Raw genomic sequence first — 69,607 nt, 5'->3', positions numbered from 1 at the left:
TTGCACTAGTTCAATACAGATTCTATTTCCTTGGTGGTATTTATTATCATTTAAAGTGCTTATATTCCACCTCCCAGCACTACGACTCATCGGGTGGCTTCCAATGTCAAAACAATAAAATGAAACAATAGAAAAATATATATATCAACCCCAAACTAAAAATGAGCTTGCTTCAGAGTTCCAAAAATAATACATTTTTTAAAAACGAACATAAGATGAGACACTTGCTGTCCAGCCTTGCAAATCCTCAGGTGAGGCCTGAAGATCTCTCAGAATTATAGCTGGTCTCCAGACTGAAGAGATCAGTCCCCATTGAGAAAATGGCAGCCTTGGAGGGTAGACTCTAGGGCAGGGGTCCTCAAACTATGGCCCACGGGCCAGATGCGGCCCGCTGAGGACGTTTATGCGGCCCGCCGGGTTATGGCAAAATCAGACCGGAAGTGACGTTCGACCTAAACTCGCGTTAGCAACGCACACTTCCGGCACTGGGTGAGGTGAATTCCCAGGCCGGGGTGTGTGGTGTGGGGAAGGGAGAGAGATGCAGAAGACGGAGAACTGACGGCCCGCAGCCTTGTACAGTAATGGCAGTCCGGCCCTCCAACAGTCTGAGGGACAGTGAACTGGCCCCCTATTTAAAAAGTTTGAGGACCCCTGCTCTAGGGCATTATATTCCACTGGGATCTCTCCACTCCCCAAACTCCACTATCCTCAGGGTCCACCCTCAAATCTCCAGGAATTTCCAAATCCAGCAATGGTAACCCCTATTACTGTCTAAAGCTCAGCCATGGACAAATTTCTGTGGAGGGAGTTCTGCAGGTGGTAATCCCTTGCAGAAAAAAACCCCTAGTTCTGGTAGTCTTGATGTTGTTAGCTGGTGGATAGACTCATATGGGAGGGGCAATCCTTTAAATACTTTAGTCTCGATTAACTTAGGGCTTTATAGATAACTAGCAGCACCTTTAATATGCCTAGCCTAAGAGTGAACTTGTAGTTAGGTTAGATCTTTCAAATGTGTTCCCTGATAAATCAGACCAGCAAACAAGATACAAATACAAACAAGCAGGGCTTTTTTTGTAGCAGGAACTCCTTTTCATATTAGGCCACACACCCCATATGTAGCCAATTCTCATGGAGTTTACAGTAGCCCTGGTACGAAGAGCCCTGTAAGCTCTTGGAGGATTGGCTACATCGGGGGTGTGTGGCCTAATATGCAAAGGCATTCCTGCTACAAAAAAGCCCTGCAAACAAGTGTGCTGCTGAATAACCCATGACAGACCCTTTTTCATCAACAGTTAGAATATTCATGGAAATTCCATGATGACATTGCAGTAGCCAATCATTTTGAAGAAGACGAATGGGAAGGATCATGTCATAAGAAAAAGAAATTTAGGGCATACAAATATGAGTTTTCATATATCCAGATATCACTTTCCCCTGAAATGTATGTTCTTCTACCTCTTTTTGATCCAAAACAAAAGTGTTACTTCTGATTAAGTGGTATGTGAACTACACATTTTGAAGTTACCTGTACTACATATTTAAATAAATGTTCACTGCTGGAACTTCCTTAGAAGTTGTAGTTGCTGAGGTCTCACTGTGTGTCCCCAAACTACAATCTGGTCCTTTGACAAAACTTTAAACCCAGTGATAACAACTGTTATCTTAGCAGGTTATTATGAAAGGTGACCAGTAGAGCTACTGATTTGCCAGATTACATTTCTTTTCACTGCATCACATTCTGGGAAACAGGTTCAAAGAAATTATAGAGAGTAGCTTCTTGTATAACAAAAATAATATGAACTGCTTGAGTCTTTCCCTTCAGTAGTCTTAAGAGCTTATATGTAAGGGCAGGGTTAGTCACCTCTTTTTCTAATGCTGCTACCCAAGACCCTAAGCAATAGGAAGGACAAATCCTTCCTCAATGGAGATGAGTCCTCTCCTCCTAAATAGATTTGCTCCCACTGTTCCAGTAAGGTTTTGTAGTATATGATGTGTTGTGATCTTGGAAAATAACTTTCCCAAGAAGTCACCTCTTGATGACTGCAAATTAAAAACAATCAGCACAAACATTTCCTGCAGGGGAATCAAAATACAGTTGCATGTCCAGTCAAATTATTAGATCTTTTCCAGTTGAAGACTCTGTGGCAGAGCCCTTTTTGTCATGCTGGGCATCTTCACTGAAATTGGGAGTGATGAGGAAACATATTTGTTGTCTTATAAAAATAACAGAAGTGATAACATTGCCGCTAATGAACCAGAAGAACAGACAAGGAAGTAATTATGCTGTTATTAATAATTGCTTGTGTGTAATTAGAAAGTATCCCAAATCAACAATTTTCTCAGAAATGTTCTCTTTTTTAAAGTAATATTTCAACAGAATGCTACTTTATAGGTCTGTAACTCTAGGATTAATGGAGACAAATGCATTCCATTTGACACAGCTTGGAGAGGTGCCCACATGTAATGAGCCACACAATTCCTATTATTGGGCTGCATTGATTTACTTTTTTAAAGAAAGAAACTGCAGACTCTGAACTTTATTGCTCCTCTTTCTTACTTTAAAACACCTCAGAGGTAGACTATCTCATTAGTCCTATAAACCCAAAATTCAATCAGATGAAGTTTAATCAATAGGGCAAAGCAAGGTGTATATCTGGCTGCAAGACAACACATGCCCTCGAGCAAAACTGAGGCTCAATATAAAATCAGATGCTTTTGTTAGTCAGCAATAGATTCTTCCTCCCAAGAACCTGTATATTTACACATCTGAATTACAACTAAAGGGAAATATCCTTTTACAAAGTAACACAGAATCACTTTCTGAAAATGCTCAAATATGCTATGAAAATGGCATGATTTTATGGCATGATTCTGGTTAACTATCCATAAAAATGCACAACTATGTTGGAATCATTCAATTCTAGGTTACATTTATTAATTAAAATATCCACACCCCATCTTTGCCTTGTGGCCCAAAGTAGCTTATGATCCCAAAATGAATATATTTTTAAAAAAATCCAATTAACTTTCTCCCAAATAAAATACCTACAGCTTACATTCCATGAAAACCCTATGCAAATAAAATGACTTCACAGTGCCTCCTGAAGATGGTGCCCACTCATTGTTCCAGATCTGAAGAAATCCCAAGGAAACAATATGCATGATTGAGGTTTGCTTACAAGCAGATTTTCAATGAAGCATCAAACTTACAGAAAATGCAGGCTAAACTTCCATCACCTTGGCCTTGAGCACATATACACACAGCAAAACTTGTCAGAATACGACAACACATGCACACCTAAAACTAGGCATCTTGTACTCTAAATGCTGGCTACCAGTGAAGAAATCATTAATTAAGCTATCCTAAACACTAGAATGAGCCCAACCATCTTGCAGCTGGTGTCCAGTGGTGGGAAGAAACAACCTAGGTTTTAAAGATAAGGGCTGCTAACAAGCATGAGAGAGAGGAAAGTTCTCTTAGGAGTGGCCAAACGCCATTCTCTCACAAGACTCAGGGCAACTAAGATGTAACAAAGATTGAGTTACACAAAGGTCATACATTCATCTGCTCAGAATTATTACTCAGTAATAATTCACTGTGCTGGATTCCTCGTCTGATGAAGTGTGCTTAAGAGCACACGAATGCTTACGTTCTAAATAAAAATTGGTTGGTCTTAAAGGTGCAACTTGACTCCTGCTTTATTCATCTGCTCAGGAAGCCTTTCCCACAAGGTGGAGCCACTATAGAGAAGGAATGAGCTAGCAAATGCCAAGAGAGCCAAATTAAGCAGCAGAACAACTTGAGGGTGAATGAAAAACAGAAGACACAATTGGTGCCCAGAATAAATCTGTTTTGTAGAACATTCAAATAGGTCACACACTGACTGGATGATCTAACATTCAGCCCCAAAAGGGGAGCTGTAGATGGATAGACCAATCCTATCACAGGGCATGATACAGCTTGAGTACCTAAAATTGAACTTTAGGATCCTGATCCAAGGAATTTAGTTTTGCATCAATATATATAATTTTCAACATAGCACAATCTGTGGATACTTAAATCCAGATACTAAGCCACAAACAGACAAGACAGATCTTCCTATAAACCTTAGAAAGGCCCCAGGTTTGCAGAAAATTCTGAAATCTAAAAAAAAAAAAAAAGACACTGGGTAGGATTCACCCCCAATCACAAAAGTTTTAAGAAATAGTTGCCCTCAGTGGTAGTTGCTATGCAACCACAACAGTATTGCCAGCTTTCAAGTCTTGGCTTCTGTCAGAAAAAGGTAGGGGAAGGGGGTCAGGGCATTTTCCAGGGCTGTTTTGGCTTTTAAGAGAGGACTCTTTGGGGTTAGGCATGACTTGCATGGGTCACTCAGGCCTGACTGTTTGCTATTATTCAACAGTAATCTCCCCACCAAAGCAAGTGTGGTATTAAGAGCTAGTGATTCAGACTAGGAACTGGGAGACCCAGGTTCGAATCCCCACTCTGCTGAGTGATTCATGGGGCTCAAGCCAGACACATATCCTCATCCTAACCTACCTGACAGGGTTATTATGAGGATAAATTAGAAGAAAGGAGAATGATGTAAGCTACTTTAGTCCCTCATTGTGGGGAGAAATTGTCAGCATAGTGTGCTGGAAGAAGACAGACAAAAAAGAAAAGAAAAGAAAAACAGGGAGGAAAAGACAGAGATGAGTTGAAGCTGGAGAAGGGAAGAGCAAAAAAGGGAAAACTCAAAACCTGAGGATCGGGGAAGAGACAGAATAAGAGACAGGCTGACTGTGTCAGAGAGATGAACAGAAAAAGGGGGTGAGTGGGAGAAGAAGCAGAAAGGGTTGACACAGGGAGACTGAAAGCACTAGATGGGAGGAGTTGGGAAAAGAGATAAGTTCTCATAGGTCTTGTATTATATATAATACTAAACACGTAAGTAATTATATGAATTTGTGTGAAGTTATTTGAGTTCAAAATTCTATACACTTATCAGACATCAAACCCATCATTTTTGTATACATTGTAGTTGTCTATTACTGCAATTCATGATACATGCTAAAGAAACCATAGATCACAATTAGATTTACTTCCTAGTTAGGGGCCCATACCTTAATCATATATTATTTCACATGAATATTCTCAGTTAATATTGTTATATCTTCTTCTGATTTAATTCTGCCCCTGAAGTGTAGGTTTGCAAGACAGAACTGCAATACTTTTCAAACAAAAGGCAATTGTTAATTGCAACAACATAATTAAAGGCAATTAGACTTTGGCACCTCCTGCATGCAAACCTAAATGGTTCTTTTTGTGAAATATTATACTATGGGGACTCAAGATACAAAAGGGAAATTATATCTCATGTATCAACACTTTATATAAAATTTGGCAACAATGACTGACACAAAACTTGCTAGCCAGTATGAACTCTCTCTACTAAACCTTTTCACATACTCTGCAATTTTCCTGAAACCATCTGTACTAAAATATGAAGTGTGTGCATAAATATCGAGATACTTGGAATGGACACTGGCTGGAATAAAACTAAAACAATTAACAAAATTAACTGTTTCATATCAAGATGATTCAAAACAAAAAGTTGTTTAATACATTTTATTCCAGCCAATCAAAGTATCACAAAACGGTGTGTAAGCTGCCAGACTCAACAACTCCTCGTCAAAGAATAATAATAAATAAAGTTTTTATTTATAATAATAATAAATTTTATTTATACCCCGCCCTCCCCGCCGAGGCAGGCTCAGGGCGGCTCAGAACATCAAAAACAGGCTCAGGGAGGCTCAGAACATCAAAAACAAGGAGAGAAAAAAGATCTTTGAGGCCATGATATTAATGTTCCAGTTCTGTATCTCCTCTAGGATCTGCTGCTTGGGTGCTGTTGGATGGAACTGGTTTCTAAGCTTTCTGAGAAGAAGGAAACAAGGCAGGTGCCATTTGAGAATATAAAAGCCAGTCATTAATAAGATATCTCTTAGGAGAGCCAGTTTGGTGTAGTGGTTAAGTGTGCGGACTCTTATCTGGGAGAACCGGGTTTGATTCCCTACTCCTCCACTTGCACCTGCTAGCATGGCCTTGGGTCAGCCATAGCTCTGGTAGAGGTTGCCCTTGAAAGGGAAGCTGCTGTGAGAACCCTCTCCAGCCCCACCCACCTCACAGGGTGCCTGTTGTGGGGGAGGAAGGTAAAGGAGATTGTGAGCCGCTCTGAGACTCTTCGGAGTGGAGGGCGGGATATAAATCCAATATCTTCTTCATCTTCTTGAACACCAAATTGAAAAATGGCTATCTGAAAGTACAAAGGTAAGCTGGACTACTTAGCATGCTAATAAAGCCTAGTTAGTGGGGCTTATTCCCAGGAAAATGTTCTTAGGATCCCACATTCTCAGAGAAATGTGGTCCTAGAAGGAATTATTTTAGAGAAGTTGTGATATTGGGTCAGGTGTTCTGTAGAAACTTCAGGTGAACTTCAGTTTACTTCAAGCTAATGGAGAGTACAAGAGTTCATGGCCAACCACTGTTTCTAAATTTTCCCTTGGCATCAGCCCATAAAACTAGACAAGGACTTACTTAGGTTTCTGGGGGAGGCCTGATGCTACCTACTTCTTTTGGAGTGGTGGATTTGTCCACTATCTGTTATTTGTAGTTAAGATTAGCCACACTACAGATTGATTCGGATATCAAGTCACAGATCGCACTAACCATGTTTTGAACTGAAAAGCAAGGTTTGTGTTCTAGCAAATAATAGTTTTATACTTTGCGCCTCTTTGCTCACCTCCAGTCAGAATCCTCTCCCCCACTATCCCAGAGTATTTAGCCTTGCTTAACTGTTGGTGAATGTAAAGTACTGGGGTCAGCGCAGTAAGAGACCAGAGTTGGAGACTGATTTCAGCAAGCTTTACTTCAGGAACACATACACACAGACTGAGCTCTGTTCAAACTTCCTGCTCCTTTATACAATTCTTGCCCCCTTCTGATTGGTCCTTAACTATCTACACGGATTGGCTATTTACAGGGCCCTAAGGGCCTATCAGGGTACAGTATGAGCCTGGATGTTGATTGGCTACTTATGTTTCAATCCTTTCCCTGATTGGGCACGCTTAGGCCTTCTCTGGAACCCTAGTGTGGAGTTCAAGCTCTGGCTTGTTCGGCTTCCCTCCAAAAGTAAGTTCCCTCCAAAAGTAACAGTTCTCCCATTTGAGCCTAGGACACAACAGTGAAGCATTAATATATGTGCAGGCCTTTTGATTGAGTGTGACAGTGTAGCAGGGAAGCCAAGGCTTGTCTCTTCAGAGATCAATGAGCTGCTCTCAGCAGAGATGAGTGCCAGACTTATTTTTTAAAACCTGCAATTATGCTTTGTGATATTTTTCCCCATTTCACATTAATTGTCTGTGGTTTCTACATAATTACAGCCATAATACATTAGGGGATCATTTTTTGACATTCTGGACAAAATATATGTGCAGATCACGGACCAGATATCCAGATGATAATTTTCTGTAACTTATTAGGTGGAGGTAGAGAAGATGTATCCAGGCTGAAGATGGGAGTGCTTTAGGGAATTACCAGTGAAAGCAAGCAATGTGGCCATCATTTTCTGCTTGCTTTAAGTTGTCTTCTGTGTTATTAAGTGATCTTTATGGACAGAGCAACATCACAAACCATAGAGAGTCAAAGAAATAGAAAGCTAGGACTCTGATCATCCTTCCCTTTCTACTGCTCTGATGCTATCCCTCTGATATGTAGATTGCTACTCTCAGGGAATCTTCCTTCTGGTCTTGACACCTTCTCTCCATACTATGCTAGCCTTGTCCATCTTGGCACCATGAGGGCAGGACATGCTTCCTGCATCTCTATCCATCCTAGCTAGTTAGTCTAGAATAGAATCCTATCTCTATCCTATCTAGAATGGAGTTCCTTATGATAAAGGACTCATATTACTTGTGCAATGATAAAGAGACTCTGTGTGTAACTTTGCTTCTTGTCAGCACACACAAATAGGGTTGCCAAGTTCAATTCAAGAAATATCTGGGGACTTTGGGGGTGGAGCCAGGAGACTTTGGGGCGGAGCCAGGAGCAAGGGTATGACAAGCATAATTGAACTCCAAGGCCATCACATTTAAAGGGACAGCACACCTTTTTAAACGCCTTCCTTCCATAGAAAATAATGAAGGATAGGGGCACCTTCTTTTGGGGCTCATAGAATTGGACCCCCTGGTCCAATCATTTTGAAACTTGGGGAGTATTTTGGGGGAGATGCACTAGATGCTATACTGAAAATTTGGTGCCTCTACCTCAAAATAACAGCCCCCCCAGAGCCCCCGATACCTGCGGATCAATTCCCCATCATTTCCTATGGGAATCATTCTCCATAGGGAATAATTGCCCAGTAGACATTTCCCTCCCTCCCCCTGCCGCTTTCTGATGACCCTTAAGCGGGGGGGGGGGAGAGGGCCTCCAAAACTGGGGATTGGCAACCCTCTCTCTCTCTCTCTCACACACACACTTACTGGGTTTGGTTCCTTCACAACAACATCTGAAAAGAACAGGGGCTACGCTGCTAGCTCTCTCTCTCTCTCACTCACACACACTCTTAGTTGCTCTGAAACGAAAGCAAAACAAACCGAGAGACTGTGTTGCTGACCGTTCCCATGAAGTACTTTCTGCTCAATTTTAAAGGCTCACAGACACACACACATTTTGAAACGGACCTGTTTGCAGGTTTCTAAACCTGCCCAAGATCTAGAGCTACATGGTGGCTGTGGGGCGGGGCTTCCCCCACCGGCCAGCTGGCTGGGGACGGGGGGAAGCCTGTAAAACCGGGGATCCCCCTCTGGGACCTGGGGATTGGGAAGCCTACACACAAACCAGAAAGGCTCTCCTACGTTGTGTACCTTGAGCACTCTGCTGACCCAAAATAATAATTCACTTGGAAGGTACACTTGAACTCTGTTGTAAGCAGGGCTTTTTTTTGAGCAGAAACGCACAGGAACACAGTTCCGGCTGACTCAGTGTCAAGGTGTGTGGCATAATATGCAAATGAGTTTATGCCAGGCTTTTTCTACAGAAAGCCCTGGTTGTAAGAGTTGCTATGAGTATTGGGAAGGCCATCTCAAGATTTTATTACTCCTCTGTTGGCCCATATGTTCCTGCAGCAGTTAAAGTATTTAATGCTAGAGTCACCAGGCAGATGCTATATGCTGCTGGGGTTTGGAACAGAGCAGTGACAGAGAATATCAATAGACCACTATTAAGATCCTGTGTGATATTTTGGGAATCCCTCCATGTGTGTCTGGAATAGCTCTGAGAGCTGAAGTTGGGGAGACGTCCTTTGAAGCAAAGGCCTGGGATAGAGCATTCAATCAGAAATTAGGATCCTAAAATCAAACCCAGAATCAAGCCTCTTTGGACTAGTCAAGTTCAACCATCACACAAGTTTTTGGGACAGATTACTGGATTGTGGAGAAACACCATTTTAGGTTTGTGCTTGTCTGGAAATTGGCTAAAGGAGTCGATCAAACTAGGCAAGGCTTTGGCCTAGTCTCTTCCTCCTCCCTCTTCCCCTTCTATCTGGAAGCAGCAATTCTGAGGAGGCTTCTTTGAGAGACAGGAAGCCTTTCAGGCTGGTTTCCCAAAAGGCTGCAGCAGGGTAAACCAGTTCCTGGGTGGGAACTGGGTTTTATATTGGAGATTTTGGGCAGGAAGCCTTTCAGTTTGAGTTTGAGTTCAGTCTTGGATATTAGTTAGTTCAGAAGGTATGGTCAGGCTTGCAACAGTCCAAGTAAGGTGCCTGCCCTGCAGGTCATCTAGTGAGGGCAAGTAGTATAACAGGGAGAGAAGGTGTGCTTTTTCTTCCTACTATGATTTGTTGCTTCTGTTCACTTTTTAAAAGAATGCCTGTAAATAGTGTATGTTGTAAATAAATTATGTTTGTTTAAAGTGGAGTCCCTCTGTACCACATAGTTTCCCCAACTGCCTTTTACTGTAAGAGGGGAATCCAGGGAACGGGAAAGGCATGCAGTTGGCAAGGGTGCAAATTCTCCAGGGGTCTTCCAAAGAAGGACTTTGGTCTCTGTGATAACCAGGTGCTGGGTTGGCAGGGGACCTTGAAGCCAGACCTCAGAACTGGCAAGGAGGACTGGGAGTCCTGTTCCTTTGTCAGGAACCCCTAAATTGAGCAGGTGGTGGCAGCATGCCCAGGTGGCAGGAAGAAGATTAGCTCCCTCCAGGAGTTGGCTACCCAAAAGGGAGTTGACAGGACTGGGTCTGAAGGTTAAATTGGGTCGATTCCATCACATAGATCATAAATTATTGCATTTGGGCATTACCCATGAAATAATAGAAACAATGAGTAGACAAGAATTGGCCCAGCTCATTAGAAGCTGTCTGAGGGAATTTGATTATGAGAGTACATTGATTAGAGCCTGCAGAGTGTGTTTATCCATCTCAGTAGGCATTCTCCCTCCAACAAAAATGCCAAACTATCAAGCTGAGCTAACTCTTTTGAATTATAGAAGGGTGTTCATGCCTGCGTGCTTGAATGCCCTAATTTCAGTGGTGATGTTAGGAAGATTCAATGGAATTCCATATTCAGATAGACCCTGCAGTTGTGTCAACAACAAAATCAGTTCTGTGGATCATATTTTTTTACTGTCCCAACTTTTCAGCTCTAGGAGTTGAATTGATCTCTGCATTCTTTAATCAGGACTTTGTTGCTTCAAAAATGAAATCATCCTGGCAACTCAGAGATAAAGTTAAATTAACTGCTTTCTGTGTGGTGAAATTTCTGGCCGCTGTTGTTAAATTATGTGATAAACCTTTGCAATAACTTTTAGGCTTTCCTTATGTGCGATAATGGCCCCATGGCACAGAGTGGTAAAGTAGCAGTACTGCAGTACTGTGATCTGAACTCTCTGCTCACGACCCGAGTTCAATTTCAGCAGAAGCTGGATTCAGGTAGCCGGCCCAAGGTTGACTCAGCCTGCCATTCTTCCGAGGTCGGCAAAATGAGTACCCAGCTTGCTGGGGGGAAAGTGTAAAAGACTGAGGAAGGCAATGGCAAACCACCCCATTAAAAAGTCTGCAACATCACCCCAGAGTTGGAAACGAGTGGTACTTGCACAGGGGACCTTTCCTTTTTCCTATGTGCAATGAGGGTTTTCTATTTATGATGCTGGTTGGGAAAACAGTAATTAAGAAGGAAGAAAGGAAATAAAAAATGTGGTTACTTGTTCCTTGACCTAATAATCTTATCCCATTTTTCTTTCTTCCTTTCTCTGTCTTCACACACACTGGGGAGGCAAATGCCTGGGAGAGCAGCTGCCATTTGCACTATTCTTTCATTGGGTTTTCTTTTAAGAGTCAAATAATATATTGATATGACATAGCACAGCTTTCGAAGGATTTTAACATTTTAGAACGCTGGGTTAGCAACTGCATGTCGGATAGGGTGGCCAGACCGTCCCGGTCTCCTGGGACTTTCCCGGTTCTGGCCACCAATTCCTGCCTCCCGGGCTGCCTATACCGGGACCATTAAAGGTCCCGGTTTAGCCAGCCCCGGAGGCGGTGGGCCGCGGGCGCCGGGGGGAAGGCGGCGAGAGAGGGAGGGAGCGTCCCTGCGCGTGCGCAGGGCCCCTGCGCATGCGCAGGGACGCTCCCTCCCTCCCTCGCCGCCTTCCCTGCCCGCGCGCGGGGCCCGGCGGCGGTGGCGGAGGCCTCTCCGCGGCCTCCGCTGGTCGCTGGAGGCCCTCCAGAGACTCTGGAGGGCCTCCAGCGACCAGCGCCGAACAGCGGAGGCCTCTCCGCGGCCTCCGCTGGTCCCTGGAGGCCCTCCAGGGACTCTGGAAGGCCTCCAGCGACCAGCGCCGAACAGGGGAGGCCTCTCTGCGGCCTCCGCTCGTCCCTGGAGGCTCTCCAGAGACTCTGGAGGGCCTCCTGCGACCAGCGGAGGCCGCGGAGCGACCAGCGCCGAACAGCTGAGGCCTCTCGGCGGCCTCCGCTCGTCCCTGGAGGCCCTCCAGAGACTCTGGAGGGCCTCCTGCGACCAGCGGAGGCCGCGGAGCAACCAGCGCCGAACAGCTGAGGCCTCTCGGCGGCCTCCGCTGGTCCCTGGAGGCCCTCCAGAGACCAGCGCAGGCCCTTCCCGGCCTCCGCAGCCGCCGCCAGCCTTGCCAGCAGCACCAGCCACCGGGAGGAGAGGCCGCCCCCCGCCCCGCTGGAAGAGGGTAAGCTGGGAGGGTGGGGGCCGAAAGCGGGGGGGGCTGGCGGGAGGGGGCGGCCTTCCTTCCTTCCTTCCTTCCTTCCTTCCTTCCTTCCTTCCTTCCTTCCTTCCTTCCTTCCTTCCTTCCTTCCTTCCCTCCCTTCCCTCCCTCCTCCCTTCCCTCCTTTCTTTCTTCCTTCCCTCCCTCCTCCCTTCCTTCCTTTCTTCCTTCCTTCCTTTCTTCCTTCCCTCCCTTCCTTCCCTCCCAACCTCCTCCCTCCCTCCCTCCCTCCCTCCCTCCCTCCCTCCCTCCCTCCCTTCCTTCCTTCCTTCCTTCCTTCCTTCCTTCCTTCCTTCCTTCCTTCCTTCCTTCCTTCCTTCCTTCCTTCCTTCCTTCCTTCCTTCCTTCCCTCCCTCCCTCCCTCCCTCCCTCCCTCCCTCCCTTCCTTCCTTCCTTCCTTCCTTCCTTCCTTCCTTCCTTCCTTCCTTCCTTCCTTCCTTCCTTCCTTCCCTTCCCTTCCCTTCCCTTCCCTTCCCTTCCCTTCCCTTCCCTTCCCTTCCCCCCTTCCCTCCTTATGTTCTTATGAATGTACCTCCATGTTGAAACCTTCTTGCAGGGGGAAGCTACCATGTCAGGGAGAAGAATTATAGCTCAGCCTTCTCTCTGATTCCTCTTTCCCAGTGAATTTTTAAAACTAACTCCCTTTGCACTGGGGCTTCCTCTCTTTCCCTCTCTCTGGTTGGCTCTGCCTCCAACGTGGCAATTTTGTGGCTCTTCCCACCACCCTGTGTCAGAATTCAAAAGGTTCCCATAGGTTCAAAAAGACTAGGGACCCCTGGTCTATCCAGCTCCTACTCAGAAATTATTCCAATACACAGTAATTACCTTGCCTGTTCCATGTCTTTTAAATTACTGTTACCTGTGATTGAGATTATTCACATTTTGGGGTGATAGTAAGATTACAGTCATTAATTTTCATATGCCAAGCTATCCAGAACACTAAATTTACATCAAAGAGGGTTCTCAATGGATGTCTGTTTGTATTAGAAACCTTGTGATGGAAAACGTGCTTCAGTCAAGGTGAATGTAGACACTAAAATAATTTTAGTACCTCTAAATCTCTACCTCATAAACCGCATTCTGCAGCACTAACATGGCACTCTGTTTTAAATAGAAAATGCAGCAATTCTCTTCAACAGGCATTTCCCCACTATTCTACTCTTGCTCTCAGAAATATCATTTGAGCCAGATTTTTAAAAACCCTTGCAGGAGGTTTTGAGGAACTGGTCAGGGTCAGCTTGGGAGGATGACCACTATGAATTTCCCCCCAGTCACCTTCCCTTAGTCCCTCAGGCACACACACAGAAATCCTGTCAGAACTAAAGTACACTAGGCACCAGATGGTTTTAAATTCAAAATCACACAAAGAATATGTATTGATTCACAAAAGGTAAGAGAAAGGTAAAAAAATAATATTAATTAGTTGTAGTAAAAACAAATCAGTTGGCAGGCAGTTGGTTGTTAAAATAATCTCTAAACTCCAGAGGTGTGTCAGGCTGAACAAATATAACCAGGCAGGAGATTCTTAAATTACCAAACAGGCAGGCTTTAGAATTATTCAAAACTCTGGACAGGCAGGCAGTGCCTACTGGGCACTAGGAAGGCTTATGCAGTCATGATGGTATAGTCCTATGCTCAGGCTTCTCAAATCATAAAAATAATAAACTGACATTGACTCTTTTCCAATCACACTGAGGACTTCTGACTTATGCTAGATCAATTCTCCTTCAAAGACATTCACACTAGCATACAGGATCCACACCTTCTGAGTGCTATTTCCAGCCCCTCACTCCTGTGTGTCCCACCCAGCTAGATTCCTAGTCTGAATCTTGGGGGGATTCCCTTCTAGCTACCAGAATCCAGTCCTCCTTTCTGAGTGTTTGAGTGTTCTCAGTTTACTAGGAGTCTGCCCTGTTGTGCTGACAGATCCTCTGAAAGAGTTGCTCCTCACAGAAGGTGTCTGGTTTTTACCCCCTTCTGACTACAGATTCTCTTACAGACAAGCTTATTTCAGTTCTGTCTCCTCAAGGAACTCAGCCCACTGGCTGTTCTCAGCTTCTTCCAGATGCGTCACAACAACTGATCAGCTTTAGTACACACTTCACTCCTAACTGTTTAGTACTCAAGCTCCAACTGAACTGAATCTAAAACCCTGAGGCATTTTACTTCCCTCCAAGCGTCTCTCAATTTGCTACATTTCTGTTACCATAGCTGCGGCCTGGCCAATCATTGCAAAGCTGTTCCCAGCTTCTAGGCTAACTTGCCTGAGTCCGTCACAGAGGTCTTCTGCTGCACAATTTTTTTGGTGGTGGGGGGGGAGGATGAACCCTCTGTGCCCTTTGAAAAGCCTTGGCAGTGTAAGGCCCTTCTTGAGCAACACCTTATGAGGTAGCTGGACAAGCGGAGGGGTGCTACATCACTCTAAGTATATATAGCTGTTGTTTCCTTGAATGGGATGCCGCTCTTTGCCTTAAACCTGGGGGGCTGACCTCTGAGCCTCATCTCTTAAACATAAGAACTTAAGAGAAGCCATGTTGGATCAGGCCAATCTGGCCCATCCAGTCTGACACCTGTCACACAGTGGCTAAAAAACCCCCAGGTGCCATCAGGAGGTCCACTAGTGGGACCAGGACATTAAAAACCCTCTCAGTGTTGCTCTCCCACTGTCCCCCCCTCAAGCACCAAGAATACAGAGAATCACCACCCCAGATAGAGAGTTTCATCTGTGGCTAATAGCCACTGATGGACCTCTGTTCCAGATGTTTATCCAATCCCCTCTTGAAGCCTCTTTCTCCCTTTGCCCTCTCACCTCACATGGCTTTCCATGGAGAATGTTTCTACAGGTCTCTCCTGAAGATACATAGCCCTTATGCTCCCACACATATGATGCTGTACAAGCTGACCATTTGTGGTAAGGAAAGTACTTGTTAGATTAGGCTTCACTTTTTTAACTGCAACCTGAATGTGAACTGGATCTACTTGAATAAATGTAAGTTTACCTTTTTTGCAATATAGCTCTTGGGAGATTTATTTACTGCACTCAGTACCACACAAATTCTTCTATATTAACCAAATATCCCAATGAAGGGAGTTGTCAGTGCCGGATTAAACCCTGTGGAGGCCCTTAGGCAGTTGAAATCTTGGAGGCCCCGTCGCAAATTGTCTCGGAACATCCACTCTGCTGCCGACAGCCCCCTGCTGCAGCCTGCAGGTACCTTCTTGAAAGTTTCTTTGACAAAGCTATGGGGGAGAGGCAGAGAGAGCCAAACTTGGTGACAACACCAGCAGCAGCCACACCAGGCAAGTCAGGCAAAGAGCAACTCAATTGCTGGCTGCATGTGCAGGCCAGGAGGGCTGCAAGCAGGGGGGGAAACGGGGGGGGGGGATGCCGGCCTGGGGCCCCTAAAGGGATGGGGGCCCATAGGCCAGTGCCTACTTGGCCTAACTGTTAATCCAACCCTGGTCCAAGGGGCTGCCACCAGAAGGAAGCAGGGCCCCTTGCCTATGTTTCCCACTTGTATACAGAGGGGTCTGTGTATGCATTCTGGCATTTATGTCAATAATGATAGCTGTATTATTTCTTCATTTACTGAGAATGGACAATATATACAATCAGAGCTTTTTTGCAGAAAAAGCCCAGCAGGAACTCATTTGCATACTAGGCCACACCCCCTGACATCACCATTGTTCCACACAGGGCTCTTTTTGTAGAAAAAGCCCAGCAGGAACTCATTTGCATATTAGGCCACACCCCTTGGTGCCAAATCAGTCAGAACTGCGTTCCTGTGCATTCCTGCTCAAAAAAAGCCCTGTATACAATATTACATTAATTCTTAATTCTGTACATTAAATAACATAAAGCACATACAAATAGAATATTTAAATTTTAACATAGCCTCAGCTCAGTTTGCTGGACATGTGCATTGCAATGTTTATGTTCACTTGCCACTAATAAAACCTAGTTACATTTAAAAGTTATATGTGATACAGAAGTAAAGAAAACAGAACTGCTATGCATGAATTTTTTTCTAGCCACTTCATCAGACCAAATGCACTTAAAATTTAAAGCTTAAAAGCCATTCGGCTGACTTTTCTACTGCATGGTCTTACCTTGGCTGCAGCACAGTACAACCAATCAGGTGCCTGGGCCAGCTGGGTGGGCAGAGCTTCCAGGTGAAAGATGGAGTTTTCACTCTGGTCCACCTGATTCATCTATAGCTGGCTCTGCTGTCAGGGCCTCAGTCAGTCAGCTCCACCTTCCCCACCCACTATCCCTTCCTTGAGTTTTTTGCACTTTTTGATACTGTATTAATTTCATCTTTTGTTCTTGTCCTAGCTATGGTAGGCGGGTTGAGCATTAGGCCAGATCCATTTGTGGGGGGAACGGAGCATGTGTGCTTACCTCCTCAATCTGGGGAGTCCCATAAGAGAACTGGAGACCATCCATGATATGCCCAGCTCAGGGTCTGTTGGGCAAGTCTCACCTTCAAGGGGCTAGGAAATCACAAAGTGTCTTATGCCATGTAAGATTCCAGGACTTGACATCTCATATTGCTTCCGTGACCGGGGTGGGTGGGAGCTAGGTAATCAGTTGGTGCCATTAGCCAAAGGAGGTCTCTGGATCCATGCCCCATGATGTGCCAATGTTGTATTAGGTACAAACTGTGCCTTGTTTTTTCTCCAGTCATGTTTATTTGTTCCCCTTGGGGCTTTGCTCACCACCCTGTTCCTAGGACTGCAAGTGTCCACAAAAACACTCAGCCACCTTCAATTATCTATAAAGCAAAAATTGTTTGCCTCTCATTTCAGAGGTAAGTTTTTTCATTTTCAACAGTCCTTACTCTCAAGTATGTATGCAAAGGACTGCAACCCTAGAGACTGCTATAAAGGTGTAGAATGACATTTTAGAGCTGTCCTGCTTAAAATGTTGTTTCCTGCACAGAAATAACTACACTGTAGGAAAAATGGGTACACTCACCTATGAAGCACAAAGACGCAAATATACGTTGCAACCATGCAGCAAAAACTAAATATTTGCACTGCATTTCCGAACAGGTGGTTTGCACCAGCTACGTGGAGATTATTTCCATAAAAAAGAAACCCTATCTCAAGACATATGGTCTGTGATCACACATACGAAATAATGCACTTTCAATCCACTTTCAGTGCACTTTCCAACTGGATTTTACTGTATGAACTGGCAAAATCCAGTTGGAAAGTGGATTGAAAGTACATTATTTAGTGTGTGTGATCGCAGCCATGGCGTCACCCTGATCCTCAGTTCCAAACATAGGTATTCCAGTGTGTGCATGGACCTGCTTGCTCACAATATCTTCATGACTCATTTCCATGGAAGGAAATAAGCAGCATTTGTATGCTCAGATTGTTGCACATAATTCAAAAAAGTATAGATAGCTGAGCACACACAAGAGGTCCAGTTTGCAATCCTGCGAACACTGTTCTGGAAGCAAGCCCCAATGAGCAACATTGGACTTACTTTTGAGTAAACCTGCTTAGGATTGGCCCCCTACTTTTGCATCTGTGTGCACTTGGAACTGAGGTGAGAGACAGGCAATTTGATTATTTTTGTAACGAGATTTAACTATTTGAATATGGAAAGTTCGGTTATCTTAAAATTCCATTAGAGAAACATTATTTAATTTTTCTTGCTCTAATTGAAAAGAAAACTTTCATAATATAGTACACACATAGTTATTTTCTTTCTCTTCCATGGCCTTATTTTACATAGCAGATTTACTGCTTTTTGGTTTCTTTGGCTTTAAATAGCTTCCTCCTCCTTTCTGCCAGCATGTTAAAACATTAAAGCAAATTACTTTTACATTTAAGAGAATTAAAGCATTTTCTTCCAAGTACCACTGAGTTAGCAGCTACCTTGACAAATGTCATTCTTGCCTATTATATATGTTTATGTTCATGTGGTGATGTGCTATGCATATAGCGTATGTGCATCCATTAACTGATCAGCAAAATATCTGAGATTCCCTTCTAAATGTTATAATAAATAGCAGCCAGTATGGAGAAAGCACGGGAGTATCAGAAAAACGTCTATTTCTGCTTCATTGACTATGTTAAAGCCTTTGATTGTGTGGATCACAACAAACTGTGGCAAGTACTTAAAGAGATGGGAGTACCAGACCACCTCACATGTCTCCTGAGAAACCTGTATAAGGGTCAAGAAGCAACGGTCAGAACGGGATATAGAACAACTGATTGGTTTAGAATAGGAAAAGGAGTTCGACAAGGATGTATATTGTCATGCTGCTTATTTAATTTATACGCAGAGTACATCATGAGGAATACTGGCCTTGATGAAGCAGAAGCAGGAATTAAGATTGCTGGGGAAAAACATCAACAACCTCAGATATGCAGATGACACTACTCTAATGGCAGAAAGTGAGGAGGACCTAAAGAACCCCTTGTTGAGGGTGAAAGAGGAGAGCACAAAAGTAGGCTTGAAACTCAACATAAAAAAAACGAAGATCATGGCATCCAGCCCCATCACACCATGGCAAATAGAAGGGGAAGACATGGAAGTAGTGACAGACTTCACATTTCTGGGATCCAAGATCAATGCAGATGGTGACTGTAGCCATGAAATTAAAAGACGTTTGCTCCTTGGGAGGACAGCTATGGTGAACCTGGGCAGTATAATAAAAAGTAGAGACATCACCCTGCCAACAAAAGTCCGTATAGTCAAAGTGATGGTGTTCCTAATAGTAATGTATGGCTGTGAGAGCTGGACCATAAGGTAGGCCAAGCGCAGAAGAATAGATGCTTTTGAGCTGTGGTGCTGGAGAAGAATCTTGAGAGTCCCTTGGACTGCAAGAAGATCAAATCAGTCAATCCTAAGGGAAATCAATCCAGACTGTTCCCAGGAAGGTCAGATGCTGAAGTTCAAATACTTTGGCCACCAAGAAGAAGAAGATATTGGATTTATATCCCGCCCTCCACTACGAAGAGTCTCAGAGCGGCTCACAATCTCCGTTACCTTCCTCCCCCACAACAGACACCTTGTGAGGTGGGTGGGGCTGGAGAGGGCTCTTACAGCAGCTGCCCTTTCAAGGACAACCTCTGCCAGAGCTATGGCTGACCCAAGGCCATTCCAGCAGCTGCAAGTGGAGGAGTGGGGAATCAAACCCGGTTCTCCCAGATAAGAGTCCGCACACTTAACCACTCTTAGAGGATTGGCTACATCAGGGGGGTGTAGCCTAATATGCAAATAAGCTTCTGCTACAAAGTGAGCTCTGGTTTTAAAACACAGCAAAGTGGAGGTAGGGAAGCAACAAGAAAAGGATGAGTCTTGGGGGAAAACAGAGTTGCCGGCTGCAGGTCAGGGAACTCTTGGAGATTGGAGGGTGGAGCCTGGGGAGGGCAGGGACCTCATTAGGGTATAATGCCATAGCCTTCAGCCTCCAAAGCAGCCATTTTTTCCAAGGGATCTATGTATTCTGGAGATTAGTAGTAATTTCAGGAGACCTTCAGGACCCACCTGGAGGCTGGCAACCCTAGGGCAAAAAGTGAAGTGATTAGAGATAGAAGGATTTGGGAAAACCGGGAAGTATGAAGAGGATAGGTATTTCCCAAGTGGCTTATATGTCCAGAACTGGCCTTGAAAGCAGTAAGGTTTTGCATTGCACTGAGTTCCTCATCACTGATCATTTGTTAGTGCCTGCCATTTAATCCACATTTCCATTAAAACAAATTGTACATTAGACAGGACACTTCCCCCTCCTTAAAAAAGCTCTGCAATGATCAAAGGCAGGACCAGCTGCACTGCTTTGGCCATCTAAAGAAACCATCACCATGCAACCCGCAGCTAATGGAATATTCTACTGAAATCAATGGGGGTAGCTTTATTCCTTTATCTGATTGTCCTTGATGTTGGTCGAGTTCTAAGAAAAGAATAAATATGCCTAATTATATATCCTACTTTCTAGAAGTTCAGATAAGATCACAATTAGGCAGTCTCCCATCTAGGCTAAGACCTGCTTTGAATTCGCAAGGCAGCACCACTGTACGTCCTCAGACTATTATCTGAGGACATATATCTCAGAGGTTTGCCATAGACTCAGCTGCATGTCTATTTCTGTAATAAGCCACACTAGGCACCCTGCGCCAATCACTAGGTAGTTCACATGGGAAATCAACATAATTGTGGGAAATTGATGACTAAGCCTCAGTGGCACACACAAGAAATATACAATGTTAGGCCAAATGCCCTCAAAACGAGGTTGGGGAATTAGTTAGGTGGGCACCTGGCTCATTAGGAATCTTTTTACCAATTTATACCAGACTCAACCATCCAGAGGGTAAATGCTCAATAAAAAGGACTCTAATTTAATAAAAACCAATTGTAATTTATTTAGAATAATAGTTCTTTCACACAAGATAAAAATACAATACAATCACACATTCACACAGGCCTAAGAAACACAGATAGATTGATAGGGGAACATATAAGGGTAAACAGACAGGGTGATATTTTCCATTGTAGTCTTCGAGGAAGGTTCCAATGGCGACATAAGAGGACAGGGGAAATGGACCCAAAACTGTGGCCAGAATTGGGGATGGATCTAGACAGCGGAACTGGGATACTGTTAGATGCACACATGAGTGGAGTTGGGTCAGAGGTTAAATAGGCTCCCTCAGACCCCTTAAGGGATGGGAGGTGACGGGGAGGAGAGATGGGAGGCTCTGTGATGACCATGAAGGCTGGACATTAGCAGAGCCAATGGTGAGTCCTTTGGTAACATCCAATTGGGTGTTTGCTTTGACCAATGAACTTCACCTTAGTCCTGTGAACCTGGAAATTTCCAAGTTGCAATATGGCCTGAGGCGGCTCCAAGGTGTTAGACTGGGGTAAGAATGGGAATGGCTGGATACTTAAGGTTAAGTGGGCTTATCTGGGAAGGTGACAATAGGGAATCAAATATTGACCTAGGTATCACCCGGGTAAGACAAAAGACTTGGTTGATGGAGAAGTTCTTCCTCTTTTCTCATCGTCTTCTGGGCAAGAGTTATTGTTTAGGGTATTGCTAGGCAATCAGGACTAACAGTTGAGCTATTAATCCATTCATGGAGCAAATGGGTTGCTTGCAGGCTAAGGGTGACTCAGGGTGTGTACGTGAGCTTCTCACTATGAAGGAATGAAGTCCAGCCTGGCAGGAAGATGGCTACAAGTGGTGTTAGCGAGACACAGTGGATTCCATGCTCAGCGCTTCAACACCGGTCGCCTGGAAAGCTCCGTGGCGGCGCAGCTTCTTCCCCACCATGGCGGACCCACGCAGTGACGGGGAAACGTCCGTGCACGTTGGCAAGCACTCTATACCGGTTTAGAATGCCTGCGCACTTAGGCTATTTACACACATGAGTCCCTTTTAGTCCCTGGTTCATGGAAAACAGGCTAGAAACTGCTTGCCTGTACAGTTCATGGTGGTGTGGCTTCTGCCACTGCAGTGGCCAAGACTGGGCACACAAGGAGTAGCTGGCAGCTCATTTGTAGAATGCTGCTGCAAAGCTGAGGCTGATAGTATCCACATAAGCCTTAGAAACTGTAAGCAAAGTCCACTTCTTAGAGCAGATGTGTGAGAGTTAAAACTCCAGGCACCCTGGCAACCATACTGGTGATCACGATGCCCATATGTATGAGAAGTAGGGGGCTTTTTCCTCACAACAAGGTGTTTGGCTTTCTTTTTTCAGGTTCCCAACATTACTGTATTATTAGTTACCATACCTGTAGGTTTTTAAACTGCAAGTGATAACTGAATATGTTAATGGTATCTTTATTATTTTTGATCTTCTCTTCTTTTGGCCTCCCTGTACACTGAACTGCTTAATCTGTATGCATTTGTATTTTCTTCTCAGTTGAACTTCATTTTTGAAATGATTTGGAATTTGTCACTTGTATGTGTGAGCCAAACATGCAGAGAAGGGTTTTCTTTTATCCAGTATTTGGGATAATCTGACTTGTAGTTTTTCTACCACCTTTGTCACTGGATTTGAGATTTGTAGGTTTGTGCAAATGTTGTTGGAAAACTGATGTTTGATGTATCCATGTGTCAATAGAAAATGACAAGGAAGTCAACTTTCTGGATTTGATTTCACTTGTATTCCTCTCTGAACCTGCTCCATTAGCTGACATCTGTTCACCATTCACATATTTCCCATTCAGTGTCCATTTTACATTTGCTTGCCCAATCTGTGTCTGAAGAAAAGTTCTGCTTGTAACTTTTTAAAAAAAATGATGCACTATGTAGTAAATTTTTCAGTTGATCTGCCCTAGGCCTGAATACAGTCAATTTAGTAGCTGTGTTAGTTTTCATTATTTTTGGAGAAAACTGTGGAATGGTCTGGAGCTTTTTCCTTTCCAGGGAAGTCTTCTGTGGTTTGCCTGTCTGTCTGTAACAGCTTTCCTTTGAAAATTGCAGTGATTCTGGTGGAATCTTTTTGTTTAAGAATCTGCAAATAAATCTTTTAACATTGTTAAAAATTCAGTTGAGTAGAATGGTTGTACAGGTTCATCTGAAGTTTTCTGCTATAGGATTTTCTTCCCATCATTCCTGTATTCCCATTTTCTGCTTTAAATGGAGACTAGAGAAAATGTTTTTAGCTGGTTGGCTTGAAGCTCTACCTTGTGGTTAGGTTTGGTAGCACATGTTGAAGAACTGAACATACGGTACCTTTTTTTTGTGAATTTCTAGAATCAAAATTATCTTTTAATTCCTTTTCTCAGTGAAATTGTCTGGTTTAGAGTTTACTTTCTAAAATACAAGAAACCAAGTAGTATAACATGAATTACATATGTAGCTTAAGTATTTTGCATCGTGATTTTTATGCTCATAGTGTTATATTTCGCAATTAATAGTTATTTTCAGAACTTAACCAATATAATGTATAAAATAAAAAATATTTTGCCATATCTGAGTTTGACAGAAAAAATTGTAACCTCCTTGTGGGAGTGTAACCTGGTGCACTGCTAGTTCCAGGACCATACTAACATTTTAAAAATACCTGTCTATAACAGTCCGAACTAAATGATTGCAGGTATTCCTTCTTCTTATAAGTCACAGGATGTGCCAGTTACACCCATATTTATTTTCACAATTTTATGCTAACACAAGAGCTTTTCTTTAACAAAAAGGGATGTTGAAGTGACTTATTACCTATCTTTTTGTGAGCTACCATAATTTGCAACCAGGGGTAGTTTTGTAGAAAAATAGGTGGCAGGGCTCATTAGCATAACTCATTCGCATATGCTACCCGTCCCTAGCCAAAAGCAACCTGATGCAAGAAAGGAGGGCTCTCCTGGGTTGCCCTCCCCAGTCAAAAGGTCAGCAAGCTACGCACCGCCCACAATCACATAAGAAGTGGAGAAAGGGTGGCGTGGGCTTCTCCAGGGGTTAATGAAGGCTGCTGGGAGTGTGGCAAAGCTCCTGGTGGCTGGCTGGCTGCCCACTCTCCTAATCATTCACCCAATGGGCGACAAGACCAGGGCAATAGTACAGTCAGTTAATTACCCGGCTTGATAGGTTACACCCCGACTGGGCCCCAAACCTCCACAGCTCCCCCGAGACCAGGGAGGCCATGAGGGGGTTCTTTCCGGGGGATCTGGTCTATGCCAAGAATTTAGTGAGTGGGGTGGAGTGGATACAAGCTCGGGTGCTGCGGCTCACCGGGTCCCGCTCTTACGAGGTCTCGTCGGAAGGGGGGCAGCTCCTCTGCAGACACATAGACCAACTCTGCCGCCGCACCCTGCCAGAGGAACCAGCAGGGCCAGGGGGAGTGGGAATGGGGAGAGCATGGGGCCGGGCTCACCGGGGTCACTGGTGGAGGAGCCTTATGGGGGGAGAGGGAGATACCCCCACAGGATCAAGACAACGCTCTGCCAACCATGGCCCAAAGCAAGGAACCAGTGGTTACAGAACCCCAGGCAGCAGCCCCAGCTCCCCGGATCAAACCTCGGCGTTCGCTCAGAGAGCAGCGGCCGCCCGCTCATTCAAAAGACTATGTATCTTGAAGGGGGGGAGGAGTGTTGTGTCTGGCATTCATCCCAGAAAGGATGGCACAGTGCACCTGTGGGCGGTGCCTGGAAGGGACGAACGCATCCCGCTTATGACAATTAATGGTGGGAAGTTTAACTGGCCAGGATTGGACCTGGCCAGGAAGAAGGTTGTTCCGGGAAATGTATATAAGAGGGGACCCGGCCCCGCCATGTTGTCTTTGTGATGTACTCGCTAATAAAGCATGTTGCCATCTGAACGTCTCCGACTTCAGTACATTACACTAGGGTTGCTACTTACCTGGTAACAGCAGGGAACCTCCAGTAGTGCTCCCTGTCTCCCACCCTTCCTCAGTGGGGCACTGGGAGGGTGGATGAGGGAGACAGCACTTGGAAATCACCCCATTTCAGAACAGGAAGCTCTGTGGTTTTCACATAGAGACTTCAAAATTCCTAAAGATATGATGTCGCTTCCTATTTCAAAACAGTAAGTGACTCCCAACTAGTCCCTGCCCCCCAGTGGTCCTGGGGATTGCCAGCTGAGGGTTGGTATTCCCTAGCTGCTGCCTTCCTTAGGGCTGTGCCTCTGCATAAGCTCTTCACCTCCAGAGTCAGGCTGTTCAGAGCTGTGATAGGGCGACAGTGGTAAAACTCAAAGTGATTAGCAATTCTCAAGTTCCACCAGTTCTGTGCCCATGAATAGAAATATCTAAAAAAATTATTACATGTACAGATGACAGTGTAAAATCTTGGGTGGCATATAATGTTTTGCTTGTCATCTTAAGAGAAATGCCACATGCATCAGGAAGTACAGTCTTCAGATCAGTAAGAAAAGCACTGAAAGCCCCTTCTAAATCTATTCTAAGAAAATACTGTATTGGCTGACTTCTGATACAACTTAAAGGGTATCTTAGTTGGTGTTAGGGGCTGCAGTTACCTGAGCAACACAGATGTTTATGTTACATTTACAAATGTATATGTTACAGACAATGTAATGTCCCCATTTTGCTGTGGGTTCCCAGGTTAGAGTACTCACTCAGGCATCAGTTCTCAGGTCCATTCAACAGAGACAAGCTGGCTCAAAACATCAGCCGTTTTATTTGCAAGGAGTCAACTCCAACCACCAACATCTTCAACCAATATGCAAAACTGGAAAATGAAACTCTGGTACCATAGAATTTTTCTCCAAATTGCTAGAGTGTCCCTACATGAAACCATAGAATTTTCTATGAGTTCCTAGAGCATCCCCATGCAATGTGCCCAGCACGATACGTTACTTCCAGGTGATGTCATTGTGCCAAGTGCCGATGGAACTTTTGAGGAGCAGGGATCCTCCCTGCCGGCGGGTTGGGACCAGTCGAACTGGGGAATCCCCCACCCCCAGCAGTAACTTTGCAGCCCTCAGCCAGGGATTAGCCATGCTTGGATCCAGAATCACATTAGATGCTTTCTGCACCTGGAGCTGAGATGGCAGAGGGTGGTTTCTGTCACAGAGCTCCCAGATCCTCCACTTCAGCTTCAAAGTAAAAGCAGCTGGATTCCTAAACTTTCCTTTCCCTTCATACCTCTACAAGATGCTTCTAGAATCCTGTGGTTGGTGAATCGTCTACTCCACCACCTGCATGAGACTTTCAAGAGTGGAGAGTTTGTTGGAGATCCTGGCTAGGTGCTTATGCACTTCTCTTGCAGTCACCACCTCTTCCACATGGGCCAGCAGAAGTTTCTCCTCCAGAAATTCATGCATTTTTCTGAATTCAGCCACCATCTTCTGCCTTCCAACTTCTGCCTGCACAAGTAGGTCTTGGTTTTTCAGTGCTACTAAAAACTTTTGCTCACTCCTTTGCTCAGTGGCAAAATTTATCCTGATATTCTTGTTCTGCCTCTTCCATGGGAATGATCTTGTGATCTCGGTGTTCCTTGGAACTGTCACAGACCATTCAGATGAGAGCTTCATCATCCTCGCAGAAGAGCTGTTGGTGGTTCTCACAGGTTTTCCCCTTTCTTTACACCACCTTTGCCTCTACCTCCCTTCCCCCCTGAAGACTGAGTTTCTTGGCAATTCTGACAATGTTTGCCAGCTGCCAATTTGGCTTAAGGTCCCTTGGCTGAGCGGGTTGGTTATGCACAGGCAGGCCTTTTTTTTTTTAGCATGAACTCTTTTGCATATTAGGCCACACCCCTTATGTAGCCAATCCTCCTGGAGCTTACAGTAGGTCCTGTAGTAAGAGCCCTTTAAACTCTTGGAGGATTGGCTACAACAGGGGTGTGTGGCCTAATATATAAAGGAGTCCCTGCTACCAAAAAAAAAAAAAAAAAGCCCTGCACAAAGGGCAGGAAGCCTTTGCTTGCATTCCCCTCCAGCTCTGGGTCAGGAAGGCTCCACAGAAGTTGTGGCTGCACTTGGCAATACTCACTGGGTCCCTAAAATAATCCAGGCTGTTATGTCTTGAAACATAAGCTAAGGTACCGCATGGCGATCTCTACAGAGGCGACCCAGAGAAACCCACGGGTCCCCGGATGTAGCTCGCTAGACGCCCCGCCCATCAAGATCTGTGGCAGGAAGTTTGACTGGCCAGGATTGGACTGGTCATACTGGGGGGCAGTTCCGGGGAATGTATATAAGCGGGACCCGGCCCGCGTGTTCTCTCTCTTGTAATGTACCACCGAATAAAGCATGTTGCCTTCAAACCGCCTCGGGACTCAGTACATTACACAGGCAGATGGGATAAGATAGTTCCTCACAGAGCTCTTGGACAGAACCCCCTGCAGCCATGGCTGCCTCGACCACAGTAAGAGAAAAGTTAAACCTTGGTTTCCAGGAGCCCCCAACAAAGCATATCTTGATCCAGAAGCAAGAGTTGCCTAGGTAAAAAGTATTCAGAGCTATTCACTGACCATCTTGATTTCATACTAAACTCGCAGTTCTAAGAATGCTTATTATGGAATAAGGATAATCTGAAATAATGATCAAAAGTATAAATAAAAAATTAAAATAATGTCATTCCTTGTTACCCCAGGTTGCTGAAAGAACAAAGTATATCAATATGCAAGGCCTAAGGCTGAAATTTTAAGTTCACTTAACATATTGTAAGCAGAACAGTTTGTTCATGATGATCTTGAGCCTGTTTTATTCTCATTTGCACACTCCCTCTCTTTCTCGCACATCAAACTGCAATTAGAGAGCTCCTGGTTTAGGAAGACTTTGATCTAACTCCAGTTTGTTGTGATATCTAAATGCTGGGAACCATAAAAATGTGGCATGTTACTTAATATCTGTAAAAGGTGAGTCATGAGCACAGCCTTTTCAGGTGTTAATTAGTTCTGCTTATCATGTAGCTCCCTTGAATAGATGTTATCGTTTTAATACTCTGCTCATCTTCCAATTAGAATTGGTCCTTAGTGTCACCCACTCTTATGGATTGGTTTCACTTTGATAGGTTGTTGCTTCAAGCTGATTTATTTTTGCAACATCTCCCCATGATCTTGATAGTTTGTTGCATTTTAAACCTGCCCTTCCTCCAAGGATTTCAGGCCAAGCATAATGATTCTCCCCTCCTTTGTTAATGCTCAGTCACAACTACCATGTGAGATATAAAGCTGCGAGATTGCGGGTGCTTTCAAAGGGCAACTATTTGCAAGTGGATTGTGCTATTCTTACACAATAAAAATCTAGTTACAAATAGGGCTGCCAAGTTCCCGGGCTGGGGGAGGCAGTTTCCCCTGCCCAGGAGGTTCCTGCATTGGGCCGGCAGGGGGGATCCTCCCCCAACATCGCCAGCGTGATGATGTCCCTTGAGTGACATCATTGTGCCAGCAATGTCATGCGCTGGCTGCTCTGGGAGCTTCCAGGAAAACTCTTTGGTTTTCCTAGATGCTCTAACAATTTTGAAGGGAAAACTCAAAATAGAGTTTTCCCTCCCAAATTGCTTGAGCATTGGGAAAACCATAGAGTTTTCCCGGAAGCTCGTAGAGTGACTGGCGCACTATGTTGCCAATGTGAGGATGTCACTTGTGAGTGATGTCATCACACCACACATGCAAAGTGTATGCAAAGCCAGTCTCCTGCGAGAGGCTGCAGGGGACTTGGCAACCCTAGTTACAGAAGTGTGTTATTTAGTGTGTGTGAGTGGTTCAGCATCACCCAGTGAGTTTCATGTGAAGTGGGGATTTGAACTTGGATGTTCCTGTTCCTAATCCAGCAATCTTACTATTAAACCACACACTGGCCTTCACTGAAGTTGCTGGGGATTGAGCCTGGCTTCTCCTGCTTCTCTCTGTGCAGCCTTGGATTTGGGCATTGTTGCTGGGAGCCTCAACACCTAACCTGGGAAGGAGGATTCAGGGTGGCCAAGCTGCATCAATGCTGCTGTATCTCTCAAGCGTTATCATTATAGGGTTGCCAGGTCTGTGTTGGAAAATACTTGGAGACTATGGGGGTTGATCTTGCAGAGGGCGGGGTTTGGGGAGGGGAGGGGCCTCAGCATGCTAGAATGCTCCTAGAGCCCATCCTTCAAAGCAGCCATTTTCTCTAGGGGAGCTGATCTCTGCCAGCTGGAGATCAGTTGTAAAAGTGGGAGATCTCCAGGCCCCACCTGTAGGCTGGCTGATGCTAATGATGCTGAAATAGCTGTATTTGCTGTATTACATCTAGGCCATATTTTTGTACAACCTATGGCCAATTGCCTTATCCTCAGTACTCCTTGCTTACATCTCCTTCTGACTTCTACTTCTGCATTGCCTTTCACCCTCCATTCAGTAGTGTGCAATAAAATTGGTGCATGGCACCAGAGCTCATATGTTCCCAGGCTATTACAGCCAGCCATACAACACTCCTGAATGAGTTTCAGTGTTTGACTTCCCCTGAGTAGGACTGTATATTACATCATGTGTTTTCATGACCCATATCAAAGTTTATATCTTGTACAGATTGCAGCAGCTGGGGCTGCAATTTGAAAGGGTGGTCAGTGTGGAAGGTACAGAGCAATTTAATCTTGCCTCCTTTCCCTGCTTTTTCTGCTGAAAATCAGGGGATGGAAGCTGGTTTTGCTCTAACTTGGGAAAATATAAAAAGGTAGTCCCCTGTGCAAGCACCGAATCATCACCGACCCATGGGGTGATGTCACATCATTGTGTTTTCTTGGCAGACTCTTTACGGGTGGTTTGTCATTGCCTTCCCCAGTCATCTACACTTTACCCCCTGCAAGCTGGGCCCTCATTTTACCAACCTTGGACGGATGGAAGGCTGAGTGTCAACCATGAGCTGGCTACCTGAACCCAGCTTCCACTGGGATCAAACTCAGGTTGTGAGCAGAGCTTGGACTGCAGTACTGCAGCTTACGACTCTGCATCACAGGGCTCCTGACAGGAAAAATATGAACATATGAAGCCGCCTTATACTGAATCAGACCTTTGGTCCATCAAAGTCAGTATTGTCTTCTTAGACTGGCAGCGGCTCTCCAGGGTCTCAAGCTGAGGTTTTTCACACCTATTTGCCTGGACCCTTTTTTGGAGATGCCAGGGATTGAACCTGGGACCTTCTGCTTCCCAAGCAGATGCTTGCTAGTATGTTTTTATGCTTCTTATTGGTCTTGTAAATGGCATCTGGGAGCGGTCTGGGACTGACATATCTATGGGACTGCCTCCTCCACTATGTCCCTGGAAGAGCATTACGCTCCACTGGTCGAAATCTACTGGTGATCCCCAGCCCTAAAGAGGGCCAGGACCTTTTCAGTCTTGGCCCCGATCTGGTGGAACTCCCTGCTGGAAGACACCAGGGCCCTGCAGGATCTTTTACAATTCTGCAGAGGTGTTCCACCAGGCTTTTGCCTGAGGACAGCAACAGTTGCTGGGCTAGCACCCCCTCCCCCCCTTTCACGTAGGGGAGGGACAGCTCCCAATGTTTAAAAAGCAGAATTGTAGCATGCTAAGAGCCCCGTGGCGCAGAGTGGTAAAGCTGCAGTACTGCTGTCAGAGCCCTCTGCTCATGACCTGAGTTCAATCCCAGAGGAAGCTGGTTCAGGTAGCTGGCTCCAGGTTGACTCAGCCTTCCAACCTTCCAAGGTCGGTAAAATGAGTACCCAGCTTGCTGGAGGTAAAATATAGATGACTGGGGAAGGCAATGGCAAACCACCCTGTAAAAAAGTCTGCCGTGAAAACTTTGTGAAAGCAACATCACCCCAGAGTCGAAAACGACTGGTGCTTGCACAGGGGACTACCTTTACCTTTTTATAAAGACTGTCCACTGAGTCGTAACTGTTTTTAGATTAACTAATTTTACTGATTTAATGTGTATTTTTGTTGTACATCGCCTAGAGCCCAGCATTGGCTGGGATGAGGCAATTCATAAATTTGATTAACAACAACAATACCACTTGCCCCCTGGATCCCAGTCCATCCTGGCTGGTGAAAGCCTGCCGGAATGGTATCAGGGACTCTCTGGGTGATATTGTCAACTTGTCCCTTTCAACAGAGACCTTCCCAGAGAAATTGAAGGAGGCAGTGGTTCATCCGCTTTTGAAAAAAACATCATTAGACCCTGGGGTCTTGGCCAACTACTTGGCCAGTTTCGAATTTACTGTTTCTGGGTAAAGTAATTAAGAAAGTGGTGGCCGAGCAGTTACAGGTTTTCCTGGATGAGACATCTGCCTTGGACTCATTCCAATACGGCTTTTGCCCAGGCCATGGGATGGAGACTGTCCTAGTCACTTTCACAGATGACCTAAGACGACACCTGGATCAAGGCGGGTCAGTGCTGCTGATACTTCTCGATCTGTCAACAGCATTTGACATGGTCGATTACGACGTTATGACCCACCGCCTCACCAGAGTTCAGGGGGGTGGCCTTGCAATGGTTTTCCTCTTTTCTCCAGGGACGGGGACAAAGGGTGGTGCTTGGTGACCAGACTTCCTTGCGGCATCCACTTATATCTGGAATGCCGCAGGGAGACATTCTCTTGCCAATATTATTTAACATCTATATGCGCCCCCTTGCCCAGATTGTCCAAGGTTTTGAGCTGGGTTGCCACCAGTACACTGATGACACCCAGCTCTATCTGTTGATGAGTGGCTGGCCAGTTGCCACCCCTGACCAGTTGTCCAAGGCATTGGGAGCCATGGCTGGGTGGTTACAACAGAGCCAGCTGAAGCTGAGTCCAGCTAAGACGGAGGTCCTGAACCTGAGTCAGGGTGGGGTGGGTATGGGCATCTAGCTCCCAGCTTTGGACGCTGCCAGATTGGGGCCAGCCCAACAGGGTAAGAGCTTGAGAGTGGCCTTGGATTCCTCCCTTTCCATGGAGACCCAAATCATGATGGTTGCCAGGTCTGCCTTTTGTTATCTTCGGCAGATCAGGCAGCTAGCACCATATCTATCCCTCCAGGACCTAACTACAGTGATCCATGTGATGGTCACTTCCAGATTAGACTACTGTAACTTGCTTTATGCTGGTTTACCCTTGAGACTGATCTGGAAACTGCAGCGGGTGCAGAATGCAGCGGTTCGCCTGCTGACTGCACCACCTTTACGGGTGGGCATTCGGCCGGCACTCCGCAGTCTGCACTGGCTGCCCATTGAGTACCAGATCCACTCAAGGTTTTAGTTTTAACGTTTAAAGCTTTATGTGGCCTGGGACCAACATACCTCCGGGACCATCTCCTTCCATATATGCTGGGAGGTTGTTAGCCATCCCTGGCTCAAGAGACACCTGCCTTGCCTCAAGTGGGGCCAGGGCTTTTTCAGTCCTGGCCCCGACCTGGTGGAATCAGCTCCCTACAGAGATCCAGGCCCTACCTGACTTATTAGCCTTCCATAGGGCCTGTAAAACAGCTGTTCCGCCAGGTTTTTAGTTGAGGCTGTGGGCGTCTATTCTTGATCTGGTTGGCCTCCCCTGCCAGCACTGTCACCTGTGCTATAAAACAGAATAATATCTGCCATCTCTACGGGATATCATGATGTGAGATGGCCAGGCTGGGCAATATGTGATTATGGTAAATTTTCTGAGTGCTGTTGAGTTGTCTGTTTATAAAATGTTTTTATTGTATTTTATTGTTTTATCATATGTTGTACTCTGCCCTGAGCCCTATGGGGAATGGGTGGAATAGAAATATACTAAAATAAATAAATAAATTAATAATGGCTTTTTTGATAGGAATGCACAGGGACGCAGTTCCAGCCGGCTTGGTGTCAGGGGTGCGGCCTAATATGTAAATGAGTTCCTGCTGGGCCTTTTCTTTAAAAAGCCCTGTGTGGGACAATGGCGGCGCAGGGGATGTGGCCTAATACGCAAATGAATTACTGCTGAGCTTTTTCTAAAACGCAGCTGCATGTGTCCTCACTGGGATGCCTGTACATGCACATATACAACCAGAGCTCCACCAACTGTACTGGCTTCCAGGTGAGTACCAGATCAAGTTTATGGTTATCGTATTCACCTTCAAAGCCCTTTGCAGACTGGGACTGAAATATCTGTAGAATCGTCTCTCCCAGTGTGTCCCCCGAAAAACCTTGCGCTCAGCAGACCCACAGTTACTGGTGATCCCTGGCGCAAAAGAGATCTGCTTAGCCTTGACCAGAACCACAGCCTTTTTGGCTCCAGCCTAATGGAACACTTTCCCAAATGAGATCAGGCCCTGCAGGATTTGTTACAATTTTGCAAGGCCTGTAAAACAGAGATGTTCTTCCAGGCCTTGGGCTGAGGTGGCAGATGTCAAATTATATCCCCCTGCTCTACCTTCTTGGCCTACCTTCATGTATTAATCCATGTTAGTATTAGTGTAAACTCTGCTACTTTCGAGAAGTTGGAATATCTGAACAACATGCAATAAAAACTCTGAGAATACTTTAACCACATTGATTCCTTCTTGTAATCTGTGCTATCATTTGTATGGAGCTAAATTTTATTGAGTCATGTTTTAAGTTTTAAACTTTTGTTTTTAATATGTTGTAATCTGCACTGAGCCTGCTCATGGAGGAGGTGGGATAAAAATTGAATAGAGAAATCAATTTGCATCAAGTTTCATACATAATCATCTGAGGAATATTTTCTATAGCTAAAGGATGTTTATTTTCTTGGGGATAAGCAGCCCTTATTCCTGGCTTGGCCTCGAATACCTTGATTAGGCCCTAGAGAGAAAAGGAGTGAGGCTTGTTACAGTGAGGGCTGCTTTTTAATGGGTTTGCTTATTCCCAAGAAAATAAGCATACAATTTAAACCCTGTTGTGCTAGCAAAACTAAAAATGAATCTTAACACATCTCAGAGACCACCTGCTTTTTTGTAGCATTAGCTTTTTAGATGCATAGTGACATATCAGACATGCATGGCTGTGGGGGGGGGGGGGGAGGGGATTGTAAACTTCGGGGTCAAACAGTGCCAGATTAAACCCTGTGGACGTCCCTAGGCAGTCAAAAACTTGGGGGCCCCCTTGCAAATTATCTGAGTTGGAGTGCCTGCTCCGTTGCCTGCAGCCCCCATTACAGCCTGCAGTAGGGTTGGCACTGGCAGGTCTAATTCAAGAAATATCTGGAGACTTTGGGAGTGGAGCCAGGAGCAAGGTGGTGACAAGTATAATTGAACTCCAAAGGAGTTCTGGCCATTACACTTAAAGGGACCGCACACCTTTTAAGTGCCTTCCCTGTATTGGAAATAATGAAGGATAGAGGGACCTTTTTGGGGGGCTCATACAACTGGACCCCCTGGTCCAATCTTTTTGAAACTTGGTGGGTGTTTTGAGGAGAGACATTGTATGCTATATTGCAAATTTAGTGCCTCTGCTCAAAAAACAGGGCCCCCCCGAGCCCCAGATACACTCAGATAAATTCTCCATTATATCCTATGGCAAGGTTTCCCAAACTCCCCATCTCCCCTGACCCGTGGCAGGGTTCTTTCCCCGTGGTCTGGGAGGACACTCAGGGAGCAATACAGAGACTGTGCAATGGCCAAGAGCTTTCCCCGTCCTTCTCTGATGTTTCTGAACATCAGAGATGGACGGGGGAGGTCTTCTGGCCAGTGCACAGTTTCAATATCGCTCCCTGATCGTCCTCCAGGCGGATGATGATCAGGGAGTAATACTGAAACTGCACTCTGGCCAGGAGCTTTCCCCGCCCTCTCTGATGTTTCCAAACATCAGAGAGGGACGAGGGAAGGCTTCTGGCCAGCACACAGTGTCTGTAGCGTACAGTGCTGAGTGCTACAGGCGTCGGCATGGGGGGCAGGGGCTGGAGCATGGCATGCAGTGCCGAAGATAAATAGAGAGGGGAGAGGGAGGGGGCTGTCGGGCTGCCCCTGGTGACCCGGTATTGAGGCTTGAGTGGCCTGGGACTGGGTTGCGACCCTGCAAACGGGAAACGCCGCCCTATGGGAATCGGTCGCCATAGGGTAAAATGGAGTGCCTATCAGACATTTCCCTCCCCCCCGTTTTTTGATGACATTGAAGCGGGGGGGGGGGCACGCGGAGGGCCTCCAAACTGGGGGATTCCCTGCCCCACTTGGGGATTGGGAACCCTAGCCTGCAGGCACAAACTTGGCAAGGAAGCCAGCAGCAGCCACACCAGGCAAAGAGCGGCTAAATTGCTGGCTGAAGAGCAGGCTGGGAGGACTGCAAGCAGGGTGCAAACTAAGGGATAAGCCAGCCCGGGGTCCCTAAAGGCATTGGGACCCATAGGTCAGTGCCTACTTGGTCTAATTTTTAATCCAGCCCTGGGATCAAGAGTTTGTGATCCTTGCATGAAATAAACGCCTCTGTTATTTCTCCCTTGTGCGTCCGTGTATGTTGTACGTTAATAATTAAAGTCATCTGTCTGATGAAGGGAGCTGTAACCCAGGAACGGTTACATTAGAATATATTTGTTTAAGACGCCTTTCTATTTTTATTGTTGCAGACTGATGGGAACTTCAATCAACCCCATGAGCTTTTGCAAGAATAAATCCGTTGCCCTTTAAATCCCCACGAGATTCTGTTGTATTATTGCAAGAGACTAAAAGTCTGCGGGATTAGAGATAACAGTGAAATAAAAGCGAACAATTGTAGTCGCGTTGGTGCAAAAGCCCCCGCCGCAGCAAAAAATAATACTACTTTTTATTGAGATCAGAAAATTTTGGCTGAAAGAAATTTCTGGGCTTCCACTGTTACAAAAGCGGCCAATCTACGACTTCCTTCCAACCGTCACGTGAGTGTTTTCGGCTACCTACGCCATCCCACCCCCTCCCTTTCCCCTTTTCTCTGTCGGAAAAAAAAAGCAGCTCTCCGCTTCTTGGAATGGAGGGAAAAGGGACAAACAAGCCAGCCATCACCCAGGTCCTTTGGACGATGTACGACAGCCTCTCGGGCTGCCAATAAGAATCCAGAGAGGAGGGGCCGTGGGCGGGACGGTTCAGTGGGGGACCCAATCGGCGCGCGCGGGAGTGGAGGCGGAGGCCGGAGTAGTCTTCTGGGTCGGAGTTCTGAGTTGCGAGATCCGTGGCGGTGCTCGGGGCAGGGCTTGGGGGGTGCAGTGGATGGTGAGGCGCCGAAGATGTCGGAAGCCAGCAATACCAAGGCTGGAAGTGAGCCGTGGCGGGGTCGCTACTACAAGCTCGAGGAGATCCAGGAGCACAAGACCAGCCAGTCGACTTGGATCATCCTGCACCGCCGCGTGTATGACCTCACCAAGTTCCTGGAGGAGGCGAGTATGCGGGCTGCTATCCTGAGCTGCTAACGTTGCGCGGGGTGGGAGGGGGAGAGAGTTAATAGTGCAGTTTTAGACACGCTTGCTCCCAGGTCGCATGGGACTGTGCACTTTAAGTCCTTCGGGAGCGGTGGAAAGGGCAGCAGCGTTCCAGAGGCAACTGAGGTTAAAGTTTTGCAAGATCCTGCGTGCTTGTGACGTGTCGGGTGGAACTTGGCCTTCTGCAGTGTAACGCCGCAAAGACTGCTTGGCTAGATGTGGAGATGGCTTCTCTGGGGTTCTGCAACGAGGTGGAACTCGTCCGAGGGCCTCTTTTCTTAAAAGCAGCGGATTAAGAAATTATCCCTCTTTCCTGTTTGGGTGCTTAAGGGCGCTCTCACACACGGTAAACAGTGCACTTTCAATCCAATTTCTTACTAATTAACATTTTATTAAAAAAAATTTGAGCAGATACAAATAGGATCGATATGTATATGGATACAGTTCCAGTGGCTTGATAGTATAAATACCATCGAACAAACAATTATAAAGTGGGTAGAAGAAGCAAATACAACATTAAACATTATGAGAGATAAATACTGACTATATTTAACATCAATTGGAAAATTAAATAATCTATAAAGTATTATACTTCACAAGTATTCTGATACCTGTCATGTAGTATAAACAGGACTTTTTTTTGTACAAAAAGCCCAGCAGGAACTCATTTGCACATTAGACCACACCTCCTGATGCCAAGCCAGCTGGAACTGCATTCCTGTGCGTTCCTGCTCAAAAAAAGCCCCGAGTATAAATAATGGAAACATATTAATCCAATTTCAACACGATCTGCAAGTGAAGTTTGCTGTGTGAAATAGCAAAATGCACTTGCAAAAGAGTTGCAGAAGTGGATCGGAACTGTATTATTTAAGCATGTGTGAAAGCACTCTTCGTGTGGGAGAGAACCTGGAGTTCAGCTGCATCCTTCATTTAAAAAATATGCAACTAGTAAGAGGTCTGATTAGCATAGCCAGTTCAATCTGACTTAATGTGTTAAATGTTAGGCTGTAAAGTTTCTGGTTGTCTGTGCAGAGAAACTTTGGTAATTGGACACTTGGTGTCCACGTCCATCAAGCAAGATTACACCCTTTGCGTATCAATGGATGGAAAAAAGTTCAGTATAACGTGACCGTTGCTGAGTAGCTGGCTAGGAACAAAACATGTTCATTGGAATAATGAACTGCTTCGGTTTTCCTCTACTTCCCTTTAGGGTGCAGAGATTGGCAGTCTATATGGAAAATGTTAATTGATACTCTAAAATTATTATTAAAAGACTGCTATGTAGATTTGTAGATGAATACATGTACACCGCATGGGATACATTCTTGCCTTGTGATTGAATTTTTAGATTTTTTTTGTAAACCTTGCAAATCAGCTGAAGAAGTATTTTTCAGTGTTTTGGTGAAATAGCTGCACTATATCTGGGCGTATCTTAACTTTTATTCTTTACTTTATGTTTACTTTATTCTTTGCTCTTATGACTGCAGCCTTGAGCAATAACAATTCAGCAACAAAAGAACAGTAAGAGAGAAATGGTAGTAGCAATAAATAAACCTATAGCAGCTTAAGAGCAAATTGTCCCGATCTAGCTATCTATTAGATTTGATTACATGAGAAAAAAACTTAGTGACTTCCAAGGTCACTTCTGGCCAGAAGGGTCTGTAACTTACTGTGGGCTGGAAGACTAGCCAGGTCCTTTAAGAAGGGGGAAAGAAATATGGTTCTGTATCAGTGACATTTTGGACTATCCAATAGGCAATGGAGCAAGGTGTTAAGATTCCCTGCGTCACAGCTGCAAAATCTGTCAGCTTTTGGAATTCTGTTAAAGAGGCCACAAAGTTCCGCTGCCAGGATTGAGTTAAGACTAAAAAAATTAAGTGCAGATGAGTTTTGCTGCATTTGGGGAAATCGCAGGGATCAGCACACCCGGAGTGCAATGGATGAGCCTCACCCTGGGGAAACCACCTTTGTGATCAAGGTGTCTCCCCTGTCAGGTAAGTATTGGTATGTTTTCATCACACTGTCCCTCCAAGGAGCACAGGATCATGTATGTAGTTCTCCTTTGTTGTTATGGGGCTTTGTCATAGATGAAGACCAGATACAAAAACTCTCTCATTTTTTATTGTCCTGTGTAATGCCTTGCAAAACATATGGATTATTCCAGTGTATAAAATGAGTGCTAGAATTTTGGATGCAAGTGAGGGTAGATGACTGGAGTCGCTTGTTGAACATTAAGAAGGCGCACTAAGCTAACAGATCAGCTGTTATCAGGACAAACTCTCTCATCTAATGAACTTCTTATTTGGTTGGCTGCTTGACTTGGTGCCCTTTTCTCCCTACCCTCATGTGGCACAGTTCATGTTGAGCAAAGAGGTTCATGTGATAGGGAGCAGATTTGTCAGAATGCCCTCCAGCAGTGAAATCCTGCACGTATTTTGATGGAAAGGGGGTTTGGGTGGGATTTAAATAGCAGGAGCTTCAAGTTCTGTCTGCACAGTTCAGGTAGCTGAAACCCCTCCTTTGTTGTAAGAGGTGAGCTGTTAATGAAGTCTGGGACCTTTAGGTGTTTAACAGAACTTCAGTTGCAGAAATAAGGTGCTTGTTGAGGTAATGATTGTTCTGCTATATATTTTAAATAAGCTCTAAGTTTCAACAGCAAGGAAGCTGCTTGAAACTCTCTAGTGGGCACTAGCTGTTGTTTGCACTTTATCCTTAGTTGTATGTAAATTAAACATGCCCCGAATTTGAAATTGCATGAATGAATAGTTGTGTGATAGGTCTGTGAATCTGAGTCATAGGGAAATACAGTGCTATTTTCTTGGCTTATACTTAAGGGGAACTCAGGAAAATAGCTATATGCCATATGACATCTAAACATATGACATCTAAACAGTATGGTCCTGGAAGCTGTCATGTTGTGCTGAAAGGATATGAAACAGTATCCTTTGCACAAAAACTGAACTTCCTATGCTTGATGGTGCAACAAAAGTTGTAAGCAGGGATTGCTTTGTAGAAAAATAGCTGGTGGAGCTCATCCAGGGATTGTTATGCAGCTGCACCTACTATTCAGTGGACAAGGTGGGGAAGAGGAGGGGAAACCCTCAGATCCTGTGAGCTCCTGTGATCCTGTGAGCTCCTGCTGAATCCGAGCCCTGGTTGTAAGCATGCTTGCTTTCCTATGCAGATGTACCCATGATTTAAGCATTTGTTTAATTTACAGAATTCATACCTCACTTTTCTGTTCTCATAAAGCCAGCATAGGAGCCCCATGGTGCAGAATGGTAAACTGCAGTATTGCAGTCCCAAGCTCTGCTCACGACTTGAGTTCGATCCTATGGAAGCTGGGTTCAGGTAGTCAGCTCAAGGCTGACTCAGCCCTCCATCCTTCTGAGGTCAGTAAAATGAGTACCCAGCTTGCTGCGAGTAAAGCTTAGATGAGTTGGGAATGCAATGGTGAACCGCCCTATAAAAATACTGCCAAGGAAGTGTCATGATGCGACATCACCCCATGGATTGGTAACACCTTGGTGCTTGCACAGGGGGACTACCTTTACCTTTTTAAAGAGCCAGCATGAGGAAAATAACTTACTGGCAAATGGAAGCAAAACTTGTTGCAGTTCAGATTACTTGACAATGTTGTGAGAGCCAGTTTGGTGTAGTGGTTAAGTGTGTGGACTCTTATCTGGGAGAACTGGGTTTGATTCCCCACTCCTCCACTTGCACCTGCTGGAATGGCCTTGGGTTAGCCATAGCCCTGGCAGAGGTTGTCCTTGAAAGGGCAGCTGCTGTAAGAGCTCTCTTAGCCCCACCCACCTCACAGGGTGTCTGTTGTGGGGGAGGAAGGTAAAGGAGATTGTGAGCCGCTCTGAGACTCTTCGGAGTGGAGGGCGGGATATAAATCCAATATCTTCTTCTTCTTCTAAGTGCTCTGGCCGCTTATCCCAGAACTGGAGCGATTTATTCCAGAAAATTTGAATGTCTCAGAAACAGTAACCACAAAGAAAAATTAGCAGAGATTTGTTTGCTCAGTGCTCACCCATTCACCTAGCCAGTTGTATTACCACACATATAAAACAGATAAGCCATTGGCATTCCTATACCTATCATGCTGCAATGGCCATGCTTTGCCATTTAAGCTTTGCATTAGTGAAAAGACTAGGCTGAAATTGACCACATCTTACTTTGATATTCCTTTACTATTAAAGTGGTTTGAAATTCGTGGTTTGGAAAGTAGACAGAAGTCTCTGATTTTTTTAAACATTTATTGAATTTTTTTTATCACTGAAAATAACGCAGCATTGCTACTGTTAATAATAATTATAAAAACTGAGTTTTGAGAACAGATGTGTATATGGGAAAATTTATTTTTCTGGGGAAAGTGTTCCATTTCTGAAGTTTCATCATTCCATAAAATTAGAAAGAATAGGTAGATGTGAATGGCAATACAGTTTAGGAACACAATCTCTAATACCTTTTATTAAGAAAAATCTGATGACACACACAACAGGTTTTGAGTTCATTAGATCTTCAGGCCAAATGTTAACACCCCCTCCCCCAAAAAACCCCTTAGAAACTGGTTTAGGAGAGGAAAATGAGTGTTAAGTACTGTTAAAGTGTTCATTGAGAGCAGGTTCAAACAGAGCTGGTTTCAAGTTACATCAGGCAAGAGGCAATAGAACGATTACACTCTGTACGTTAAGCAAACTCCCATGTATTTGCCTAAGTCACGGATATTGCTAGGCAGCAATTGGCCCCTTTCCTGTTGCACCCAGACCTAGCCACGGTAATCCATGCAGCGGTCACCTCCAGGCTAGACTACTGTAACTAACTTTATGCTGGCCTTCCCTGACTCAGAAGCTCCAGCTGATTCAGAACACAGCAGTGTGAGTCCTGATGGGAACATTACAGACAGCACACATACAACCTGTGGTGCACCAGCTACACTGGTTTCCAGTGAAGTACCGAGACAAGTTCAAGGTTTTGGTGCTGACCTTTATGGCCTTAAGCAGTCAGGAACCAGCTTATCTATGGGACAGTCTCTTCTGGTATGTTCCCGGGAGAGCAGTATGCTTGCTGGATAGCAACCTGATGGTGGTTCCTAGCCCCAAAGACATCCAGCTGTCCTCAGCCTAGGCCTCTTTGGCTTGGCCCCAACCTGGTGGAACTCTCTGCTAAACACCATCAGGGCCCGGCAGGACCTTGTGCAGTTCCACAGGGCCTGTAAGGTAGAGATGTTCTGCCATGCTTTTGGTTGAAGGCAGAAACAGTTTCCAAACTGGATGGCATCCCCCCCTTACTCTCCAAACTTGCTTGTTCCTCCTCCAGCCTAACTGCAAGGAGGTTGGCAGTCTGCAATGAGAAATAATTGTAAACTCAGCATTTGACTTGTTATATTGTACTATTTATATATTTTGTTTTTATGACTTTTATGTTCTTGCTGTATGTTGTGTGTATCACCCAGAGCCCTGCAGTAGCAGAGATTGGCCAATTCATACATTTAATAAATAATAATAATAATTTCTCTAAACCAGTGAGACTAAAAATTCCTGTTGGGAAGAGAGACTGGAAATCTCTTGAAAAACTTTGTTGGCTTTAACAGGACTCAACAATGTGTCCTGTGGAAATCCCCCTTTGGAAAGCACTGTTTTAACTTTCTTTGGTGGGGGTGGAGATGGGGGTAACAGCCTGAAGAAGAGTTCTGGAGAACATGAAAGCTTGCACACTATTAATGTGCTTTTAATAAAAAGTCTTATGTGGAATATGTTCTTGGCTTGTGGATTTTTACTTTTGGGCCAACACAACTGCGTACAACTTCCTGATATAGTATAAAGTTAGCCTGACAATTTCAAAGTTGTGATTAATCTTTTACAGATAATTATTCTTGGCAATTGTGAGCATGTACAGATATGTTATATTGATGTGTAAATGGGGAGGGTCATAAATACACATACATAATATCATATAAAAAGCAGATTATTAATTTATCTAATTGGCTGTGCTTGGCCATATGCATACCAAAGTTGATAAGTTTAATTTCATTTTTCATTTTATTTAGTTTATATTCCACCAAAACGGCTCAGGGCGGCTCACAACACAAAAGTTGTAACATAGGATTAAGTTTTAAAATACATCAATTTACAACATTTAAACAATAAACCAGTAAAAACAGTAAAACAAAGCCATTTAACAAGTACCATACTACAGCCTTCTATTCGAAATTTTCAAGTACCGATCAGTTGTATGCCAACCGGAAGAGGACTGTCTTACAGGCCCTGCGGAACTGCCCAAGGTCCCTCAGGGCCCTCACCTCTTCTGGTAGTTTTAATTTCAGTGCCTCTTCTTGCACTGTGGAATGGATATTTGTAATCATTAGTCTCATGTGCAACTTTTTGCAAATTATTGATGTTGCAGAGAATGATAGAGGAACTGAGGTACTCCCAGAGAACAGTTAAATTGTATTGAAGTGGGCAAATGGGCAAGCACATCCATGGCATATCACACACAGTTCTTTACATGCACTGTAATTAGTGTGTGACAGTTTTCTTTGCTTTTGAATTTTCTTTCTTAAATTTTTATGAGCATCGTTAACAGTAAAATAATTTTTGTTGTATGCTCTGAATTTGTTTGAACTTTATATTTAAATTATGCTTGATTTTTTCCCCCTAATACAGTATTTCAGTTGAGGGGTACTTTTTTGTTTATACTAAATATAAATCAATATAAATGTGCAAAAACAGATGACACTTTATTTAGGGTATTGCTAACATTGTTTAAATTTTGCAAACATTCACATTAATAAGTTTGCATCAGAAAGTTTCAATTTCAAATTTTCCTGAACACCAGCAGCACTGTTGGTTAGCAGTGGACAATAGACTCTCAGCCTAACCCATCTTACAGGGCTAGTGTATGGCAAAATGAAGAATTTTGAACCTTGCTCTGAGTTACTTAAAAGAACAGGGTAATAAATACATACATGTAAATAACGTCAGTTAGTTTTCTAAATAAAAATATTTAGGTTTGGTTGATATCCACTCATGGGGAAAATTCCTCTTTGCAGTTTTGTTAAAATCTAAGATACAAGAGTCAAAGATACGGTATTGTTTAATGTTTTGTACTGCTATCTAAAATAAAATGTAGAAATGGCATATTGGTATGCACCATTATATCCTTGGTGGAATTAATCAGTTGGTAATTTTCAAACCATGTTTCCTGAAGGCTTATCAGGCATTCCTCAGTGAGAAAAAGAGCATTTAAAAAAGTTTGTCTGATGAGTATTATTATCTGTAGTAGTATCTAGGCTTATTAAATCTGACCAGCAAAGACTGCAAATGATTCTGCAGGTGATGTGCAGAGAGCATTCACCTTCAGGTAAATTAATATGGAATGGGTTCCTTGAGGGGAGGAAAATTTAAAATAACAACACTCATACTTACTGGTAAATGTTCACTTTGGTTACATGAAATGCTCATTTTAGAAATCTGAAAGCTGTGATGAGCATTAACTAAGTACTTAGTTAATGCTCATCACAGCTTTCAGATTTCTAAAATGAGCATTTCACGTAACCAAAGTGAACATTTATCAGTAAGTATCAGTGTTGTTATTATAACATGTACTTAACTGACATACAAATCCATCTACTAACAATGGTAAAAGAACTGGTTTTTCTGTGCATCTGAATTCGTGATGCAAGGCAGATATGTTTCATGCTCAAATCAAACAAGCTGAGGCACGCAAGCTTGACAGGAACAAAGGTTACACAGAACTGAAAATTAGCCTGGCTATCACATAGCTGCTAGTTATGTTACAGTTGTTGGAAGGTATTACATGCACATCACATGTAAACACTTCTGCAAATACTTTAAAGTCTACTGTGGTAATAAAAATATATGACTTGAACACTTATTAACTGTGCAGGTTCTTCTTTGCCCTGACTGTTCTTCTCTCTGGCTACTTTGCCTCTGCTCTTAATTTTCTGTGTTATTACCAGGGCTTTTTCTTGAACAGGAACGCAGTTCCGGCTGGCTTGATGTCAGGAGGTTTGGCCTAATCTGCAAATGAGTTATTCCTGTGTGAAACAATGGTTATGGCATAGAGCACACTCAAGTCACACTACCCAAGTTACGTGATAAACTGCTGTAACTTCTGTCAGTTTCTATGAGTTAGCAAGCTTAAGAGTCGCTCCAGAAAGTTTTACTTAGACAAGATGCTGAAGTTGGATTTACTTCTCTGGATGAAATTCCAGTATGCTAAAATTTTCCTTCTGTATCACAGAAATCTGGTAGGGAAAAACTGGGTTTTCTTCTCAGAATGGGAGGTCTGTGTCATAGGTAATTAATGCATAACCTGACATGTTTGCCAGTAGTATTGATCATATTAGGGGATAGGGCTTCTTTTTTCAAGTTCAGCAGGAATGACACTCGCTTCTCTGACCTATGAGTGATATATTCAGATTGTTGTCTAAATTAAAGTCTAAAGTTACTGCACTACAGCAATGTAGGGAGCAGTTGTTTGTGGGTTACTTACATGTGAAAGCCAGCATAGTGTAGTGGTTAAAGAGTGGGCTAGAAGAAGATGATGTTGGATTTATATAGAGTCCCTCACTTGGAGTCTCAGAATAGCTTACAATCTCCTTCCCTTCCTCTCCCCACAACAGACACCCTGTGAAGTAGGTGGGGCTGAGAGAGCGCTGAGAGAATTGTTCTTGAGAGAACAAATCTGAGAGAACTGTGACTGATCCAAGGTCACTCACCTGGCTGCATGTGGAGGAGTGGGGAATCAAACCCCGTTCTTCAGATTAGAGTCTGCTGCTTTTAACCACCACACCAAACTGGCACCTAGGCTAGGATCTAGGAAACCTGGGTTTGAATCCCTTCGCTACCATGGTAGCTTGCTGTGTGTCGGTGAGCCAGACATACACTCACAGCCTACCCTGCTTCACAGGATTGTTGTGAATATGAAATGGAAAAGAGAACAAATGGTAAGCCAGTTGGCATCTTCACTGGGGAGAAAGGATGGCTGTAATTTAAAAAAAAAATGAATTATGGTATGTGCTCACATTTGGCATGGTCCAATAAGAATGAAAGTGTCACGAGCTGGGGCTGAGTCAGGCAAAGTCCAGGGGCAGTCCAAGGTCGGCAACTCGTGAGCAAGGAGGGTCCAAGGCGCCAAAACAGAATCGTAATCCAGGTATCACAGGTCAGAGGTTCAGAAGCCGAAGTCAGGGGGTCCAGAGGTCCAAGCCAAAGTCAGGAATCCAAAAGCCAAAGTCAAGAGCCGGAGTGGATGCTAGGATGTCAGGTATGTGACTAGTTGCTTCCACAAAGCCTCCTCCCAAAGCCCACAGCTATATAGCCCTCTGCTGCCTGTTGCTCATTTGGGCTAATTGCTGTCTCAGAGCAGCAGCCAGGATCCTGCCGAAACTTAAGCATCCTCACACTTAGAAGGGCCAGAATCCTTTCACCACTCAGGGCTCAGGGAGCGTCTTGCTTGTGAGCGTGCCGCCCTCCTCCGATCCCTGAGGTCCTGACGAAGGCGGTCACGCACACGAGCCACCCGAGAGGGCGAGGCAGGGGGGCTTGGATCTTCTTCAGCAGGAGGCAGGGGCACTGGTGCAGGTGGCAGGGGCACAGTTCCTTCTGCAGGCTCTGCAGGCTCGGTTTCTTCTGCAGGGTCCCCAGCACCCATGACAGAAAGCATACGTATGTGACCAGGATTTTTCAAATGTTTTGTTTTGTACAGCAGTACTCCCTACCCAGATATTGGCTGTTTTTAACTTATTAGATCTTGAAGGAAGCTTGATGTTTTGGGGAAAAAACGATGTGCTGGTATGTGAAAAGGATCGTGTTCGTGCCAGCACATCTGGCTTATGTTTTTACTTTTGTTTGTAATTATGATATTGATATTTTTGTTGGTGTGATCTGAATGTTACTATTTGAGTGTTCAAAATGCTTTCATTCTTATTTTTATTTATTTAGTAGGCTTATATTCCTCTCTTTTCCACAACAGGCTCAGGGGTGGATCACAACATAAACTGAACAATAAAAAACCTACAATTGAAAACAATACAGTACAAACCCAAAACAATATAACAATAGAATGAAATAAGATGCATCATAGGTGGGAAGGGCACATTTCACAAAATACAGCAGTTTTTGACCCAAGAAGAATTGATGGTGTTAAGATTAAGCATCAACAAGGCTGTAAAGCATGATGTCACAACAGGGGAGGCCGACTGATGGAATAGTTGCTGGAATAGGATGCCTACTGCCTCAACCAAAAGCCTGGCGGAATAGCTCTGTCTTACAGGCCCTAATTACTGATTAATTAGTTCTCACAAGAGCCCCTATTAAGCGAAGTAGTTGGCATGGGGGGGGGTATTAACTGCCACTGCATTACTCTGTCTCCTCCATTTCAACAAGATGGCTCATAGTTAGCTTTATATGCAGGAAGATGTAGATTGGAATCTCTCTTTGGTAAATGGTACCAAAAAAGTGAATCTCTGAACATATTTGCAAAGAAATACAAAAAGGAATAAGGAAAATCCTTATGCCCTACATTACATGGAAAAACCCTCAACTTTGGTGCCTCAAAGAGGGCCAGCATATCTGTGCTTTTAATTGCACACCTGAGATGGGTGATGTACGAATTGGCCCACAAGCACATCATCTTGGCCCACAATTGCCATTACACAAACACCAGTATCTAATTTGGTTTTTCATGCAGTTAAAGGTTTCAGAACTTCACTTGTGTGCTTTTATGATGTATTTGTGTTTCAAGGCAGTCATTATGGGCGCTATTTCTCAGTCTTCTTCCCTGGGCCTCCAGTGGGGTTACTCTCTGGTGTAATATGGAATGAAGATGGGCTATGTTTGTGAAAATAGACCAACACAGCCATTTATCATAGCAAGCAAAATACTTCTCTTATCTGCTTGAGAGCATTTGGTGAATGCTTTGGATTCCACTCTCTACCTTTGTATGTGGGTACCTTGAAAGGGAAGAAAATTGAAATGGACAGTCTGGACCTGTCCTTTATGGTGATTGGGTATGGTACTAAAAACCAGCACTATTAGGTCTGCAAAGATTAATGTATGCATACAGAGTTAGCTTGTTGTAATTTTGCCATCTCCCACCCCAGGAAAATACATAATTGCACCTCAATATCTGTTTTATATATCACCTCAAAATATGTATATATCATCAATATATATCCTGAACAGGGTTTGACTAATAGAGCTGCAAAATGAAGATAGAAACAGACTGGGAGGATTTATCTTCAAACATGAAAGAAGAAGATGATATTGGATTTATATGCCGCCCTCCACTCCGAAGAGTCTCAGAGCGGCTCACAATCTCCTTTACCTCCCCCCCCCCCAACAGACACCCTGTGAGGTGGGTGGGGCTGGAGAGGGCTCTCACAGCAGCTGCCCTTTCAAGGACAACCTCTGCCAGAGCTATGGCTGACCCAAGGCCATGCCAGCAGGTGCAAGTGGAGGAGTGGGGAATCAAACCTGGTTCTCCCAGATAAGAGTCTGCACACTTAACCACTACACCAAACTGGCTCTTGGGAAAGATGTCCCAAGCTTTCAGAAGAATCTGAACTTTTTTTTTTAAGTTGGTTCCTTAGAATCTCCCACAATAATAGAAACAACCCCTCATTTAGGAATGCCCCTGGTACTGTCAGTGGCTTTTGGGAATTGCTAGGCAGCCACAGCAACATTGCCAAGCCTTGGTTTCTATAAAGCAAAGGGGGTGGGGTAGGAATGGTCTTGGCCAAAACACCCTAGAAAAGGCCCTCTCCGCCACTCTTATCTTCTCATGGAGGACTCATCAGGGACAGGCCCAGCAGTAACTACCAAAAACTCATTACCTACACAACTCAGCCTGGCCTGGTGACAGTGGTGGTCACTGTGCAGCTTAGCCCAGCATCAGCCACCATGCAACCCAAGCAAACTTTTACAGGGGAGAGGTTGCTGGATAGAAGAGAAGGAAAAGTTGAAGATATGGAAGCAGATAAAGGCAGGTTGGCTGGAGGGTGGGATGAAAAAGATAGCAAGCCTGTTGCTGGCAGCCACCAGAAGACCTGGCCAGACTGTAAGAGGCTGCCAGGGGGAGGGGATGCTGATGACAGGGGAAGATGAAGGTCAGTTGGCTGGTAGGTGAGAAGGAGCAGGAAAAGGGGAGAGGCTATTGGGAAAAGAAGAAGGGAAAGAGGAAATAGTGGGTAGGAAAAAATAAGATGCCCCTTGCAAGCCATTGCAGGTCCCTCACTTGTACTATTAAGAAAGCCATCTAATGTGGCCAAATTAAATTGTTGTGGTCTTCAAGAAAACAATCCCTGATAACAGGACTTAAGAGTTACTTGAAGTATAGCCTTTTACATTCTTGAATTGCACCATTGCTAAGTTCTAGTTTGAGTCCTTAAGCTTGTTTTTCTTTCTGTCATCCAAGGCAGGTTGCTTTAGGTCAGATTATATAATGCACCAATTCTGGAGTAGCAGTTGCTCTACCCCTGAGCTTCTGCTTTCCCCAGTTGCTGTGCAGCAGCATTTTAACCCACGGCTCCCTCCAATTCCCCTGCGTCTTCCTGACCTCCCTCTTAGCATCTTTGCTTCCATACTATGGAATGGGTTTTGGTCTTCAAAGCAATCCCTTTCTCATTTCTTTTCCGAAAACTATAATACAGAGCAACATATCCTCTCTTCCTATCTAACTCAGCTTGTTTTGTAAGGTTCCTACAATGAGAAACAATGTGTGTCTTTCACAAAAATAGTTATCTGCAAAAAACGATTTCATTGTAAACTGGGGGGGGGGGGGGGCTGTGTTTCTGAGCAGAAGTGGTTATAAAAAAACTCTTGATTTTTTAACCTGGATTCACTCTTTCTGAAGGCATGTGTTAAATAAGATTTAAAGCTCAACTTGTTTTTCTGCACTCAGTGAAGGCATTGTAAACCTCAAGATAGTATGTTTCAGTTACTGCCCAAGACCTTTGCTCCACTTGGTTCTGTACATAGTTATCTGAACTGATTCAAGGGCAGGATTTGTTAAGAGAGTGCCTGTATTTGCACGCTTGCCTTGCATAATCTGTCTTCTGCATACACTCCCTTAACTGTTTTTTAATGCTTAATCTTTATTCTCCATGCTTGTATAACTTTCCTTTTTTTTTTGCTTTGTCATTGTGCATGAGCACTGCACATGTCTTAATCTCTTGGAAAATTGTACAAACCTTTTTTTTTTTTAAAGTGCAACAGTTAATACAATATGCAGGAGTTTTTTTGTAGAAAAAGCACAGCAGGAACTGATTTGCATATTAGACCACACCTGATGTCATCATTGTTTTACAAAGGCTTTTTTTGTAGAAAAAATGCAGGAGGAACCCTATTTGCATATTAAGCTACACCCCTTGACACTAAGCCAGCTGGAACTGCATTCCTGCTCAAAAAAAGCCCCAACTGTATGAGATTTTGAGAATGTTGCTAGGAGATCTCCAGTTGGGCAGACAGCCTACCCACTGTCAAGCTGAGGTGCTGGGGCAACTTTCTGGTGGGAGGGGCATCAGAAAGGGTGGAGTGTGATTCCTCCATCTTCTTTTTCATTGTGACAACTCTAATTAATTGGTGGTGGCAGGGTTAAGCTGAGTAGAACAGTTGTACTGTGTTGCCACCAGGTGACCTATCCAGGGCTTTTTTTGTAGCAGGAACTCCTTTGCATGTTAGGCCACACACCCCTGATGTAGCCAGTCCTCAAAGAGCTTTCAAGGCTCTTAGTACAGGGCCTATTGTAAGCTCCAGAAGGTTTGGCTACATCAGGGGTGAGTGACCTAATGTGCAAAGGAGTTCTTGCTACAAAAAAAGCCCTGGCCTACCCCTCAGATCATGGCACAGTGCAGAAATTGCTAGGGCAATTTCCTGTTTTGTGGTGGAGGGATGCCAGTCTGTCTGGCCTATTTTGGCCCTGCCAGCATTGGCTGAGTTTTGTTGGTGCAGATGGGAACAAAAAGGGTGCGTTCACACTATGCTAAATAATGAGTACTAAATAATACATATACTACACTAAATCATGTGTTTTTCTTTTTCCCCTCACTCTTTGGGTATGTTCTAAGGTTGTCAGGTCCAACTCAAGAAATATCTGGGGACTTGGGGGTGAAGCCTGGAAATGTTAGGGGTGGAACAAAGATGGAACAAGCATGATTGAACTCTAAAGGGAGTTCTGGCCATCACTAATGATAAAACTAAATCTGATAAAACTGCACTAAATAATGCGTACACTAAATTGTACACAGTAAAAATTCAGTTGTAAAACACATGATTTAGTGCAGTGTGAATTCATTAGAGTTGGCAATCCTCAGTTGGGACTATCAAAAACAAGAACTTTGTATACAGTCAACTGTTGACTGTATTTTGGACCAGAGCTTCCTAATTAAAGTTATTAATAATCTTATGTTACTTGTTGTTGTTTAGTATTATTATGTTTAATGGTATATGGGAAGGCTAAATGTATTCTTATCATGTTTGCTCACAAAGCCGAGCTGAAGAAGATCATTTGATCGAAACCGGTTCCCATTTCATCTCTGTTGCTGTGGTCTCTCAGCACACCTGTTGGAGGGCTTCCATGGAGAAGCAGGCAACATTCTCAGTTTATTTATTATATTGCAAATTTTGGGCTTTGGAATGGCCTACTTATGCTGCCCATTAAATTGTATGCAGTACGCATTGGAATGTTTCTGTGAGGAATGTTATTGCTATATTGTATTTTTGAATAAGAACTGAGGACTCATTGTAACTGCTTTTATAACTTTATTGAGTAATTTTTTTAAATTAATGTTCTGCATTATAGTGCTACACAGTTCTTGTTTTTAATAGTGTTTACTGATTGAACTGTGGATTCTTTGATCCCCAATTGGGAACAGGGGATCCCCCAGTTTTAAGGCCCTCCCACCTCTTCACAATCATCAGAAAGTGGGGGGGGGGGAGGGAAATGTCTGCTGGGCATTCCATTATACCCTATGAAGACCGATTCTCATAGGGTATAATGGAGATTTGATCTGGGAGTCAGGGATGTTTTTTGAGATAGAAGCACCAAATTTTCCAGTGCCTCTCCTCAAAACACCTGCCAAGTTTCAAAAAGATTGGACTATGGGGGTCCAATTCTATGAGCAACAAAAAGGTGCCCCTCTTTTTCATTATTCCAATTGGGAGAAGGCATTTAAAAAGTGTGCAATCCCTTTAAATGTGATGGCCAGACTCCCTTTGGAGTTCAGTCATGCTTGTCACACCCTTGCTCCTGGCTCCACCCCCAAAGTTCCCAGATATTTCTTGAGTTGTACCTGGAAACCCTAGAATGCACCCAAAGAAACAGATAAATGGCAGCTGTTGGTGTTAGACCTGTGATTTAAGGAAGGTATCAGTAAGGGCACTGATACCCTGAAATGTGAATGCTATCCCCCTGGTTTTGTGTGGGCTTTTAAAATCACCAAGAGCTAATTTAGACAATTGGTTTATATCATGTTTCACATTTTGAAATTCATATATTTTCTGATCAAGTATGCCTACTAACTGCTTACCCCAAGAATGTGAAAATAATTGGTTTGAAACTACTAAGAGCACTCACAGCTTTTCTTAAGCAAAGAGATGGGTAGTTCCTGCACAAAAGGAGAATTTTCTAGTGAGCTGTGAAGTAAATACCCTTGCTATATGCTTACAACAATAAATATTCTGTGTCCCTCTAACGCTGATTTACCATAAAAGCATACATATACTAAATATTTTGTGGTTTCTTTTTTTTTTATAGCACCCTGGTGGTGAAGAAGTTCTAAGGGAACAAGCAGGTGGAGATGCTACGGAAAACTTTGAAGATGTTGGTCATTCCACAGATGCTAGAGCATTGTCAGATACATTTATTATAGGGGAACTTCATCCTGTGAGTACACCTATTCATGGATAAGCTTCTTATGTTTTTCATAGCTTTTGTATCTTGATAGACACACCCATCTTCAAGATATTGCAAAACAGTCTCTTCTAGCCATGCCAAAGTACTGTGTGTGCTTGGAGCTCAGTAGATGTTGCGAAATCTCAGCCATGACAAATTCATTAGAGTGTTTTTTAATGTCAATTCAGCTGTAAGGTGAAAGGGCTTTCCCTCTTATTGTTGGATCCCATTTCCTGCATTTGAAGTGGCAAAGTTCATTGATAACTTCTTTGTAATGTTATTCACATATATCTGTCAGGTTTTGTCAGCAACATTGGCATATCATAGTAGTGTGTTTTTTTGAAATCCGGGATTGTGGAAAGCAGTGTTTAAAGAAAAGGAAATGAAATAGCAGATGTATGCATTCTGACACCACTGCTTTCCCAGAGTGTTACCCTGTTTTGCACAGGCCATGGTTCCACATATCTGCCATGTGGGAGTTCCAAATGGTCTCTTGAATGCCACGTGGCTTGCTGGGTTGGGTGTTCTCCACACACCCCACCCAAATCATGCAGGCTGAGAGATGGACTCTGCACTTGACAGAGGACTCTGACAAGGAGTAGAGGACATGGGAAGGGGTGGAATCAGCTCCTCTTTGGGCTAAACTTCACAAACACTTGGAAACAGCTAGATGTTTTTTCTGCTTGAGTGCCTTCAAAGCATTGTGCAAGATGATTGAACAGGCCCTTCCTGGGTCCTCAGCACAGTTCTCTGTGTTGGACAAACAACTGGCAACTTTTATTTGGGGAATGCTGGCCTTGATGCATTGCTTTGGACTGAATGTGTTAAATATGGTGGGACCCAAGGATGTCCTTTCTGCTTTAGAAACAAATGCCTCTGAATTCAATGCATTTCTCCTCAAACCAGTTCTGCCACCCTTAAAATGTAGCGTCTGTCTTTATTCTTATTGTTCTTCAATATAAAATATTAAGATATATTTTTGTGAGCCAAGGGTAGGGATTGGTGCAGACTGGAAAAACAAGATTCATGTTGGTTGTGATTGAACCATGAAGCGAGCTGGGGGGTTCAGTTGTGAACTGAATCAGTTCATGATTTTTGGCCTGGCAAATCCCTTTGAAAGGCATCATATTCCCTTTAAGCATGGTTTGCAGAAAGCCCTCAAAACAGTGGGCAGCAGTCTTGCTCCTTGCTGCTCAGCTGTTTTTAGAAAGCAGGGGTTTAAAAGGACTTTTGAGTCTCTTTAAGTCCCTGTTTTCTGAACCACCACAATCTGCTTAAGAGGTTTGTGGACATTCGTGATGGAAGACCTGTCACAAACAGGTCAAACACGAACAAGTCAAAATTTGTGATGAATTTTGCTTTGTAGTTTGGTTTGAGCCCATCCCCAGCCAAGGGGAAGCTGGGGCTATTCATTCCTGAAAGTTCACTAAGGAATCCTACAGTGCAGAATTTCACCCACTGAGAACCATCTCAGAAAACATCGTCATTAGCAGTATGATGCTTTCATAATACTTCTTCAGTGTTAGTAGTTTGCACCTGAGATGTGACATCAGGGATTGAGCCCATCCATGCAGTTGCTGGGCTAAAATTTAAGTCAGGGTTTATATTTTGGGGTTGTGGTAAATACAGAAAGGTCTCTGTGGTATGATCACATGCATGTGATAAATGAGTCTAATGTATATTTTGATTACTGCATTCTAAATGGGTTCTCATTAGTTGTTTTTCTTGATTGTTGAGCATATTTCTTCTAAAAGAGAACCTTGGCATGTGCACAGACCTTGTCTAGTGGAGGTTTATTATTGCATGTCTTTGATGATACAGTTTCGGAGTAACCTTTTTTCATCAGCTGCATTATAATGTTCTAATTGTTTTTTAAAAAGAAACAAAAGCTTTGCCAATACAGATATTTGTAGTTAGGCTAGAAGGCAAACTGAACTTGACATCAGAGTGTCAGTGCAAGGTTATTTTTTTAAATTATTAGTTTGTACCCATTATATTTGTAAAAGCCTCACCCTCTTCTGTCTATGAAACATCTGTCTTGCTTTAAGACTCACAGTGCAGTACTTTAAGCTGTTGCCTTAATGAGGAGTCTTTAACCAAGGCATTTTGATCTCTGGTGGAGTTAACTTGTACATCTATTCTAAAGATAAACTGAATATAATAAGTCAGTTGGGATGAGAAATTATTCCCAAACATTATTAAAAAAATAAGTTGTGATACGCATGTACACTTTCCCCATCGTAAACCCTCATACCAAGTCTGTCTAAGATTTCCGTTTTTGTCTTACTTTCATTAAATGAGGGGTCCACAGACTTTTTGAGATTTTGGGCACTTTTGGAATTTTTACACATGACGATGGACAAAACCACATAATTGCTTCAGGAGAAGAAAAGAACAAAATGGCTGCCATGGGAGACACAGTTAGCCACAAAGTATCAGGGAATGAGGTTGTACATAACTCTGATAGTAACTTTTACACATTTCAGACAGAGCTCTGTTTAACAGGATGTTTTTAAAGCAAACATATATTGTGTTGGCAGATGCTCCAAAGCAACTTTTTAAACGTCCATATAGCTAGTCAGAAGTACTGCTGGGCAAAAATATTGCAAAATAAAAATTTTGTTACTCAAGTGTTGCTGGGCAACGGGCCCACTTGGCCTTGCCCACTGTCAAAAAAACACTTGGACTCCACAGGCACCATATTGGTTAGTGCAGAAGTCCCCAATTCAAACAATTCATTATTGATATGAGATGGCTCATGCTTACCCTCTTTAGGCAATCTGCATAGTGTTGTATGTAAACGATGTGTTCTCCCCCTTGCAGGATGACTGGGAGAAAGTTCAGAAGCCAACAGTAAGTGTTTTGCTTTGAACCCTCAAATCTGTCATGTTTGCTAGTTTTTGGTAGTGGTGTTTTGTGGGTTGCACTCACAGTGCTAAAGAATAGGACTAAGTACTCCAGCACTGAACAATGAATAGAAATTAGAAACTAAAAGCCACAAGCCATGAGATTGCAGTCCTATTGGCTGGTGATGCCTTGGTGACAGCATAATTTTCAAAAAATCACCCATGATAGTGATTTGTTTTTATATCTCTCTCCAGCCTATGCAGAGTTACTCCAGTCTATGCCCATTGATTTCAGTGGAGTAACTCTGCATAAGATTGCACTGTAATAAAACTTTCTGGTAGGGACTTGTTGTTCTACTGTGGGTTAATGCTGATTGAAAGAAATTGAATTGGTGTTTACAATTAAGATTTTTAGGGGACGACACTGTGGTCTATTTAGACTTGAGTCCCACACATAACTTCTGTGGATGAAGTGGGAAACAATTTTCATTGGTTCCCCCTTCACACTGCAGACTTCCAGTCTGCCCTGCTGTTCTTTCCGAGAAGTGTTGATGCGCGTTGAACAATTGCACCTTTAAGACCAACCAAGTTTTATTCAGAACATAAGTTTTCGTGTGCTCTCTAAGCACACTTCATCAGACGAGGGGATCAGGTGTTGGTGTGTGTGTGTGGGAGGGTATATTTTGAGCTGCAGCAGAAGGGAAGAGGCTTGAAAGTTGTTTCTGTGGATGGAAATCCCTGCCGCATGTGGAAATCCTCTGTCAGATCTAAGCTTTTTTTTTTTCAGTTGAAATATATAGCTTTCATCCTCTAGTTCAGTGTTGCCCCAGCTAGTTGCCATAATTTAAGAACATAAGAGAAGCCATGTTGGATCAGGCCAAGGCCCATCCAGTCCAACACTGGATTTAATTTAACTAATTAAGTCACACAGTAACAATCATTGACCCAAGAAGAATTGTTGATGGGGCATCATTAACATCAGTCCAATCTGTCAAGAGTGTGGGCATGATCCTGGATGCCTCCTTACCTATGGAGGCAAGATCATGGATATTGCCAGGCTGGTGACTAATAGCCACTGATGAACCTCTGCTCCATATTTTTATCTAACCCCCTCTTGAAGCTGGCTATGCTTGTAGCCACCACCACCTCCTGTGGCAGTGAATTCCACATGTTAATCACCCTTTGGTGAAGAAGTACTTCCTTTTATCTGTTTTAACCCGACTGCTCAGCAATTTCATCGAATGCCCACAAGTTCTTGTATTGTGAGAAAGGGAGAAAAGTACTTCTTTCTCTACTTTCTCCATCCATGCATAACCTTGTAAACCTCTATCATGTCACCCCGCAGTTGACGTTTCTCCAAGCTAAGGAGCCCCAAGCGTTTCAACCTTTCTTCAACCTTTCTTCATAGGGAAAGTGTTCCAACCCTTTAATCATTCTAGTTGCCCTTTTCTGGACTTTTTCCAATGCTATAATATCCTATAATATCCTTTTTGAGGTGCGGTGACCAGAATTGTATACGGTATTCCAAATGAGACTGCACCATCTATTTATATAGGGGCATTATGATAATTTCTTGCTTAACTTTAGTTTTCTCTTTAAAGCTATGAGAGTTTCATGCTTGTTAACATTGAAACTGAGGGAACTAAATATTACAACTTTGAAGGTAATATATCTCCTGCACCATAGCCTGAAATTAACTAATAAGCCTCAAGAATAGTGTTGTGGCTGTGCCGAGGCCAGATTCCATTGACATCCTTCAGGCATGTCCATGAGAACACCTGTTGCTCTGTTTCTGCCTATTTTTACTCCACTGTACCCTACAGATTTTCCTAACAAACTAAAAGTTCCATACTAATGAAGTATTGCTATAATTGCTATCCAATTAAGTGAATTCTGTATGACTGCAGTGAGCACTTGTACAGAATAGACCTCTGGGTTTGTGAGTGAGCATAGAAGCTTAATCTTAAACTGAAGTGATTAATGAGTAGGAGGTTTGCAACATGGGTGATGTAATTCACAGGAGTTCCAAGGGAAAAACACTTTCTCTCTAGAGCTAATTTTGTGGGAAGAAGATGCCATTAAAATTTTATGACTCACTTATGGCTTTCTTTTTCAGGATACTTACATTTCTACTGTTGATTCTGATGCCAGGTATAGTATACTTTCATTTAACTAATTAAGTCAATTCACTGTTTAAACAAGCAGACTGAGATAATCTTTATGATTTTTTTTTTAATTTCACAATCCAGCATGAAATGAGTACAGGCTGCAGTGGGAAATGGGTGATATTTCCAGGCATGTATGTTGGGGATTGTTTGCATCTGAGCAACACTAGGCCACTTTCCTTTCTTTTGAAAGTTCTCAATGTGTGGCCTTCAGATCAAGATCCAAGGGTCAGCATTACTTGTGTTAGTTGAGCAGGACTCATTAATTTCCTTAAGTTCAGAGAGTTTATTAAGACCTGGGACATATGATCTAGAGTCCCCCTCCCTTGCCCTGCTTTTCAAATAAGTGTTGGGGTGGTCAGCATAGCCATAAGAAAGAAGTCAGTTCTTCTGCCTTGAGAATCGTTTGTGCTGTATTTGGTGAGAGGCTCCCCATGTTTGAAACCATTCCCATTATCTCTGCGTTGTTGCTGTTGTTGACTAACTGTGACTTCAGTGGGCTTAGAAGAGGAAACTTATAGTGCAGTCCTAGAAAATATGCAAAAAAATGTAAGAAATGCTGCAGCATATAGAGTACCTGTATTAAATTGACCCTCGAACTCAGGATAGCCAAACTTGCTTAACGCAAGAGCCAGATATTTGAGAGCCACAAGACATGAACATCAGATGTTTGAGAGCCACAAGGAAGGAAGGAAGGAAAAGCAAATAGATGGGAGGGAGAGGTGGAAAGAAAGCAACTTTAACTTTAAATGCCTTCACCAAGCCAGCTGATGGGGCAGTGGGAACTTCAAAAGCCACACAATGTGTGTGAAAGAGTCACATGTGGCTCCCGAGCTGCAGTTTGGCCGCCCCTGCTCCAACAAAACATTTCTTTCTGGTCTTGTAGCCTTTTGGCCTGGTTCGTGCATCCTGGTTACCTCTAAAAATAGTATTTTATAACCACTTTGCCTGAAAAATAAAACTTTTTTTGCATTTCTGCCTGAGATGTGTTTGAATAAAATACCCCCTTACTCTATGCAAGACAGTATGCATTGAACGGTAATGCTACTGTACCTTTTTTCTGTCGCTGTTTTTATCAGATGCTTGAGCCTTTTGTTTAATAGTCAGCTCATTGTGTTTGGCTAGAGGCGCGTTGGTGATGTCCCAGCTTTTGCTCTGATGTTGTCGTTGAAAGAAATGGTGTGATGCTTAAAAATAGTGGCTTGGATCCACAGACAGTGTTGGATCACAAGTGGGGGTCCTGCAGTGGGGGTCCTGTGTAAAACACATGCAGGGTCCTCAATAGAAGTGATGTTCTGAAAATATAAATGTTGTGATCCTAGTGGAATAGAACCTCTGGATCGAATCTATTCAGTTTTCTAAAGTATGTCTTTTAGAAAGTTTTGGATTGGTATGGAAATAATGTCTGATTGTTTCTTCTAGTTCGTGGAGCACCTGGCTGATTGCAGCAATAGTAGCAGCTCTTGCAGTCTTTCTGTACCGTTTCTACATGTCTGAATAAGCGCCATATTGAGAAGCAATAATGGAAGAGACTGTTTTGATAGAGAGAAAGAAGAATATGTTCTTCATGTCAGGACGATATTTGAAACCATCCATCCTCCCACCATTCAGAAAGCCAAAACAAAGTTTCTTTGACTGTGCACTTTTAATTCTGCCTTTTACTTAACCTTTAAGTGCAGGGGCTGGCTCTATCATGTTAATCTATTAACTGTGTGAGATTACTATGCTATTGGGATTAAGAACGCCTGATACTATCTGTGTATTCTTATGAAATGTTGACTTTATTACTTTTTGATCCCCCTCATGCTTCTCTTGCCAAAATCAATAGCAAGTGAAGACTCCTTCCTTATGCTCACCACTTTGCCTTTTATCTGTAATTCTTTCATTACAGCTGTTTTCCTTCAAATCAAATGTCCATTTTTAAAGTTGTAACTTCTCTCTTCCTAAAGGAACAAAACCTAGTTTTAGCATGGGAGTAATTACATAATAACACAGTGGCTTGAACCAATAGAGCCTGTGGTGTGAACAGAAAGCAATTATGGTCTCCCCCTCCCCCCAATTTCCCAGCTACCCTCCTGGGACTTGGCCTACACCAGTAAAGTTCACACAGCAGCATCTTTGGAACCAAGCTCTGCCTCTAATAGGGCAGTATATTTATAAGTATCTCTGGGCTGAAATTTCATTATAAGCTTTTGCCAGGCAGGGGAAAAAACACCCTTTCCTTTTCTCTGTTCTGAGTTATCATGGGTTGAAGGAGAAATCTAGGCCTTAGACTTACGCTATCTGGGTAAATTGCATAAACAGGGTGGTGCTATTTTAATCGGAATCCGTATGTGTGTTCAGCTCTTGTAAAATTAGCCTTCTTAACGCTACTCAGATTACTGTAAAATCTGCCTTGAATACTGCAATTGTAAACCAATACATGAATGTCTTGAATCTGTTCTCATGTCCTTTTGATAAAATAATGGAACAATATGAAAGTGAACGTCACATGCCCATTTATTTTACATAACTCTGCTTGCATGTACATATGATTTTACTTGTTAATTCTTGTGTTATTCACATGGATAATGTTTGGGAATAAACTCAGATGTTTACTATGTCTTGTGATGCGCTGTATGAATGGTGTCAAGCTTAGTTGATACTAATGGAGGGGTGTGCATAGTGTAAAAAAGTATAGGGTTACCAACTTGGGGAGATTCCTGGCAATATGGAGGGCAGTTCTTATGGAAGGTGGTGCTGATGGGGAGCTCAGTGAAGATGTGATATCATAGATTTTTGCCTTACAAAGCTGCCATTTCATCGGGGAACTTATCCATTGATCTCCATGTCAGTCCATCCCTTGGGGAAGGTATGGTGGCGCAGTGGTAGAGCATCTGTTTGGGAAGCAGGTCCCAGGTTCAATCTCTGGCATTTTCAACTAAAAAGGGTCCAGGCAAGTAGGCGTGAAAAACCTCAGCTTGAGACCCTGGAGAGCTGCTGCCAGTCTGAGTAGACAATACTGACTTTGATGGACTGAGGGTCTGATTCAGTATAAGGCAGCTTTATATGTTCATATGTTCAGTCGTAATTCTGGGAGAAATCCAGGCCTCATCTGGAGGCTGGCAACCCTAGCCTGGAGGAACAATATATTTGTTGCAAGGACCTTGTGAGAGAATAGTATACCCATTTTTTAAAGTTTCCTCAAAATATATCTAAACTGATGTATTAATGTAAATAAATAATGCAAAAGGCAGCATCTTTGAATGGCAATATGGGAAAGGGACCTAGGAGCACTGGCCTTCGTGGGTAATTCCTGATATGCCCAGTGCGTGGCAGTAGTACTGAAAGAGGGAGAGAAAACCCAAGGGTTTGGCAGCCCAGGAGAACGCTGTTGGGTGACTGCTGGTGCTGAGATGCCTTGGAGAACTGAACAGAGGAGCATTTGCAGGTCAGTAGGGTCATTCACCACATGGACTGTTGGGGTCTTAATAATGGAGATCATGTAAGAAAATAAAAGCTATCAGACCACTTGGGGATCAATGCTTCTTCCTAGTTTCTCTTAAAAATAATTCTGAAAATACTTTAAGTCAAAGGATAAATTTGTGGTGAACCAATTTTAACAATATCCCTGATCATGCAGAAATCAGTTATATACACCTCTCATTGACTGTCTGGTTCACTGGACACTGCATTTAAAATGTGTCTTGCTAAGTTTGATTATTTAATTGACAATACTCTTTTGCAAGGGTGTCAAACATGCAGCCTAAGGGCCGGATCAGGCCCCCAGAGGGCTTTATCAGGCCTGTGAGCAACTCACTGTCATCCGCTTCCTTCCCTCTCGTTTGCAGGCTTGCTCAATTACATAGGAACTTACCAGCACTTGAAGCAACTTATGTACAAAACCTTGCAGTGCCCAGCCGTTTCATTTTTTACCCTGAGTCTTGGGCTCAAAGCATTGCCCATGAGATTTCTGTAATGAATGTCAATAAATCAAAAGTAGATTAGCAACTTAAAGAAACACATCTGAATAGCATACTCAAGATTGCTACAACACATTGTCTCCAGATTTTGATGCAATAATTCAGAGCAAAAGGTGCCAGTTATCAGAATGTTAAACAAAATATTGCAAGAGTGCTAATCTTTTAAGTATAGTTTAAGTTTTAAAGAAATCTAATTGTGTTTGTGTCCTTTATGAAATTTTTATCTCTGCTACCTGACAATTACATTTTATGACACACGTGACCTGACCCGACAAGTTCTCAGTTCTATCAGATCCAGCCCTCATAACAAATGAGTTTGACACCCCTGCTTTAAAGTGTTTAACAAGTAGCCTTCTTAAATATATCTTGATACATCTATGCTAGTGTCATTAATCTTTAGTACAACATTAACATTCTTATAATTAGAAGAAAAATGACATACATGAGGTAAATTACGTTTATTGAGCTGGATGTTTTAACATTCCTATTGCCGGTTTCTCATCTTTCTACAAATTTTTGCATTTTTTTTTACTAATGCTTTCTGTAGTGTGGTTAAATGTGGTAAGTTGGGTAATGAAATGTCAAAAGAGGTTCAGTTGCTGCTTCTGATTATGCTGGTGGTATATGTGAGCATGCACAATGTTTAGCTGTAAAATCAACACATGGTTATTTTATCACTGCACTAGGCATGTTAAGATTCTTTTCCAGTCATTTCTTGATTCTTCTTGGTTTCTAATGTCCTCAGATATCACTTTCTAGCTATGATTTCATTGCTTCTAGCTGGATCAAGGTGTCATTCTTTTGCCTAAAAAAAAAGAATGTATAATATATGAAAGAAAGTATGATTTGCTGTAGTGGAAAAGATGCTAATATTAATAAATGCATTTTGGTAATAGCAGGCAATTGATTGTTTATAGGAGAATTGTTAGGATATAATCCAAAGACATCCCTTCCACCTAGTTGCTTAGCTGCTCTACGTCCATGGCTGTTACTCTCATGTACCAAATTAATATTTTTTCTTAAAAATGTGATCTGCCTTGTGTCCATTTTTCAGTACACTGAAAGAGCAGTGGAGTTAAAAAAGAAATTAGTTTGCTGAGTGGTGCTAAAACATACTACCTTGCGTGGATATAATATGGGGGGAAGGGTCAAAGAATTGTCTCTTCCCTCAGTCTGTGAGGAAAGAGGACTTCTCAGTTTTCTTTCACTTGCTCTTATTCTATTCCTGGTATCCTGAGGAAAACTGGCTGCTTTCATGTCACATCTGACAGCCAGTTTGAAATATTTTCTTGGTGCTAGTTAGGTTTGCCAATCCCTAGTTGTGCACAGGGGATTCCCTGGTTTGGAGACCCTTCGTCCACTTCAGGATCATCAGAAAGGGGTGGTGGGGGGGAGAATCTGCTAGGCACTTCATTATACTCTATGAAGACCAATTCCCATAGGGTATAGGTCTTGGGGGGCTGTTTTTTTTTATGCAGAGGCACCAAATTTTTATCATAGCATCTGGTGTCTCTCCTCCAAACATCCCCCAAGTTTCAAAAAGATTAGACTGTGGGTCCAATTCTTTGAACTCCAAAAGAAGGTGCCCCTATCCTTCATTTCCAAATGGAGGGAAAGTGTTTAAAAAGGCATGCGGACCCTTAAAATGTAATTGACAGAATTCCCTTTGGAATTCAAATGTGCTTGCCACACTCTTCCTCCTGGCTCCAACCCCAAAGTCCCCAGATATTTCTTAAATCAGACCTGGCAACCCTAGTGCTAGTTTTGGTTCTGTAAGCATAAACATAAAAGCTGCCACCCACAAAAGGGGAACTGAGAGAGAATTCAGTGGTTTGAATGCAACATCCGATAGTTCTATGAGCAATTGAATCAACAAAGTGAAAAGCCTCCAGGTAAAGTGTGTCTAGAAAATATATCCCTTTAATTTTAGATTTCCATTAGGTTTTAAAGTAGATGGCTTGTTCCTTGGCTGCTGGCTCACATTTTTACACCAAGGAGCTAGGTTACAAATAATGGTGACACCAGCTGTATGAGCCCAAGGAAAGCTGAGACTTGCTTTTGTTAGTCTTCTCTCCTCCCCCAATCTGACTGCTTTTCAAGCCAAGAAGAGTTTGAGAAAAGATTTATAGCACTGTGTGAGAGAAGAGAAAGTGTGTGTGTGTGTGGGGGGGGTGAGTGGGGGGGGGAGATGCTGTTCAAAAAGGGAAAATCCAGTGAACAAGCAAGCATAAGCGCCTTGTGTGAGCCTAATCAGCCTTTCAGATTCTAGCCAATGTCTTCAAGCTGTGTGGATGTGCTGGAAAAAAAAAAAAACACCTTAAAAGTGGATTCATCTGAACATGCTTTTGTGTTAAAAGTGTTTTTGGACCATTTTGTTTTATGTTGCACAGTAAACCTGCAGTATTTCTGGGTAACTGGGTTGTCTAAAGATTCCTAGTGTGAGATGGGATTCCACAGGCACTCCATTAGGTTGTTGAATGTTGTTGTTCAGGTCTGGCCTCTTACATTATCTGATCATGCATTGCATTTACAAATGCAAGAATAACTTGGTCTCCAAAAACAAAATTGTTTTTGTGAACCAACATCTCAAGAAGAATGGGAGGCAATGTTCTTCTTTTTTAACCATTTACTATCTGTGAAGTCAGTGCTTTTTCAAATAAGAGTTTGTGAGGATAATCCAGAGTGTCTGCAAGTGCTTTGTAAGGACAGAAATAGAGCCTTTTTCATGCCCAGCCAGCTAACTAAAAAATGGAGCCTCCTCAGTTTTTCTATTCCTTGATTTCATCATCAACCAAAAAGGACACTGCAACTAAGAAATCAGAAAGAGATTGAGACTAGGAAAGGCAGCCATGAAGGAGCTCAAGTGTAAGGATGCGTTGCTTGTGACCAAGATCAAGACAATCCATACTATAGCATTCTCCATTACTTCTGCATGGGAATAAAAGTCAGACAATGAAGAAAGCTGACAGAAAGTAGGTTAGCTTGAAGTGTGTTGGGGGAGACGTCTATAGATACCATGGGCTGCCAACAACACAGGTAGGTTCAAGATCAAAAAACCCACTTAACTCTCCCAAAATGCTAAAATGACTAAACAGAGACTATCGTACTTTGGTCAGATTATAAAACAAGAGTCACTGCTAGGAAAAGTTGAAGGCATTAGGAAAAGAGGAAGACTCACCGTGAGATGGATTGACTCAATCAAGGAAGCCCTGGCTCTCAAGTTTGCAAGACCGGAGCAAGGCTGTTCATGATGGGAAGTTCTGGAGGACATTAATTCATAGGATTGCCAGAAGTGACTTTACAGTGCTTAATGCACACACAGTCTGATAGCTGACTGTGAAGGCTAGGTCAAATTTACCTAGTGAATTAGGTTGTCATTGGTGCAGATCTACCTGATTGATCTGTGTTCAAAGATTAGGCTCTTCTGGGAGAAAATTTTATGTAACCAAGAAAAATCATACAGCTTGGGGCAAGTTATATCCCAAATTATATTCAAAATTTATCTGCTGGAAGGACCTAATGTCTGGGCAGAGGCAATACATAGGAGATCCACAGCACCAACAACCTTCTCTTGGACAAATTTAATAGCCTTCTCAGTGTCACTTATCACAAATATTTCATCTTATAAAACTTATTTTTTAAATCTGATGAATTAACCCAGAAGATAGCTGAAATCCAATCTAGCTCCAATGTTCTTTAGGTATAATATAGTCGAGGACCTCCCCCTCTTTTTTTTGAGGGGGGAGGACTGCCAGGTGTTTCATATAAATAGATAGTTTCTATTCATGAATCTCTATAAGTACTAGATTCTATTGTTTCCTTTGAATGGGTTCTTATCTTATACAGGCCTATGTTTTGTTAACCTCTGTTGAAATAAAAGATTAAACTAATAACAATTCAGAAGAGTTCTGTATTCAAAAGGTCATCTGATTGTGAGGTGCTTTAAGGAAACAAGTTTAACCATTAAGTAATATGCTCATGTTGGGAATCATGAGAGGTTGGACTAGATGACCCTGGAGGTCCCTTCCAACTCTATGATTCTATGAATCTCTCTACCTCCCTTTTGTATTGGTTCATACATTGATTTAGCTCCCACTGGCCTATATTTAACAAACATCTGCTCATGGAACAGGACTTTCATGAATAGTATATGGCAGGGGTGGCCAACGGTAGCTCTCCAGATGTTTTTTGCCTACAACTCCCATCAGCCCCAGCCACTGGTATATGGGGGTATAGAAGGGCATTCATGAACATGCCACCTCTGCAGAAATAAGTGGTATAATGTAGGTCACTGTGGGTTCAAACTATTTTGAAAACAACAGAAAATGTAATTTCATTCCAGTGTCTGCTGTCTTGTTTTATCTTCTTTCATCAGTAATCCTATATTTCAGTCTTTGAATGACCTCCTTTTGTGTGTAGCTAGTAAACACCTAAAATATTTGAATTCGTAAGAACCATTGCTATTCAGTTTCTACTGGAAAACTGAACATTGGATTACCTCTTCAGGATCACCAGTCAAACCTGTTTTTAATCCTTGTCTGTTCAAAACCATGACAATAAAAAGCAAACTTTTTTTTTCTGTCCAGAATAACAAGTTAGATTTTAAGAGCAGTGTTTTGTAAAAAAGCAGGCAGGCATACAGGCAAAGATCATCCCAAAAGGAGAAGCAACTCAGTATGTGTGTGTGGTGGTGGTAGTGGTGATGGTGGTGGGTTAAATCGGCAAGGAAAGCTGGGGCAGCTGGTCAGGGCTGGATTAACAATTTGGCCAAGTAGGCACTGGCCTATGGGCTCCCATGCCTTTAGGGACTCCGGGCTGCCCCCCCCCCCCGTTTCCTCCCCTGCTTGCAGCCCTCCCAGTCTGCACATGCAACCAGCAACTGAGCTGCTCTTTGCCTGTCTTGCCTGGTGTGGCTGCTGCTGGTGTCATCACCAAGTTTGGCTCTCTCTGCCTCTCCCCCACAGCTTTGTCAAAGAGGCTTTTGAGAAGGTGCCTGCAGGCTGTAGCAGGGGGCTGTGAGCAGCGGGGTGGGCATTCTGACTCTGAGACAATTTGTGAGGGGGCCTCTGAGATTTCAACTGCCTAAGGGTTTAATCTGGCACTGCAGCTGGTCCCCAAGACTGCAACTATTTCCCTGAGGTAGGAATGTATAAAGTACCAGGCACACAGGCAGTGATCACTCTAAAAGGAGAAACAGCTCAGTGGGGGTGTGGTGAATCAGTGTGGAGAGCTGGGCAATAAAGCAGCCCTGAGAACACTGTAAGACTTAACTTTTATGATTTATCTATCTTAACTATCCTACATCAAAGAATATCAATAAAATGTTATTAGAAAGTCCTAAACACGATAATAAATGATGCTAATAGTTTGTCCTTAAAAGCATATTTAGAAGAAGCTTGGATGCTGGAAAGAACAGCCCTGTGTTTAAGAATTTATTTATGTAAATGATTTATAGATTCAGATCAGATTTTATTAACGGCCAACAATCACTAAGAAGAGAATAATAAAACCATAAAATGATTACACAACAATCTAAAATTAAATGCACAGATTTACAGCTCTAGGAAGCAGGTCTCAGATTCAGCAGGAGCTCACAGGAGCACAGCTGAACCTTTCTGATGGTCCCCCCTCTTTCTCCCCACCTATCTTGTCCATTGAATAGGAGGTGCAGCTACATAACAATCCCTGGATTAGGAGAGTGGGCAGCCAGCCACCAGGGGCTTTGCCACGCCCCCAGCAGCCCTCATTAACCCCTGGAAAAGCCCACACCACCCTTTCTCCACTTCTTATGTGATTTTGGGCAATGGGTGGTTTGCTGGCCTTTTGACAAGGGGTGGCAGCCAAGGAGAATGCTGAAGTAAAACAACATATATTTATGTGGAGTTTGCTGCAGGCACTCATGACTGCAATAACATTATCATCATTTTAAAGGACTAATAAGCTTAGTAGTAAATTGGATAACTTTTCTCTGCATTACTCGAGTACTTTTTGTAACTTGGGTTGCATTGTTTTATTTCCCACAGGTTACTGCTCTGAGTGATCCTTGCAGTTAACCACACTAAAGAATTATGACACTGCCAAAGACACATTTAACAATGACATTCTTGACCAATATTCATAACAGATCAGCACCAAAATGTTTACTGACAATACTGTTTGTGCCAATATCAGTCTCCACTAAATCTATAGTAATTCTTAGCAATATAGAAAAAAGGGAATCATCAGTTTCTCAGCTCAGCAAAACGGCATGAAATTTGGCCGTAATTTTAATATTGAAGCAAAAATATCTATAAAGGCTCAAGAAACTCAATTTAAGCTTTTAATTAAGCTCAGAGCATTTCTGTGTTAGTTCTTATTCACGGTATTCCCAGTCAGCAACTATTATTTATGGCCATAGAGGATAAATCTTTCTAGCTCCTGAGGAAAGATAAATATGTGAATAGTCTTCTAATGAGTCAACCTGTCAGTAAATCTAGCTCAGTCTTGTCTAACCTGTATGGCAAACAGCTCTCTAGGGTCCCAAACAGAGAAAGATCTTTCCCAACAGTTATTGACTATGGATTTTGTGCTATTTTTGCCATCAGGTCACAGCTGATTTATGGCAATCCCGTAGGGTTTTTGTTTTTCCCAATGAGTTTTATTGAAGAATCGCATACAACTGATTAAATTATCATATATAACCAAAAGAAACAGTCTACATTATATGTATCTAACTTCAAATAATATTTAAAGTACATTATTACAACTCCTCTAGAGCAGTGGCCCCCAACCTTTTTGGCCCCAGGGCTGGCAGGGAGGGGGCACTAAATTCTGGTCTCTGCCTCCGCCCTGTGGCACCTCCTCCTCCCTCCATTTCTACAAATTTAAGGCCGGGAAAGGGGCGGTGAAGCACCTCCCTGGCTCTTTAATGGCCGACTCTCTGTGCGATCAGCTGATCAGTGGGGGAAACCAAGGCAGCAGCACAAGCAACCCGCTGAAAAAGCCGCGCTGCCCTTGCCTCCTCCTCACTTCCTTCCTGGGAAGGAAGTGGGGAGGAGGCAAGGGCAGCGCGGCTTTTTCAGCAGGTCGCTGCCACAGTTTTTCCTGTCAATCAGCTGACTACCTTCTTTAGGTTTGGATAAGATTAGTGCAATGTGCTGTATGTGGGACTACCCTTGAAGGCAACTCTGAAGATATAGCTAGTGTAGAATATGGCTGCTTACCTTCTGACTGATGCTGCACATTATATGAAGCTGATCTTAAAATAGCTATACTAGTTAGCTATTTGCTTCAGAGTCTCATTTATGGTGCTGTTTTTTTCCCTTTAAAGTCCTTCACAAAATATGACCCACACATAAAAATCTTCCACTATATTTTATTGTATTTTTCTTCTAATGGCAAACTATATGCATGTTACATGTTAAAAGGTAAATTAATTGGATGGAAAAACGTCTGAGAAAGTAATGCCCTCTTTTTGTAAAGGTGCAAGCACCGGTCATTTCCGACTTTGGGATGACGTCGCATCTCGATGTTTTCATGGCAGACTTTTTTACGGGGTTGTTTGCCATTGCCTTCCCCAGTCATCTACACTCTTTTTGACCCTACTATTTGACCCAAATAATAGAGTGATTGACAGACATTCTCACATTTTGACATATTAGGGTTTTATTGCTTTCTTATACTCATGCTACCCAGATCAAATGTTTGCTCAATTTGTTAATTTTATTTTACTATTCTGTCATTCGATCTTAAATTTGTACCATTTTGCATTCTAAACCACTGCCTACCAGTTATATGTAGCTCTGCTAATTGTACCTTCCTCGTCTGATGAAGTGTGGTTGGAGCACACGAAAGCTTAGATTCTGAATAAAACTTTGTTGGTCTTAAAGATGCACTTGATTCCTACTTTGTTCTATGTACCAAACATTTGTCCTAAAAGTAGTTATTTAATTAAATAATGGGTTTCCTGTCAATCAGATGTATTGTTTGTCTTCAGTTTTTTCTTTGTTCCTCACACTGAGAAATTAGATTGGGAAATTGATAATCAAGCGCCAAACATGACAGCACAAGTTTCTGTAAACACCATTCTTCCCTCCTAGATTTTGGTGTACTTTTGAATGCATTTAATAGTACTGCAATGATGCATATCTCATGCATTTTATTTGTGGCTGTGTTCCAACTCATAGTCTTTCCTAATAATAGCTTAGTCAGAATAGTAGGAAACTTGTTCTCCACAGCAAGCTTCAGGAATCCAAAGCAATAAGGCAGGATAGACATGTTTTAAATAAATAAATAAAGTTGCAAATACATCTGATGAGGCATACAATGAGATCAACTGATGTTCATAAATGGTTTTTCATTATATTTTCGTATGCACTATGTTGCTACTGAGTAATCTTGCAAGTATCGTACATCATATTTCTCCTCCTTTCTTAAAATACATGAACAGCTAGGCTCTTCTGACCAGTGTTCTTGTGTTTTCCAATATTGTCACATTTGCATCTCTAGCCAGTTGTCTGAGCCTATCAAGGCTTCCCAAATTAAGTGTTGTTGTGTTATGCTTTAAAATCTGGTCTACAATCTAGACCTAACTTGCTGCTTGGTATTCTTTCACCCAAAGGGTGATTAACATGTGGAATTCACTGCCACAGGAAGTGGTGGCGGCCACAAGTATAGCCAAGAGGGGTTTAGATAAAAATATGGAGCACAGGTCCATCAGTGGCTATTAGCCACAGTGTATGTG

General features: G+C 43.2%; 1 protein-coding gene and 1 pseudogene across 1 annotated transcript; one reads left to right on the top strand and one right to left on the bottom strand.

Moving 5' to 3' along the window:
* Positions 1–35,532: 35,532 nt before the first annotated feature.
* On the top strand, positions 35,533–59,523 carry LOC132575353 (cytochrome b5). The gene is made up of 5 exons (XM_060244077.1): positions 35,533–35,946; positions 51,775–51,903; positions 54,736–54,765; positions 56,875–56,909; positions 58,346–59,523. Exons 1-5 carry the CDS (start codon positions 35,797–35,799, stop codon positions 58,422–58,424), a joined length of 423 nt encoding a protein of 140 aa, XP_060100060.1. The 5' UTR covers positions 35,533–35,796; the 3' UTR covers positions 58,425–59,523.
* On the bottom strand, positions 37,851–37,990 carry LOC132575583 (U1 spliceosomal RNA; annotated as a pseudogene).
* Positions 59,524–69,607: the final 10,084 nt, after the last annotated feature.

Source organism: Heteronotia binoei, chromosome 7 (assembly GCF_032191835.1).
Source record: "Heteronotia binoei isolate CCM8104 ecotype False Entrance Well chromosome 7, APGP_CSIRO_Hbin_v1, whole genome shotgun sequence".
NCBI lineage: Eukaryota > Metazoa > Chordata > Lepidosauria > Squamata > Gekkonidae > Heteronotia > Heteronotia binoei.
This window is presented reverse-complemented; position numbering and strand designations above follow the sequence as displayed.

Bases quoted from the DNA above. Each gene is read 5' to 3' on its own strand.
- LOC132575353 (XM_060244077.1), top strand. From the start codon at position 35,797: ATGTCGGAAGCCAGCAATACCAAGGCTGGAAGTGAGCCGTGGCGGGGT. The intron at 35,947-51,774 runs GCGAGTATGCGG...TTTTTTTTATAG, and splicing joins TCACCAAGTTCCTGGAGGAG to CACCCTGGTGGTGAAGAAGT. The intron at 51,904-54,735 runs GTGAGTACACCT...TCCCCCTTGCAG, and splicing joins TTATAGGGGAACTTCATCCT to GATGACTGGGAGAAAGTTCA.